At 34.0% G+C, this 72,089-nt stretch overlaps 5 protein-coding genes and 2 pseudogenes across 9 annotated transcripts; 3 read left to right on the top strand and 4 right to left on the bottom strand.

Moving 5' to 3' along the window:
• Window positions 1–9,284: 9,284 nt before the first annotated feature.
• LOC130939019 (laccase-4-like) lies at window positions 9,285–17,035 on the bottom strand. 3 transcript variants are annotated; one of them, XM_057867198.1, is made up of 7 exons: window positions 16,809–17,035; window positions 15,125–15,276; window positions 14,133–14,377; window positions 13,102–13,230; window positions 11,859–12,158; window positions 10,556–11,176; window positions 9,285–9,630 (listed from the first exon to the last, which is right to left on the bottom strand). In XM_057867198.1, the coding sequence occupies exons 1-7, from the start codon at window positions 16,935–16,937 to the stop codon at window positions 9,500–9,502; spliced, it is 1,707 nt and encodes a 568-aa protein (XP_057723181.1). In that variant the 5' UTR covers window positions 16,938–17,035; the 3' UTR covers window positions 9,285–9,499. The 3 variants fall into 3 exon arrangements, with proteins under 3 accessions (XP_057723181.1, XP_057723183.1, XP_057723182.1); XM_057867200.1 differs by having other exon boundaries at window positions 10,556–11,116; XM_057867199.1 differs by having other exon boundaries at window positions 11,859–12,155.
• A 4,241-nt stretch (window positions 17,036–21,276) lies between these two features.
• Window positions 21,277–23,609, bottom strand: LOC130961847 (uncharacterized). The gene is made up of 3 exons (XM_057887885.1): window positions 23,437–23,609; window positions 22,800–23,091; window positions 21,277–21,447 (listed from the first exon to the last, which is right to left on the bottom strand). The coding sequence occupies exons 2-3, from the start codon at window positions 23,059–23,061 to the stop codon at window positions 21,440–21,442; spliced, it is 270 nt and encodes an 89-aa protein (XP_057743868.1). The 5' UTR covers window positions 23,062–23,091; window positions 23,437–23,609; the 3' UTR covers window positions 21,277–21,439.
• Window positions 23,610–39,637: 16,028 nt separating this feature from the next.
• Window positions 39,638–45,162, top strand: LOC130939421 (mediator of RNA polymerase II transcription subunit 4-like; annotated as a pseudogene).
• An 806-nt stretch (window positions 45,163–45,968) lies between these two features.
• On the bottom strand, window positions 45,969–49,464 carry LOC130939429 (mannosyltransferase APTG1-like; annotated as a pseudogene).
• A 5,559-nt stretch (window positions 49,465–55,023) lies between these two features.
• Window positions 55,024–59,079, top strand: LOC130966347 (protein NRT1/ PTR FAMILY 8.1-like). Of its 2 annotated transcripts, none has more exons than XM_057891139.1 (5): window positions 55,024–55,139; window positions 55,501–55,649; window positions 55,897–56,114; window positions 56,628–57,187; window positions 57,611–59,079. In XM_057891139.1, the coding sequence occupies exons 2-5, from the start codon at window positions 55,544–55,546 to the stop codon at window positions 58,443–58,445; spliced, it is 1,719 nt and encodes a 572-aa protein (XP_057747122.1). In that variant the 5' UTR covers window positions 55,024–55,139; window positions 55,501–55,543; the 3' UTR covers window positions 58,446–59,079. The 2 variants fall into 2 exon arrangements, with proteins under 2 accessions (XP_057747122.1, XP_057747127.1); XM_057891144.1 differs by lacking the exon at window positions 55,024–55,139 and adding an exon at window positions 55,140–55,333.
• A 2,170-nt stretch (window positions 59,080–61,249) lies between these two features.
• Window positions 61,250–62,775, top strand: LOC130962864 (uncharacterized). 2 transcript variants are annotated; one of them, XM_057889023.1, is made up of 2 exons: window positions 61,250–61,419; window positions 61,755–62,775. In XM_057889023.1, the coding sequence occupies exons 1-2, from the start codon at window positions 61,386–61,388 to the stop codon at window positions 62,201–62,203; spliced, it is 483 nt and encodes a 160-aa protein (XP_057745006.1). In that variant the 5' UTR covers window positions 61,250–61,385; the 3' UTR covers window positions 62,204–62,775. The 2 variants fall into 2 exon arrangements, with proteins under 2 accessions (XP_057745006.1, XP_057745010.1); XM_057889027.1 differs by lacking the exon at window positions 61,250–61,419 and adding an exon at window positions 61,424–61,655.
• A 1,898-nt stretch (window positions 62,776–64,673) lies between these two features.
• Window positions 64,674–67,159, bottom strand: LOC130961259 (protein OCTOPUS-like). Its single transcript, XM_057887031.1, has 2 exons — window positions 67,043–67,159; window positions 64,674–66,943 (listed from the first exon to the last, which is right to left on the bottom strand). The coding sequence occupies exon 2, from the start codon at window positions 66,907–66,909 to the stop codon at window positions 65,206–65,208; it is 1,704 nt and encodes a 567-aa protein (XP_057743014.1). The 5' UTR covers window positions 66,910–66,943; window positions 67,043–67,159; the 3' UTR covers window positions 64,674–65,205.
• Window positions 67,160–72,089: the final 4,930 nt, after the last annotated feature.

Here is a 72,089-nt window from a genome sequence, read left to right as displayed (position 1 = left end):
GGTAGAGGTAGTGCGAGAGGTCGTACGAATGCTCGTGCACCGGAGGATAACCCTAATGACCCGGTGAACTTTATGGCTGCGTTGGAGAACACGGCTGCTGCTATGCAAGCCACTGCTGAGGCCCTTGGTCAACAGATGAACAGCCATGGCAACGACAGAAATGGAGCTCAGGGACCAATGGAGATTAGAACTTTCGTTGTGTTGGTGAACAAGTGTGGGGTTGCTGAAGAGTGTGTGAAGAGGGCAGCCGCTAAGAAAGGAAGTCACAAAGGATCATTCCCACAGAACCGAGGGAAGAGCATTGCACCTAGAGGTCCGCCTTTCAAGAGGAGAGGTTCCTTTAGGAGGCCCAACAACAACAACTCCCAAGGAAAAAGGTTTGGGGAGCAGCCTCAGAATGATCAAGTTTGTACTAGGTGTGGAAGTCACCATCCGAGAGCACCATGCAAGGCCGGATGGGGTTTGTGCTACCATTGTGGGAAGGCAGGACATAAGCTCCCATGGTGTCCGGAGCGGCAGAAGCAAGGTGCTGGGAAAGCACAACAAACTGGTCGGGTGTTCACCACCTCAGCTGTGGGTGCAGAGGGATCCGAGACACTCATTCGAGGTAACTGTGAAATGGCTGGTCAAACTTTAAATGCTTTATTTGATTCGGGAGCATCGCATTCATTTATTGCATTTGAGAAAGCCCATGAGTTAGGATTGAAGATCGTAACCTTAGGTTATGACCTAAAAGTGTACAATGCTACCCATGAGGCCATGGTAACTAGGCTAGGATGCCCGGAAGTTTCCTTTAGGTTCAAGCAGCGTGATTTTGTCCATAATTTAGTCTGCTTGCCAATGATCGGTCTTGATCTTATCTTGGGATTGGATTGGTTATCTAAGAACCATGTCCTGCTTGATTGTTCTACAAAGTCGGTGTACTTTATGCCGGAAGATACTGAAGGACCGGTCGTGGTGAATAATTATTACTTGAATTCGATGATGGTGAATTGTTCCGGAACCGAATGTCAGGGTATCTTGCTGTTAACCGCGGGCGTTTCGGGTGATGATCAAAGGTTGGAGCAGATTCCGATTGTGTGTGAGTTTCCGGAAGTGTTTCCCGATGATGTCGATGAGTTTCCACCTAACCGAGAGGTTGAGTTTGCTATTGAGTTGGTGCCCGGGGCGGGACCAATCTCAAGTGCTCCTTATAGGATGTCACCGTTAGAGATGAACGAGTTAAAGTCTCAGTAAGAGGATTTGTTGGGAAAGAATTTTATACGGCCAAGTGTCTCTCCGTGGGGTGCTCCAGTGTTACTGGTGGAGAAGAAAGATGGGAGTATGCGGCTCTGTGTGGATTACAGGCAGCTGAACAAGGTTACAATAAAGAATAAGTACCCACTACCGAGAATTGATGATCTCATGGATCAGTTACAAGGAGCTGGAGTTTTCTCCAAGATTGATTTGCGATCCGGTTATCACCAGATAAGGGTGAGGGGTGAGGATATCCCTAAGACCGCTTTCAGAACTCGTTATGGTCATTACAAGTACACTGTAATGTCCTTTGGATTGACGAACGCTCCTGCAATGTTCATGGATTACATGAATAGAGTCTTCCGTCCGTTTCTGGATAAATTCGTTGTTGTCTTCATTGATGACATACTAATTTATTCCAAAACTGAAGAAGAGCATGCGGAACACTTGAGGACCGTGTTGCAGATTCTAAAGGAGAAGAAACTCTATGCAAAACTGTCTAAGTGTGAGTTTTGAAAGAGTGAGGTGAAGTTTTTGGGTCACGTGGTGAGTAAGAAGGGAATAGCCGTAGACCCAACTAAGGTGGAGGCTGTGATGGATTGGAAACAACCAACCACCGTAACAGAGATAAGGAGTTTTCTGGGTTTAGCTGGCTATTACCGAAGGTTTATCAAGGAATTTTCACAGATAGCGTTACCAATGACAAAGTTAACCCGCAAAGACACTCCGTTTGTTTGGACTCCTGAGTGCGAGGAGAGCTTTCAGACATTGAAGGAAAAGCTGACCATTGCACCTGTGTTAGTGTTACCCGAGCCGAACGAGCCTTTTGAGGTGTATTGTGATGCCTCATTGAAGGGTCTAGGGTGCGTGCTGATGCAGCATTATAATGTGGTGGCGTATGCCTCACGACAGTTGAGACCTCATGAAGTTAGTTACCCTACGCACGATTTGGAACTCGCTACGGTTGTGTTTGCCTTGAAGGTGTGGATGCATTATCTCTATGGGGTTAAGTTCCAAGTCTTCTCTGATCATAAGAGCTTGAAGTACCTCTTTGATCAGAAAGAGCTTAATATGAGGCAGAGAAGGTGGATGGAATTGTTGAAGGATTACGACTTTGAGTTGCATTACCATCCGGGAAAGGCGAATGTAGTGGCGGATGCATTAAGTCGGAAGTCGTTATATGCGGCTTGGATGATGCTCCAAGAGGAGAAGTTACTCAAGGGATTCGAGAGTCTTAAAATTGGTACTCAAGAAGTATCCGGAACCTTATGTTTGAACCGATTAGAAATCTCAAGTGATTTTAAGTCCGAACTCCTAAAGGCTCATCAGAATGATGAAGCCTTATGGAAGGTGTTACCGGCTATTGAGCAAGGAAAACAGTGGGGAGTGTCGGAAGAAAAAGATGGGTTATGGAGATTCAATGGTAGGATCATTGTGCCGGATGTTGGCACTTTGAGGCAAGATATCTTAAAGGAGGCACACAAAAGCGGATTCTCCATTCACCCGGGAAGTACTAAGATGTACCATGATTTAAAGGCGATGTTTTGGTGGCCGGATATGAAGAATGATGTGGCAGAATATGTTTCAGAGTGCTTAACTTGTCAAAAGGTAAAGATTGAACATCAAAAGCCCGCCGGTATGTTGCAACCTCTAGAGATTCCACAATGGAAGTGGGAGAGTATTGCAATGGACTTTGTGTCGGGATTGCCAAGGACTAGAGCTGGATTTGATGCTATTTGGGTGATTGTGGACCGACTGACGAAGTCAGCTCACTTTTTGCCCATTCGTATGACTTACACCCTTGAGGAGCTAGCACGGTTATACATAAAGGAGATTGTGAGACTTCATGGTGTACCTGCTACTATAATCTCTGATAGAGATCCTCGTTTTACTTCAAGGTTTTGGGGTGCATTTTAGAAAGCTTTTGGAACCCGATTAAGCTTGAGCACGGCTTACCATCCTCAAACAGATGGTCAATCTGAGAGGACAATCCAAACACTAAAGGATATGTTGAGAGCTTGTGTTTTGGACCAACCGGCGAGTTGGGATCGGTATATGCCATTAGTGGAGTTTGCATACAATAATAGTTATCATGTGAGCATCGGAATGGCTCCGTATGAGGCCTTGTATGGGAGAAAATGTCAATCTCCGCTATGTTGGTATGAAGCTGGAGAGAAAAGCTTGTTGGGGCCAGAAATGATAGCTGAGACTACTGAACAAGTCAAGAAAATCCGTGATAGGATGCTTACGGCGCAGAGTCGTCAAAAGAGTTACGCCGATCAAAGGCGAAAGCCCTTAGAATTTGAGGAAGGAGACCATGTTTTCCTTAAGGTTACTCCGACTACAGGAGTAGGTAGGGTGATTAAGGCAAAAAAGTTGAATCCTCGATACATTGGTCCATTTCAGATCCTAGAGAGGATTGGACCGGTGGCGTATCGAATGGCTCTACCACCTCATCTTTCGAACCTGCACGACGTGTTTCACGTGTCACAGCTTCGGAAGTACACCCCTGATGCTAGCCATGTGTTGGAACCTGAGTCGGTTCAGTTAAGGGAAGATTTGACGCTTCCAGTGGCTCCAGTCAGAATTGATGATACTAGTATTAAACGGTTGCGTGGAAAAGATGTTTCCTTAGTCAAAGTGGCATGGAGTCGAGGCGGTGTTGAGGAACACACTTGGGAACTTGAGTCGGAGATGCGAACGGATTATCCGCATTTATTCTCAGGTAATTGCATTTGAATTTTGTGGGCAAAATTCCCAATTAGGTGGGTAGAATGTAAACCCGGTTAATTAACGGCTAATTAACCCATAAATGAGAATTTATTCTAGAAAGCCTAAAATGTGATTTTTATGGCTAAATGTGATAGAGGAGACTGAGACGAGAATTTTGGTACCAATTTTATAGAATTCGGACCAAGATTGGACCGAACGGGCCAAACCGGGCCAATTGGACCCAAAGTGGGCCCTTGGCCCAACATAACTTAACCAAAACCCTAGTTTTCAGCACTCTCTCTCCTCATTTGTTACACATACAAGCTGAAATTAGAAAGAAAAGGGAGGAAGAACACTCTCTCAAGTTCTCTCCCTTGGTTGATCTTCAAATCACCATAACTTTTGATCTAGAGCTCCGATTGCCGCCCCGTTTGCGGCCACGCGTTCACCGCGGAGAGCTCTACGAAACCCATACAATCAATCTTGAGGTAAGCTACGTGTTGCTGTTCGAAATCTCAGCCCCTATTTTCGAGTTTCATGGGTGAAATATTGAGATTTTGGGTTCTTTGATGTTATAGGACCCAACTCTCTTGAAGGAGAAGGTTAATCTTGTCTCCTTGGACCTTGAGTGTGGTAAGATTCTCAACCCTAGAGTATTTTGTTGTTTTATGATGTTTGGGTTTTGAGATGTTGTGTATGGGTATGATGGTTGTGGCTTAGGTTGTGTACATGTGAATATTGGAGATTGATTGGTGACTTTGAAAAGCTTGGAAAAGGTTTGGTGGTGAAGAATCTGCTCTTGGAGGTGTTGAGGCCTTGTGAGCTTGAGGATAAGTGGTTTAGAAGTGCTCCGGTGGAGCTTGGGAAAATCGGCTAAGGTATGGTTTCGGTTTCCCGTATCTAATATGTAATGTGGTAGGAAATACTTAGGCTAGAGGCCCTAAGATAGGCATTGAATTGTTGATGTTGTTGAATGATTGAGATATATGATGTGGTCATATATGTGATGACGATTATTGATGCCTTGGTGGTGTGATGTATGAGAAATATGCATGTTGTGATATATGCTTGATGAATGGTTATGGTTGAATTGTGGGTTGAACCATGTTGATGGTGAATATGATGTTGATTGTGTGCAATAATAATTTATTGGAATTGGTGTTGTTGAGAATTGGCATGAGGAATAGTATATGATATGTCAATATGTTGAGTTGAGCCACTTGGGTGAAGTGGGCTAAAATGATGGGATAGTGATTTTGTATTTTGTGGTAATGTGTCAATGTGTGAGTTGAGGAGGCTTGATGTTGAATTTGATACATTTTGATTGATTTCAAAGAAAAGGGATGAAATTGGCATGTTTTGATTGATTTTGAAAAGAGTTGAAAATGGTTTGTTTTGAAAATGGCATATTGTGGTTTTGTATGAAAATATGGTTTTTGGGCATACTTTGACGGGACATAACTTGGACTACGGATCTCCGTTTTGTACCAAATCTGTTTAGAAATGAAATTGGATCCGGGATGTCCATACCGTTCGAAGAACGGGTGAAAAACGATTTAAAATGAGGAAGTTATGTCCGTTGGAAGATTGGGGTGTAAATCTGTGAAATTCTGCAGCTTTTAACTTAGAAAATTTTTAGCAGAATGATCCCTTGCGTGTGGGCGCACCTGGCGCGTGCGCGCCGACCTTCCGAGAAGTGCCATCCACGCGTACGCGTGATGTGCGCGGGCGCGCCGATTGTGCTGCACCCCATGCCCAGCCATTTTCCAGAGAGTTATGCCAGAACTGTGCCAGTGTTGTGCCTGGGGCACGAGAACACCCGCGCGTACGCGTGGTTGACGCGTGCGCGTCGATTGGCAAAGTTGTAATCCGCGCGTCAGCGTGCATGACGCTTGCGCGTCGATGAGTTTTTGAGGCCATCCACGCGTGCGCGTGGAGTGCGCGTACGCGTGGCCCTGTTTTCATCCCAAAGTTGATTTTTGAGTTTTAAAAAGCCAAATCTCATACTTCTAAGCCTCCGATCTCACCATTTATGTCTTAAATCATTATGACATGCCTAGCTATTAGAAAGGGGCTAGTGAATGAGGTAACTTGCGAGTGAAGCAAGGGAAAAATGAATGATCAATGAGGATCAAGATGATTATGTGAGATGCGGAGGATGGTGGTGGAAGTGCTTGTTATGCCATGGGCCGAAAGGCTGTAATTGTTAATGAAATGGCTGGTTATGGATTTAACCGTGAGCCGGAATAGCTGTGTATGCTATGAATATTGGCTGGTTATGGATTTAACCATGAGCCGAATGGCTGATATGGATGTTGATCCATGGATGAGAATTCATGCATGTTTATGCTGGATTATTGATAATTGTGATTTGCACTTCCACTATCTGAGATACGAATTTCCCTGGGTAGTAGCAGTGGCTAGCCACCACGTGCTCCAGGTTGAGACTTGATACTCTGTTTACCCTATGTCGTCAGGGTGGCCGGGCACTGTGAAATTCCCGGACGAGCTCACTCCCAAATATTCACCTGTGATGGTGATGGACAAATATTCACCTGTGATGGTGATGGATAAATATTCACCAGTGATGGTGATGGATATGGATCATGATTATGATCAAGCTCATATTGAGCATACTCGAGTTGGGGAGACACGACAGAGGGACAGTCCAATGGTTAGCTACCAGGACTTGTCGGGTTGGCTCTATAACCGACAGATGATATCATCGGCCACTAGGGACAGGCATTCATCATATGCATACTATGTGAATTGTTTGAGATTGCCTATTTGACTGCATATTACTTGCTAATTGTCTAAATGTCTTAACTGCTCCTATTTGTATATTCTTTGTCTGATATAACTGTGTTTGCTATAATATACTCCTGCTGGTGGTTGGGAGGTTTGAAGGAATTGGAAAGGGAAGTATTAGTTAGACTGAAGATTCTTTAGTCAGATGCCCTTATATGGTTTAGCTTGTTTATAAGCTTTGATATTATCTGGAGGAAGTTCTAGGATTGCCTTTGGCTTTCCTCTATTATTATGTATTATATATGTGGAAGCTGTTACCATGCTGGGGACCTCTGGTTCTCACCCATGCGGATTTTGTGGTTTTCAGATGCAGGACGCGAGGTTTCCCGCTGAGGCATGCTGGAGACTTCTAGATTTGCGAAGATTCCTTGTGCTTGGGGACTATGTTTTGGTTTATATGTTTTGCTTAGATACTCTTATCTCCATTAAATAATACAAACTGTGATGACTCCTCTTATGGGAGATTTTGGAGAATAGGTTTTATGTATTTGTGTCCCTTTGGGTTTCCTTTGGGGTTTTCCTTATTTTATCATATGTATATATTGTTATGCTCAGACCGGTTATCTTCGCAGCCGGATTTTGAGTCTTGATATTCCTGTTTTTGACACTCTTTTGTATATATATAATCTCGCGTTGGTTTATCCTTGTTCGTTGCGTTATCGATCGGAGTGTTGCGCTTTTGAGTTGCGGTTTTTGTTTACCCCTTTTTCTACAAAGGCTCCTAGTTATAATCAATCATTCATACTACTATACGTACTAAATTTTTATTTTAGAGATCGTAATACCTTGCCATCTCTGAATTATGACTTAAGCATAAGACTCTGTATGGTAGGGTGTTACAATTATTATTATTATTATTATTATTGGAAAAACTACTCTTTAGACCAATAATTTTTAGTATTTTTTATTATATTTTATTAATACAAATATTAAATTATTTTTAATAAATAAATTTTATTAATTTATGTGTACGAATTCTAAAAAAAATAAATATAAATTATATTAATTTATGTGTATAAATTTTAATAAATATAAATATAAATTATATATTTTTGTATATAAAATTTTTGTAAATATGAGTGTATATTATTATTAACTAAATATTAATAAAAAAAATAGTATTTATTATTATTATTATTATTATTATTATTATTATTATTGTTATTATTATTATGGTGGCCCTTGGTGGTACTGTGGGGATGGGGCAGGTGTTGAAAGAGAAAGTGACTCCATCTTCATATGAGAACAAATAAATAAAAACACATTCGACGCTTGAATAGAAAAAAGAAAAAGGGGGAAAGAAAACAAACTTTGAATATTTAAAAATAAAATAAAATTATGATGAATATAATTGGTGTTGGCACACCAGCTATTACCAAATAATTTTTCCTAAAATGGAAAGATTCTTTTTTGTAAATGATGCTTTGGGAAAAAGTCAGCCAATGTGATTTGGGGTTTCAAGTTTGAATCCTCATTTGAGTTACAAGTCTTTGTTTGAGTTTTGTGTGAACCTACAACTCATCACTCATCATGTGCGAGCGTGCAAATCCAGCCAGACAAGGATCTTATTATGTATGTGAACTACTTTGGAACAAATTAAAGAAAAAAAAAAGAAAGAAAATTGTTGAAAAATAAAATATGATTCCCCAAAGTCTAATTGCTTCCTTGCAAATAAACCCTAAATAATTCAGTTCCTTCTAGTCGTCCTTAATTACTATCATATCAAATAATAGCCAGATAAGAATTGGGTTAATTAATTAAAGATGTATTTGATTTGTATTTTTATTTTCAGCATTTTTTATTTTTAATTTTTTATAAAAAAAATAAAAAATAAAGCAAAAAATAAAAACATAAATCAAACTCGCCAATTTTTTTTTTTAAGTATAGAAAGGATTATTGGTGTTGATGTTGATATTAGATAATAAAATTGTCAGCATATAAAATTCAACTCAACAATTCTATATCAACTTAATTTAAAAATTTTCTATAATAGCCAATATATTTTCAACCATTAAACGCCACTATAATCCGTCATATTTTCACTTTATTATGTTTTCAATTAATATGTAATATCTGTCTTATTCAAAAAACTTCCTATTTCCTTTCAATTATACTTGCAAGTAGATACCTAATTGCCTAATTATTATAAGAATTTAACTTTGATGTAAGTATACTGTAAAATATTTTATATAATTGTGTAATTATATTTATTTTTTTACAATCATCCATGTAGTCAATAAAAATAATAGTTATTTTTTATGATGTGTCGTTACATGATTAAATACATGTATAAAATAAAATTACGTTATTCTGATAGCACATTAAAATTAATTTTTTATTATAAATTAAATGAACTTCTAAGACAACAAGCAAGGCAAGGAGTTCAAAATTAAACGGAAATATTTGATAAAAAAAATTAACAAGAATTTATTTTATTTAGTATCAATTAATTATTACTTGTTATTTTTTCTTCTCTTTATAACATTATCGAAATTAAAATCCTTTCAATTTTAAATGAGTAATTGCGCATATAACAAAAAATATTATTCAGAAAGAGCTAGAAAGATGAGAATACAAAAAACAATACAACATATATATAATGAAAAAGAAAAGAGTAATTTTTAACACTCCATTAAAACCTTGTTATATTAGCCTAATAGCCTTGGTGGTTCCTTTGTTTTTGGCATCTCTATCTATATAATTTTCTTGATAGAGTGTTAATGGCACTATTGTAGAATTCTCATCAACACTTGGGAAGATCACTTGGAGGTGGTAACAAAGATTCATTTGGTCCTTTTCCATTATCCACAACAAATGCCATTTTCAGTCCCCATGTTGTATGTATTTCCAAATGGCAATGCATAAACCAGACACCTAAAATGAAAAAAGAAAGAAAAAATCATGTATTGTTTAGAAAAAGGTAGTTGTTATCCAAATAAATAATTATATTCTTATTTTTTTAATAGAATAAAATCTTTTATACAACTATTTAATCGTATAATATCATTTAAATATCAATATTTTCTATTGTTTTTCAATTTAATTTTGATATAAAATCTTTCATGTATTCATCTAATCATATAATATCATTTAAATATCACTATTCAACTCTAATATATTAGCAAATTTGTAATTATATTATTTGTATGACTTATGAGACTCATTTAAATTAACATAAAAAAAAGTAGGTTGAAATTATTTTTGTTGTTTTTGTAATAAAATATGTAAAATTTTGATTGTTGTTTTTCTTTTTTTTTTAAACCTAGAAAATTTACGAAATTTGATTTTAGTCCTACTATTTGTTTATTACGTTAAATGTTAACGTGACAAATTAAATACTAAAGAGCCATGTATTTTGTCACACTAGTGTTTAATGAAACAACCTAATGGCTAAAACTAAAGTTTAAAATATTACATTTTATATCCATCAAGTGATCAAACCTAGAGTGATCATAAAATAATGTAAACCAATTTTGCATTCATTAAAAATGGAATAATTTAACAAAATTATCGAAAATAGATAATTTATTAGATAGTTTTTTCAAACATACACTTTGTATAATTTTATCCGAAAGCTCAAAACTTGATGGTATCAAATTAATTTATATTTTTCATAGTTAAAATTATTAGCACTTTAATTTTTTAAGGTAAAATATAGTATTTACATGTAGTTTTTTTTGTGCAAAACCGATAATTAAAAATAGTTAAATAAAAATTTAATAAAATATATTAAATTATTTACATCAAAATAATTGCACGTGAATTTTTACTTTATTATTGTAATAGTTCATATTTTTACCTGGATTATCAGCTCTGAACCTTATGGCAACCCAGCCTCCAGAGGGAACACCAACCGTGTTTCTCTCCACAGGATCCACAAGATTAAACTTCTTAGTATCTTTATTAGGGTTGAAATTCCCTTTCCCCTTTCCAACCACAAAGAAATTGAATCCATGGAGATGAATTGGATGATTCTCAGGTGTTATCATCCCAGTATCTTGCAACACTAACTGAACCGTAGAGTTGTAACCAACCCTATAAACTCTTGTCCCTTTTGTGGTTCTCAAATTCGTTACTTGTGACCCTGTGAAGTTAAATAGTGCTGGAGGATTTGCTGGAAAATCATCTGTGAAAACTCCTTTGATGTTGAAGAACTTTGCTTGAAGAAGAGAAATCTTTGGCATCACGAAAGTCACGTTGTTGATGTCTGCCACCAATCTGGTTCCGTTTACGCAGGTGGCGCAAGGTGCGATGCCGAGGCCGACGGTGAAGAGCAGGTTATGGTCAATCTTTAAAGGGACTCTCGCCGGATATTCTTTAGAGTTTAAGCTTCTTAAAGATTTTGTAAAAGCGGTGGAAACTGCCGTAGCATTTGTCGGAGGTAAGGAAGTCAGTGTTGTGACGGTTGAGGCAAGGGTACCTGTACAAATTGTCAGATATATAATTATTTGTAGGTGAAAACTTATGTGCAATCGACTTCACGTGAAGTTGACTGCTAAGAACCGTTAGATGGTTTAACTGATTTAAATAAATTTTTATCTAACGACTCTCAGCTATCAACTTCACGTGAAGTCGACCGCACCTGAGTTTCTACCTTATTCGTATGAATAATAATAATGTTAAAAATTCAAAAAGGACAGGGATTTATTTTGTTAGGGTAATTCTGATTATAGATTTAGTTGGATGGATTGATGAATTTCAAGTGAGAATTATAATTGTTAATTTATGATTTTGAGGAACAAGAAGGACTATTGAGCACCAACAACTAGCTATTTTGGATTAATATTTAACGTCAAATGTATTTAATCTTCGTAATCGTAAGAGAAAGTTAAGATATAATAATTCATGTTATATATTCTTTATAAATTTGTATATAAATTCTACATAATATGAATGTAAATTATAATGGTTCAAACTTCAAAGTGTATACATGTAGAGAGAAATTAATAAAATGTTATAAATTTAGTGTAATAATTGTCAACTATTGACTAAAACTTAGATATTATATTATACATAATTTATGTGTATGTGCATGCATGTGAGTAAATACTTTATAGAAAATATCAAAAGTTTAGTATATTGATTAATGAAAATTAAAATACCTTGGTAATGCAACGTGGCAATGGCGGTTCTGTTGTCAATGGGGATGGGGGCGTCCATAAAAGGAGAGACTGCAAGTAAGAAATTGCCGGTCTTGTGGTTGGTTTTTAGAAGAACATTTGTGGTCTGACCGGGTGCTATGACAATAGTGTTTATGTTAAATGGTTTTATATATGTGGCATCAACTTCAACCACTGTGAGTTTGTGCCCTGCTACTTTGAAGAAGAGCTCTTCATTCAGCGCACCATTTATGATTCTTAGCAAATAGCTCTCTCCTGCTTTCACTTTCACTGTTAATCCTGCTGCACAACAAATAAATACGCGTCAAATATTCTGTTTACATATGATACATATTTTGGATACAAGATTTATTGATATTTGTTTGATATATATTTTTTTATGTTTAATAGTATTTTAATAGAAAATAATTTTTTTTAAACACGTTTAGATAAATCTAAATTTTTTTAGTGTTAGCATGTTTAATTTTATTTTTAATATATATAGTTAAAATTAATTTAAAAATAATATATATTATTAATTATTAAAACAAAAATATTTTAAATATTTTATATAATTAAATAAAAATATTAAAAATAACTAAAAATTTAATTTATATTTTGATATCAAAATATCTTATATTTTATATATATTGTGTTTCTATGTTTTATAGAAATTTAAAATTTGTGTCTCCTGTATTATGTCGTATTTCGTATCTACAATTGTTTAATTATATCTATTATTTTAAAATGACTACTCATATAATCAATATAAAAAATAAATATTTTTATTGAGATGGTATTATGCAACTGAATATATATACTATTATTATAGTGCATTAAAATTAAATTTAATTATTATACTGCCATAGTTATTTTAAAGTCTAGTTTAAATAAATAGTTTAATTAAGCTTTTTTTAAAAAAAAGTTTAAACAGTAAATATTTATATTAAAAGTAACTTATAAATAAATTATTTGTATTTAATTTTTTAATTCTAAAATTACTTATTTTAAAGAGAAATATGATAAAAAAAACTTTTTATTATGAGAGAAATTATTTTTTTAATTTTTTCATAAACACTTAAATAATTTTTTAAAAAATTATAATTTAATTTAAAAAATTATACCAAATATTAATACTACTATTATTTTTTATAAATTAAAAATTTAAAAAATAATTTTTAAAACTTTTCCAACACACCTAATTCACATCAACTTGGCATAGGCCATGATACTTGGTTTTCATTACCTTTTGAAGAACAACCTTGGATAGGTCCTACGTGGCCATTGATTGTATGTGCATCAGAAACATTTGGTGCTAATCCTGATTTCAAAGCTTCATTTATGATAGCCTCTGTATCTGATCTCCACCATTCACCTAAACAAAATAAAGTATTTCGGTAAACTATAAAAACTCATTCTCTATTCTATTTGACTAGCCTATGTTTATAAAGGAAAATTTTGATTTTGATTTTATTTTCTCTTATTCTTGACCATACAACCAGAGAAAATGTAATACTTAGATATAATAATTAAAAGTTTAATTATTACTTTATAAATTCTTATAATTTTACTCCAGTTTTAATAAGTTGCTAGAATTTAAACATTTATAATACAAAAACTTACACTATATAATAATTTTTAATCAGATTATTATAATTTAACATTATTTTAATTTAATCCCTAAAATTTAAAACACTTTGTAATCAAAACTCTATAACTAAAGTACCATATATTAAGAAAAAATTGACATGGTATAGGAATTTGATTAGAAATGTTTAAATTATAAGAATATGATTGAAAACTTTTGTATAATAACATAAAGACTTGAATACAAGATTTTAAATTATAAAGATAAAAAAATCTAAACATTAATTAAACTTTATAAAATATTCAAAAGGATAAAATATATTTTGTCTTTGAAATTTGTCAAAAATTTAAAAATATCTTTAAATTTTATTTTATTTCAATTTTATCTTTAAAATTTTTAATTTACATCAAATATACTCTTGACAACTAAATTTTTAAAAAGTTTAAGACTAATTAAGCAATAATATATAACAACTATGTTTGATTCATTTGTACTAAAAGTTATTCTTGTAAAATTATTACTGAATTAGTTTTAAATTTTTTTAAAAAAATAACGGTTAAAAATATATTTGATGTAAACAAAAATTTTTTAAGACAAAATTAAAAAAAAAATAAAACTTAAGGATAATTTAAAAACTTTTAACAAACTTTTAAGATAACAAATATACTTCACTCTATTATTAAACTTACTCAATATGATAACTTGTTCCCTATTAGGTTTGGGAAATGGGTAAGGAACTCCAAGCTTGGGCAAGATAACAAGGGCACCATGAACAGTGGCCCTAAGCCATAGGATATGTGCATGCCACCATAGTGTGCCTCTCTGGCCTGTCAGTGTGAAGTTATAAACATAGGTTTGGCCCGGTTCAATTGGGCATTGAGTGATGTATGCTGGCCCATCAGCCCAACCTGTTCTCAGTTGTTTCACCCCATGCCTGTCCAATTTTCATTTATCAAATTTTTTACTTTTAATTTTGTCCCTTTTTTTTTTTTAATTTTAGTTTCTAATGTTAGTTTGTTTCCTTAAATACTAACATAGTATGTTAAATATATTGCCATAACTTTTTATATCAATAATTCACTTCAACATTTAACAAAAGAGTATAATTAATGAACTAAATAACTAACTATTTATCAAATCAATGTCAGTTAACAATTATTTTTTTAAAATTTTATTTCAGTGTCAGTTAACAGTTATTTTTTAAAAATTTTATTTTTAACTCATATTAATATTTAATGAATATTCAACTGTATAATAAAAAAAATCCAAAATTCTACTAAAAAGAATATTCAAAAGTGAAATAGAACATTCAAAATTAGTGGTGATTTTGTTGAAAGCTATGAGAAAGATGAATAATATGAATCTGGAATTGAAATGAGATCTTAATAAATATGGGTAAGAAAATGTTAGTAAAACAGTCATTTAAAAAAAATTAATAATAAAAAATAGCACCCTGTACTTTTTCTTAACAGAATAAATTTTATTAAAAGAAAAAAGAAATTTTTAAGATTAAAACCACAAAAAATACGAAATCAATAATCATATATTTTATCGAAGTCAAAATCTTATTAATCCTTGTTAAATAATAAAACTAGAATAAAAAGTAGTAGAAAAAAGAAGGATATTATTTAGAATGATAAAAGAAAAAAATAAACACACTATAACACTAATTAGTACTTACCAATGGATGCTAAGATTGTATTTGACATGGTTGACCACCTTAACAAGAACAGTGTCATCTTCCCTGGCATATATGGTGGGACCTGGGAACTTTCCGTTTACAGTCACAATAGGCTTTGTTGAGCACAACTTTGTAGCATTCTTCATAACCACCTATTACACATTTCATTAACCAATTAATTAATAAAAAATGATAGGGAGCCAGCTGTTTTCAGTAATTTTGACTATTATTTATTTAGTATAATTACTAAATTATTTTTGACAAATAAATATTACTAATTTATGTGTATAAATTCTTAAAAATATGAATGTAAATTATATTAATTTATATACGTATTAAACTCTAGTAAATATAGATTTAAATAATATTTTTTTTTATGTAAATACCTGCAAATATGGGTGTAAATAATTGCTGGTTAAATACTGTTTTAAAATGATAATATTTACTAATCACCTAGTATTGGTGTCAATTAATTTCCATCATATAGGAATATGAGGAGTTATTTCTTCAAAAATAATAACAAGAAAGTATAACTAACTAACTAACTGCACCATGCATGTACCAAATTTTTTAAGTTCCTTTCCTTGCTCAACAATTTCACCATCACTTGGCTGTTTGGTCAAGGCACACATATTTTTGGTAAGGCCCAAGGTATATATATATATATATATAAAACATTATAACAGTGAATCATTTTTCACCCCCTTGGAATCAAATGTTATATATTCCTATCTAACTAGGTACTTTCCTATTTTCAACTTTATATGTTTTATTGAAGCTATAAAACAACTGAATTAAGAAAAGAAGTTATGATTAAGCAAAAGGAAGCCTAGCGACGCTAAAGAAGTTATATCACTACTTTTTTTTGTTGATGTATTTAGAAACAGGGGATATCATTGATGGGTCAAGGGGTATGCATTTAAAGCCTTAATGTATTCTCTTAATTATTCTTTTAATATTTAAATAGATAAAAATTTAAATATATATTATTTTTGAAAACATAAAAAATAACAAAATTTAAAACTTTTTTATTTAGAAATTAAGCGAATAAATTAAGATTCTTTATCATATTTCATATTTAAAATATAATATAAAATAATAGATATATAATTCAATGATTGACATAGGAAAAAAAAAAACAAAATGCTTAAGACATTGACATGGATGATTACTAGTGTGATAATGGGAAGTTGGGTAATAAAAGGATTTATTAATTTGTTATTTTCTATAAACAAGAAAAGTATTTGTTACAATGACAGCAGTCAAATCTTTTTACCCATACTGTGTGTGTATATATATATTTGCATGTATACAAAAAAAAATTATTATTAGATTAATTACTAAAGTGGTAATAATAATAATTGGAAGATCGAGTAAAGTGACAAATAAATTTATGGTAATTTATACTTTGGACAAATTAATCCTTAAAAAAAGTGCTAATAAAATTTTTTAAGATAGAAGATGTAGACACAATATATATCTTCAAATTAATCCCTATGATTAGGATAGGAGATTTTAATTCGAAGTAATATGTCCGCGTTTATTATCCTAAAAGACTTTATTGATATTTTTTTTAGAGATTAATCTATTCAAAATATAAATCCTCAATAATTTGTTTCTCACATTATTCTAAATCAAAACTAAAATCCATTCAAATAAGTTGAAATGCAATGCAGCTACCTACATTGAACTTGTAGTGGCGAACCATGGCTTCCACTGATGATAGTGGAAGCATGCATATCGCTAGAAGTAGCATGGTTCGAATTCCAAATGCCGCCACCGTTGCCGCCGCCACCGCTGCCGCCGCCGCCATAGCCACCCCCTATTGAGAGTAATAATAATTTACAAGTACTTTATTTAGATTCCAAATTCTTTGGTAGCTATGTATATTTTGATATGTTCTTCCCTATAATATAATGCAATGCAAGACTAAACATGAAGGACAACCTTATATAAAGGTGTACACATATTCATACACATTGCTACAATGTCCTTTTAATTAGTTGGTTGAAGGAATACTTAAGAGGTAAGTTGTATATACATTGTAAAGTATAAATTAATCCAAAACAACAAAACCCAAAAGATGAGGACCATAAAAGTTCTGTTATATTTTTTACTTGTGTATCACATAAAGTAGTTATATCCATCAAACTAGGACACTTTTTGAAGCTAAGCTAGTTGTATATGTGTCTATGTGTTCTGGGGTTATGATATGTGTCTATTTTCTTTTTCTTTGGTCCACCTTCATATATGGTAAAGTACAACGATCTTCAAGCCACCAATATACGATATTATCCATTATTATATTGGTGAAATAATTAATGTATATGTATATTCAAAGACAAAAATGTTTGATAATAAAAAAATTAGAATTTGTCTTATTTAATTTTTATTAATTGCTGTAATTTTGATTATTTTTTTTTGTTTCTCTAACATAGTAAATTATACATGTATTATTGCTATAAAAAACATTGCCATTAGAACGTTATTAATTAATTGTTTAGAAATTAACCAATTTAAGTTGGTTAAATTATTAATTCATTTAATTTGTTCACTTAAGCATATATCGGATGTTTAAATTCCATTTTATTTATGCAGTTATTTATTGGCGAACAAAAAACTCTTGAATAAAATTCAGATTTAAGGTAGATTAATCTTTAATCTAAAAATTAATAAATAATTTGCTCTATTAGCTTAGTGAAAAGAGATAGCAGAGGTGGAGTTAGATGAAATATTAGAGGGAGGCCAAAAATATTTACACAATAAAATAACACTAAAATAAAATTTTAAGGGAGACTAAACTAAAATTTACATATAATTTACATGTAAAAAATTAAAATTAGCGGGGACGTTGCCGCCCCCTCCTTCTCTCCATGTAGCTCCGCCCCTGGGAGATAGAGATACTATTTATTGTGGGATTTAGATCCTCTAAATTTTGAATTTTATTTTAGAGAGTAAAGTGTGATCTCTCATCATTGATTTTATAGATGGGATCAAGAATAAATATAAAAGAGAAACTATCTAAAGATAGAAGATCACACTTTACTCTCTAAAATAAAATTCAAACTTTAGAGAAATCCTTTATTTTGTACTCTTAGAGTGCTACCTATGTTTATACTCATTGTAATTTGCAACCAAACCATATATTTGATAATAATTACATTGAATATCTTAATGGCTTAATTTTAAAATTGAATACAATGAGAGAATATTGAGAATTAATTTTTAGTTACCTGACATTACTCAATTTTAGTATTTAAGTTTATAATTTAGAATTTAGGATTTAAAATCTATAATTTAAAATAAATAAAATATTAAAAAAAATTGACACCTAGATTACTCTAATAATCTCCATAGAGAAAGCAAAAGACAAATTAAAAAAGACTTCTTTAATCAAGTGGGATATCGAATTAATTCACGGCATACAGATCGTGCGTCAATAGTTAAAACAATAACTCTTATCATTAAAACAAATTAAAAAGCAATATAAATATTTGTACATTATGAGAAAGAAACGTAGTTAACAAGTTGATTATTGTTATGGCTTTGCCGTTGAAGAAGTGCATGTGCATTAATGCACTAATATAGTATGCGACACATACATGCGACAATAGTATCAGGATGTTAATAACCCAACATAAGTTTTTATTTGGTGAACTATGGTTTTCAAGAACTGTTGAGATAATGAGATATAATAAATAGAGTTGGCACTTATCTGTGGCAACGGCACACATATATATATAATAATTACATCAAACAAGTTTCTTCCTGAAAGCTAAAGATTTTAAGAGTGGTTAGCAGTTCATATCAATAAAACTAAAGTTTCTTCACGTTGACCACTATATACATGTCGCTATTATTAAAAATATATATTATTTGTTATTTTTTCACGTTTACAAATATTTAACCTCTGTCGTTTTTGAGTCCAACATACTCATTTATCTCAGTTTTACCCTCTCCCAAAATGCTACTCCTATATGTAATGGTTGACAAAAACTATTGTTACGTCACAAGGCTATGAATTTTCACCACGTGAATAATGTCCTCTGTTCTTCTTGGTTATCTTATCATATCTGTAGGACCAAATATTTTTGTGCACACTAACACACACAAGGTTTTACCAAGTTACTTTTTGGTACATATAAAAGTATATAAGATTTATCAAAAATGCTACTCATACTCTAAAATCAACCATCAATATATTTGTGTATAAATATATATGTAATTTAATTTATTTTTAACGTATATTTATATTTTAACATATATTTTATAATAGTAACTAATTTTAGTATACACGTAGCATATATAGTCGAAGATTCATATATTCTCTCTTATGGATAAAACTGATAGACTTACTATTTTTATTATGATATAGAAATGGTGGGACATTCTTTACTTTGATTTGCACTATAAATAATATAAAATTATAAAGCCTCCTTCAGTATTTAGAATTTTATTTTTTGGAACATTTAAGTATGTATTTTGTATTGTTACTCATCTTACTACCTTAAATTTCGGCATAGTAACAACTAAACTCTCAATCATTTAAGTATCTTATGTGATCATATAGAATAATTCAATCAGTCACCAAAAAAAAATATAGAATAATTCAATTACAGTTAATCAAATAACATTATTATTATTTGTAGTAAGATGGTACCTCGGAGTAAGATCTATAAACCTTTAGAATTTGGTTGAGTTGAAAATTTTAAGTTGTGTCGTCGCGGCTTGATTTCTTAAATTAATTAGAAATTTCGATTATAATAGATAACATATAATCTGTAAAAGAATTAAAAAATTTCACCGTAGGATGCAATTTGACCAAATAAATGTGTTACTCTCTAAAAGAAGATACTAAAATAAGCATATGAGGCTGCATAAGTGATGCTCGCCCCAATCAATATTAATATAATCAAAACATAACTCCGCCAGATTCAAAAGAGTGATATTATATGCATTACCTTTATATACACATTTCTTGTACACTTTTCACTTATACTAATAAAAGCTATTGATAAAAATTGAGAAAGATAAAAATTTATGTTTTTAAATCATTGAGAAAATACACACAAAAAGCTGTAAAAATATCACTTTTCGTCTCAAAAATCTTGAAGTCGACATAAAATATGGGTGACACTAAATTTCCATGAAAATAGTCATCATAACATGTTAGTTGGAGAGCTGAAGAGAGCTTAGAGGAAAATTCTGCAAAATAAATAGCATGCATACGGGTGAATATTCACATGCAATTGTCTTATATGAAGGTGATAGCCGATAACCATTAGATGATTTGAGAAGTTTGACTAAATTGTCATCTAACGATTCTTAACTATTAATTTCACATGAAGACAACTGCATGTAAATTTTTACCATGCAATGATTATGAAACAAACTTAGAACAGAGAAAGGGACACAATGATTCTCAAAAGAAGGGGGGGATTCAGCAAAGATTGAACTGAGAATGACCAAGGAGAGAAGGTATAAGTCAAATAGAGGAAGAGATAGCAGGAAGCTTTATTGATGGTAAGTGTTTAAGCTTAATGTCTTGCTTAGGGAAGAGGAAACATATTGCACAAGTGGCGCATCAGGGAAGAAGAGACAGCATAAATGCATAAGAAAATTATAGAAATAAGGATTGCTGAATGAATGCAGAGTGGTTACTGACGAAAGAAAGTGTAGTAACAGAACTAACACAACATTAGACTGATAATACCCACATACCCCCTTTAAAATCCATTATTGATGCTGCTTGTGTGGGAAAAAAGAGGATTCGACACTCTCGCATATCATCTCGGCGGGAATTTCTGGGATACGCAAAGATTCTGATTGGGATCCCAGCATGACCCCGGCTGAGACGGTTGAGACACAAACTGATATCTCGTACAATCTCATCCTAGGTTGTTTTTGGGATGGGATGGGAACCCAAGATTCCACTGAGATTTTGCAAGATTAACTACTCTGTATGTTATATGGCAAAACTAGTTCAAGAATGTTACCACTTACCAAATCTACAATATATAATGTCACACACAAAATATGTCAAAATTAAAAAATAGCTTGTTTTAAAACATAAGAAATGTTGTATATATTTAAGCATCCCGGAAGTGCAATTGTGAAATATGATATAAACTCCAAAAAGAAAAATAAGAGTCTCACGTAATACCAGAGTTAATATTAGGAAACTTTATTCAGATAACAGTTTGAAGCAATACAAAACCAGCTGTCTGCAATGTCTCCATAAAAAACGGAACAGAAAATTCAATGAGGGAAATAAGAGGAATTCACAGTTTTCCACCAAAAGAACTTGTGACAATTTCATTTCCCTGCATTTAAAAGAGAAGAAATAATATATGAATGAATGCAGAAAATGTGAACATAAGAAAAATGCATAGAGATTCCAACTCAAAGTAGGAGCCTTCTTCATCAAGGAAAGTATATTTGCACCCTTGGTGGTCCAAGATTCTTTATAAATTTTATCCATTAAAAATTTAATCGATGGGTGAGATTAAAGCATTTTTATTATATAAAAATAACTTTATAAAACATACTTAATGAAATATTCAAAGAATACATTTAACTTCGTAATATCTATTTTATCCTTCTCTTTCACTACCCCTTGACTTCCCTCTTCCCCTTCGTCATGTCTATCTTGGCAAACTCATCTTCTTACCTTGTCCCTCGCTTCTGCCCCCTCCTCCTCCCACCTTTTTCTTCTTTTATAATCTTCCCTCAAAGAGAAAGAATCAAAAGAAAAAAGTAAAAAAAAAAAAAAAAAAACTAAAGGAACCTCGCATTCTAAGACAATACCATATCCCAACAAGCGACACAATCAAGAAATAAAAAATATACTTTTTGTTACGATGACTCCTCCCTCGACCCCAGTTAATATTTTGTTCTGAGTTACACCTCTTGATGCTTTAATTGATAACATACAAGACCCGTTTTGGATCTAAGTTGGTCTGCATCATTGTATATAACTAGCAGCCATGGAGATATAGTCATAACATGGATATTTTGCTCAATGTAGTGGCCTCTTCAAGGATCTTCCTAAGAAGTCCAAGGTTATTAATGTTCCAAGGTGCATAAAGAGGGATGGGATAAAATGGAAGAAATGGAAAAAGAAAGGACAAAAAAAAGTCATTTTTTGCTATAATTTTATATACTTTTATGAAAAGCACCAAGATCCTGATTTTAGATTTTGACATCTATGTCAGAACCCCTCAAAGTAAACCCCTCTCTCCAAACTTTTAGGTGAAGAAAACAGCTAGGTGAAAAGGATAAGCCGGCAGCTAAAATGGCAATACAGGAGAGGCAGCTTCACGTTCCAGAAATATAACCAATAGCATAGCATGTCTATACAAACAATGCATGCTTTACAGAAAGTTTGATAGTCCATGTACCATAGTAAACTGCAAATGAGCTAAGAGCAGCATCTTAAGGCTCAACCATTCACTCATTAAACAGAAATCATAAATGAAGTACCGTTCGATACGCAACACTTTATGTGCATCTACCTAACAATTTGAACCATTGGGATAAACAGTCGCATAACATTACCCCTTCAATTCTAATTCTACCTTAAAAATGGTTTAACCAAAATTCTATAGCAACACAAATGCAGAATGTTTATTAAAACATGGCAGTGTGGAAGTGATGAGAATTCATGATGGGATACCTGAGAATTGTTGGAGGGCGTCGTCGTAGGGGTCTCGGCGTCCTTCGACCTGGCTGATCTGGGCATCCCAAGCAAGCTGAGAGTTATGGCGCTCGAAGGTCCAAAAGCCATAGGGCCTCATTGGGAGACTCCACATCTCCTTGGTCTTGGCGCACCTGTCTTTCACGGCATATACATGCTCCCTGAACTTCTTATCCCTTTCCTCTGGATCTTCCATCATCTTCAGTACCAAGTGCCTCGCAAATTCCATTATGAATCCCATCTCTGTTCTCTTCTATTCTCTTTATATACACTATCACCACCACCAACAATAACAACAACAAAACAATCAACAACAAATCTCCTCATAAACCCTAACCTACTATGTAAATATGGAATAATCAATTCAATTGAATGTCAAACAAAATATAATCCACAAAGTAACTAGAAATTTCACATAATCTATCTACATATTCTAGAATTGATTAAATGAAATAAGAGACATCGTCACAATCATTTAAAACAAGTATGTCTGCAAAAAAAAAAAAAAAAAAAAAAAAAATCCTTAAGAGAAATGTTTGATCGCAATCAATAATATTATGTAGCTTCAGATTTGGGACTCGAAGAACTGAAGCAATAAACAGGAGCAGCGAAGAACCTCAACGTAATCAGAACAAGAAACTAGATCCGTCGATGGGGATTGAACTGGCTCTAAAATTGCTCGACTGAATGTTAGTGTTAGTTTTTTGTTTTTGGCTTGAGCAAGATAGGATTCTCTTTTTCTCTCTCTCTCTTTTCTTTTTTCCCAATTCCAGGGTTCTTGAAAAAATTATCATTTTTATTATTAAAAAATATTTAAATACAAAAATGTATTAAATAATTATATAAATTTTTTTATAATGTAATTTATTATTCAAATTATTTTAAGAAATAGATATTATAATTTTTATTTTGATAGTATGTTTATTCATAAATTTATACAAACACATAATATAAACAGTGAGGTATAAAATAACATAATCAAAATAGAAATAATAACATTATTCTCCTTATATATTTTACATTATTTCAATTTAATCGCTTAAATTTTATTTAAATTTTAAATGTTTGATGTTTGATTATATGATACTAAAGTAATGACAATAGATGATTTTTGCTGTATTTGTGGTCTTTATCCTGAATTTGTGTTTCATGTTTTTTGTGATTGTAAAGTTATGCACAAGACATAAAAAAGCATAGACAATTCATTGAGTATGGATGCATCTTTCAGTAAATCTCTTTATCCATGGCTCCTGAAAAAATCTATTGGCTCAATTCCACCATTAAAGTGTCTTTTGGCCCCTGATCTTAGTTTGCACAATGAATATCTTCTGGTTTTGGCGAAACAAGTTTATCTCTGAGACTAACCACTCTATACAAAAAGATTTTATTTGTTGGACAACTCTCCATCTAACTAAAAACTATCATTTTGCATAATTAGAATCTTTTCGAACTAAGAATAGAGTTTGTTTCTTTTTCAAGAAATAAATCATATGGGTGTCCCTGTCTCGTCATTTCTCAAATTAAATACTGATGATTCAATTACAAAAGAAGGAACTGCAACTTGCAATGATATCATAAAGGATCATGATGATAAGTTTTTGGCATATTTCAGTGCTAATTTAAATACTTGCTCTGTTACTTAAATTTAATTAGAAAAATTCTTCTTAAATTGAATTTGGCTATCAACCTTAGTATTTTTAACCTAAGTATTAAGGTGGATTCAAATTTTGTTGCGATTTACCACTTGAAAAATTCACTATGAATTCAGAAAAACAGATGCTTGTGTTGATTGATTGGCGGCACAGGGTTATAATATGCAGTTAGGATGCCATTTTTTCTTTAATTTACCTTCTGTTATTTCTTTTTATTTCATGACAGATGTCATTGGTATTTTTTTTTAGAGTTGTTTCTACGTAGTTTTCTTGGACTTTAGCCTCGTTTCTTATAAGAAAAAAGTAATTTTATCATTAAATATAAAACTTACTAAACAAAAAACAAAAAATCTAAAGAATTTAAAGTTCAGAAAATTGGTTTGAATTGGCCGGTTGAATCGCAAATGGATAAAAAATACGGTTCAAATTAAAGCTAAAATCAGAAATTTAAAAAACCGATGTTGAACCGTCGAACCGACCAAAAACAGGTCGATCGAACCGAACAAAAATCTGACCGGTTTTCTGAATTTTAGCAAAAATGGCGTCGTATTGTAATACCCGGTCTAACCGAAATTAATTAAATAATGAGTTAAGTAGGAGCGAATATGGTTGGAAGATTTGGCAATTGGAATTTGATGATTTCAATATGATATTTGGATTCAGTGAATTTTTCCGAGTCGGAAGACATAGTTTTCTGCGTAAAAGCGCGCAGTGGAATTTTGACCGGCAGTACCGGCTGAGACCTGTCTGGTGCTGCAGCTGAGAAAGTTGATTATGAGTAAATAGGATTAAGAAATGAGGAATTATGATTGGGGGAGGTAGAAATATTTGAAGTGTGATTTAAAGCGCTAATGTTAAAGGTTTTGGTTCAAAATTGGGCCAACGGACAAAAATAAGTGAACTGGGCCTAAGTGGGTCCAAGACCCAACATATATAAACATTAGTTATGAGCATTTCAGCTCATTTTTACCCTAAAAGAGGGTTGGGGCGCTGAAATTGAGAGGAGGGAAGAGAAGAGAGGAAAACCTAACTCTCTTTGATCTTCAAATCACCATAACTTGAGCTACGGAGCTCCGATTGACGAGCCGTTTGCGGCCACGCGTCGCTCTTCTCATCCTCTACATTTCTATCTAAGTTTTGTGGTGAGTATTCCATTCATCTCTGCCCAATTTTCGAAATTCCCCACTGTTACACGTTTTTGGGAAGTTAGTGTTGAAATCTTGTGATTTTGGGTGTTTATGGATACTCCAACATGGATTCTAAGTGGGTTATATCCCTACTTCATATGGGCTGAGGTAAGAAGTGCTCAAACCCTTGTGATTTGTCATTTTTATGAGCCCTAGGTTGATGTATGTATGTGATATTGGTTATGTTAGTGCATTTGATGGTTTTGGTGCACAATTGGGAGATTGGTGTTGCTTGTGGAGCTTTGGTGAGGCTTGGAGCTAAGGGTTGGTGGAGACTTCCATAGAAGAGGCTCAATTGATTTGGCTACAAGAGGTACGGTTTAAGTTTCATTTAAGTACCGTGTGTGTGATGAGAATTCCTAGGCTAGATGCCCCTAGGATTAAGTTTGGATTGTGTAAATGGTTGATGCTAATATGCATAGTTGGTATGTAATGTGAATTGATGATTGGGTTGAGAATTGTGTGGCCTTGTATGCTCGGTGTATTGAAAATTTGAAGTATTGGATAATGAGTATTAATTTGTGGTTTATGCATTTAAATTGTGAAATTGGGCCGGAGGCCGTATATTTTGGGCCGGAGGCCGGAAAGAGGTAAGAAAGGTAAGTTGATGTGTGCATTGTATGATGACACAAGTGATTGGATGAATTTCATATAATGAATATATGAATGATTGGGTTGGTTATTGAATAATGAGGTTTGAGGAGTTGAAGTGTGGAAATTGGTAAATTTTGGGTGAAATAGTATAGATGAGGTATTTTTGATTTTGGTTGAGATATATTATGTGATCATATATGTGAGTATGATTATTGGTGCCTTGATGGTATGTTAATGCATGAGAGATATGTATGTTGTGATATATGCTTGAGAAATGGTTGAGATTGATTTGGGGATGAAACCACGTGATAGTGGGTATGATATTGATCATGTATAATGATGGTTGAATCGAAATAGTATTGTTGGAAATTGGGATGAGGAAGGATGTATGACATGTTGATATGTTTGTAATTTAGCCATTTGTTTGAAATGGGTAAAGATGGTTATATGGCGGTTTGTGAATTGTGGTAAGGTGTTAATGTATGAGTTGAGGAGGCTTGATGTTGATTTTGGTATATTTTGATTGGTTTCAAAAAGGGTTGAAATTGGCATGTTTTGGTTGATTTTGAAAAGAGTTGAAAATGGTTTGTTTTGAAAATGGCACTTTGTGGTTTTATATGAAAAACATGGTTTTTGGGCATACTTTGACGGGACATAACTTGGACTACGGATCTTTGTTTTGTGCCAAATCTGTTTAGAAATGAAATTGGATCCGGGATGTCCATGCCGTTCGAAGAACGGGTGAAAAACGATTTAAAATGAGGAAGTTATGTCCGTCGGAAGATTGGGGGTTGAAGCTGTGAATTCTGCAGTTTTGTAACTTAGTAAAATTTTAGCAGAATAACCCCTTGCGCGTGGGCGCACTTGGCGCGTACGCGCCGATCTTTCAGAAAACGCCATCCACGCGTGCGCGTGATGTGCGCGGGCGCGCCGATAGTGCTGCACCCAATGCCCAGCCATTTTCCAGAGAGTTGTGCCAGAACTGTGCCAGCTTTGTGCCTGGGGCACGAGAGTATCCACGCGTACGCGTGGTTGATGCGTGCGCGTCGATTTGGCAAATTTTAATCCACGCGTTAGCGTGCATGACGCTTGCGCGTCGATGAGTTTTTAAGGACATCCACGCGTGCGCGTGGAGTACGCGTACGCGTGGCATTGTCTTCATGCCAAAGTTGATATTTGAGTTTTAAAAGCCAAATCTCATACTTCTAAGCCTCCGATCTCACCACTTATATCTTAAATATTTATGATATGCCTAGCTATTAGAAAAGGGCTAGTGAATGAGGTAACTTGCGAGTGAAGCAAGGGGAAAATGAATAATCAATAAGGATCATTGAGGATTATGTGAGATGTGGAGGATGGTGGTGGAAGTGCTTGTTATGCCATTGGCCGAAGGGCCGTAATTGCTTATGTATTGGCTGGTTCTGGATTGAACCGTGAGCCGGAATAGCTGTGTAAGCTATGATTATTGGCTGGTTCTGGATTGAACCGTGAGCCGGAATAGCTGTGTATGCTATGAATATTGGCTGGTTATGGATTTAACCGTGAGCCGGATGGCTGATATGGATGTTGATCCATGGATGAGAATTCATGCATGTTTATGCTGAATTATTGGTAATTGTGATTTGCACTTCCACTATCTGAGTTACGAGTTTCCCTGGGTAGTAGCAGTGGCTAGTCCACTTGCTCCGGGTGTGAGACGAAAAATGATGTTTATGATAAATGAGTTAATTATGGAGTTTTGAATGAATGTAACTCAGATACCTGGGTAGTAGCAAGGGTTGTGGTTCGTCCCGCTTGCTCCGGGTCAATGCTTGTGTTTTCTCTCTGGTTGTAAGGGTGACAGGGCACCGATACCCTCTAATGGCGACAGGGCGCATATACCCTCTAATGGCGACAGGGCGCAGATACCCTCTAATGGCGACAGGGCGCAGATACCCTCTAATGGCGACAGGGCGCATATACCCTCTAATGGCGACAGGGCGCAGATACCCTCTAATGATAATAATGCGCAACAGAGAGACTGTGCCCGGGTTAGCTACCGGACACGTCGGGTTGGCTTGATAACCGACAGATGATATCATCAGCCATAGGGCAGGCATTCATCATTTGCATATGTTTGAATTGTTTGGGTTTGCCTATTTGTTTTGGATTTCTATATCATATATGCTATGTTACCTGATTACATGCTACTTGTTCTACTTGTACCTTATTTGTGTATTACTTGTCCGTATTGCTTGTGTTTGTACAACTGAGAGATCCCTCATGATGGTGTTGGTGGATGATGGGGGCTGTTCTTGATGAGATGAATTGATAATGCGATTGCATAATGATGATGATTTTCGAATGAGATCATTTGAGCTCCCTGGGTAGACGCAGTGATGTGATTTCACTAGCTCCAGGCGAGGGCATGATGTATTGATATAGAGTTGCTGAGGCAGAATAACTGATGATGGTTTTGCTTATGATTCTGAGTCTGATTCGTGAAGGAATCAGCGAATTGGGAAATATGTGTAACATGAACTAGATTTAGTATCCCTTTACGACAGATGCCTACTTATGGATTAGTGAGAATCTAGGCTGGATACTTGGTGAAAAGGAGTTTAGGATGCTTAGTGAGTTTTTATTGCAGTGCATTGGATTTATTTGGCACTTTTACCGTACTGGGAACCCATGGGCCCGGGGTTCTCATTCCGTATATATCTCTTGTTTTTCAGATACAGGTTCAGGTGCTCAGAAGTGAGCTGCGGTTCGTCTGAGAGACGGCGAAGATATTTATTTTCTCTACTTTGTGTTTTGCTTAGAATCTCTCCACCTTTATTTTGAAAGGATTATATTATGTATTGAACTCTTTTGGAACTTGCCTATAGAGGCTCTTATGTTTCCTTTGGGAGAGATTAGGATGTACTGTTGTCAACTACTTTCATACTGTACCCTAGCCGGCCTAAACTTCGCGGGTCGCGACTAGTGGCTATTACTTATGTTATATATATCTATCCGTTATCTATCTCTTAATCTCCTTTATGCCTTGTCCGTTTATCGCTTTCGGCTTCACAGTTTAACTTTTCGTTGTCAAAACGTGAGTGATACGTCTTCGCGATTTTATTTCTACTCTTTTCAGGCTTCTCGATTAATACTCCTTTCGAAATTAACTACATTTATATATTAAAAATCCACCTGAGAGTCGTACCACCGTAATATCATTGACTTATGACTCGAGCATAAGGATTTGAATATTAGGGTGTTACATTATGGTATCAGAGCAGTTCGTCCTCGTGAGCCTGAGGGATGGAACTGCTTATGCTTCAATGCATAGTCTGAGTCTGTGCCTGTGCTAGTTAGGGTATCTAACCGATACATCTAGCATGAAGTCCATGAGTGTACCTTTGGTACTTTGAAGCACTATACTTCCGATATTGAGACTGATCAACTTGATATCGATTGTTTGGTGTGTATAGGAACCAGATGGCGCCTCGTGGACCCAGTCGGGGACGTGAGAGAGATCGTACTAGCACGCAGGAACCGGAAGTCAACCTGAATAACCCGGTAAACTTTATGGCGGCATTGGAGAATATGGCTGCTGCTATGCAAGCCACTGCGGAGGCTCTTGGGCAACAGATAAACAATAATGGCAATGGTGGAAGAGGAACTCAAGGCCCGATGACACTGGCAACTTTCTTAAAAGTTAATCCACCTAAGTTCAAGGGAACCACTAATCCGACTGAAGCTGACACTTGGTTTCAGGCCATGGAGCGAGCACTGCAAGCGCAGTTGGTGCCTGAAGAGCAGTGTGTTGAATTTGCTACCTATCTGCTCACGGAGGAAGCATCGCATTGGTGGCAAGGGGCTCGACGTCTCCTGCAGCAGGGGAATGATCCTATCACCTGGGGTGCCTTCCAAGTGGAATTTTATAAGAAGTACTTCCCGAATTCTGCTAGAACGGCCAAGGAACTTGAATTACTGCAACTGAAGCAGGGTACAATGTCCATATCTGAGTATACGGATAAATTTGAGGAGTTATTCAGGTTTTCTCGTATGTGTCAAGGAACCCCGGTAGACTTCGAGGAATGGAAGTGTATTAAGTATGAGGGAGGACTTCGAAGTGAAATCCTGAGCTCCGTTGGACCGATGGAGATTAGGGTCTTCTCCGAACTTGTAAACAAGAGCCGTATTGCTGAAGAATGTGTGAGGAAGGCTGTTGAGGCAAAGAATGACCATCGGGAGTCCCACCGCAGGGCGCACAATCAAGAGTACCCAACAAGGGGTCAAGAGTTTAAGAGAAGAGGATACCCACAACGTTTTCCCCAAAGGCGAAATGACCTTGCGACGAATAAAAATTCCCAAGGAAAAGGAAGGGAAAAACAAATAGTGGCTGCTTCGGATGTTTTGAGCTGTCAGAGATGTGGAGGTCATCATCCAAATAGACCGTGTCGTTATGGTTCGGGTTTGTGTTACAATTGCGGAAAGCTAGGACATTTGGTCAGAGATTGCCCACACAGGAAGGATCGGGAGACTGCCAGGTCCGATTCTCGTACCTGAGGTAATAAGAAAACTGATAACTTAATTCTTTACCACTTTAGATAATGCTGAAGGCTGGTATTCACTCATAATACATGGTCGAATGAACAATTATGATCTGTTCTAGATAACCCTAAGTTATCTTAATAGAAGGTTTGGTGAGCATAAATGATTAGGTAGGCCTTCAACGGAAAGCAACCTCAGAATGGAATGACTGGTGGGCGATGTTAAAGCCATCATTCGAGAACTCCGTGTCGAGGTAGATTGGGACCTTGCCATGGTTGTAGAGGAGTTGGACATGTGTCCTAGAAGCGTCCTAAGAAGGTCAACCGGAATACTACCAAGAGCCAACAACAAGGTCGTGTGTTCACTACAACAACGGGGGATACCGTTAGATCCGACAGTTTGGGAATTGGTAACAACGTGCTAAAGGTACGATTAAGTTGGTATGTGGTTTTGGCTATCATAGATAGAAATCTAGTGAATGCCAGTCATGCTAAGTTGTGGTTGAGTACTTGAGGAAGTAAGTGATAAAGCTCGTACTAGACGAGAGGTCAGAATAAAGCAACGGACACTTGTGGAAGCAGTAACACAGGATAGCTACGAATAAGAGTTGTAAAAGTTTAATAGTATATTATGTTTGAATACTAGAAGGGTTAAGAGGGTTACTGCAAGTAATGATCCCCAAATAATTGTAAATGATTGCGGCTGCGAGCTTTGATGGTTCTAAAGCGGATGAGGAAATTATCATTAATGCGCGATTGGATTTAGGTGATGAGAGAGTGCAAGTTGTGGTGTTGAGAGATGAGTACTGTGATGTTTGGTCATAGTGACCTTGGTTTTAGTTTGAGATTATAATGATTGATTTTGAAAGACGAATGTGAAAACCATTAAATCGAAATGCCGATGCGGTATTGGGATTGGTTTGAGGGAACCCGTGACGGGTGGTAAACTCCAATTTTTGGAGAGGTGCTGTTGAAATTTTTCCCAAGAATTTGAAGGAGTATTTGGTTATGTTTATGAAAATGATTTTTGATCTGAGTAACTTCAACAAAAGAGATGTGTCTCGAAAGCTTTTATAGATTTGTAAAGGAAAGCGGATTCTTAAGAGTTTGTCAGCTTGTTAGCACAAACTCGTTGGATTCTAAAACGAAGAAAGCTTTGATTGATATAGTGATGTGGGATGATGGCTATGATTAACGAATATGGCAATATTATTGATGACATGGTTTGAGATTTAATAAGGTGTGAGTTGATAAGACGGTAAAAGTAAGGAACGAGGCTGTTGGTCGGCGTTGAACAAATGACCGAGACCCTTGGAGATAGAGAAATCAGAGCGCGGCAACGGAAGCGCGTAGAGTAAAGGGATCTTGGAACTGTTATGTGTTTGATATAAAGGCATACTATGCTCGCGTACGTAGGGATGGATGGAATTTTCGAGGGCGAAAATTTCTGTTAGGGGGGTAGAATGTAATACCCGGTCTAACCGAAATTAATTAAATAATGAGTTAAGTAGGAGCGAATATGGTTGGAAGATTTGGCAATTGGAATTTGATGATTTCAATATGATATTTGGATTCAGTGAATTTTTCCGAGTCGGAAGACATAGTTTTCTGCGTAAAAGCGCGCAGTGGAATTTTGACCGGCAGTACCGGCTGAGACCTGTCTGGTGCTGCAGCTGAGAAAGTTGATTATGAGTAAATAGGATTAAGAAATGAGGAATTATGATTGGGGGAGGTAGAAATATTTGAAGTGTGATTTAAAGCGCTAATGTTAAAGGTTTTGGTTCAAAATTGGGCCAACGGACAAAAATAAGTGAACTGGGCCTAAGTGGGTCCAAGACCCAACATATATAAACATTAGTTATGAGCATTTCAGCTCATTTTTACCCTAAAAGAGGGTTGGGGCGCTGAAATTGAGAGGAGGGAAGAGAAGAGAGGAAAACCTAACTCTCTTTGATCTTCAAATCACCATAACTTGAGCTACGGAGCTCCGATTGACGAGCCGTTTGCGGCCACGCGTCGCTCTTCTCATCCTCTACATTTCTATCTAAGTTTTGTGGTGAGTATTCCATTCATCTCTGCCCAGTTTTCGAAATTCTCCACTGTTACACGTTTTTGGGAAGTTAGTGTTGAAATCTTGTGATTTTGGGTGTTTAGGGATACTCCAACATGGATTCTAAGTGGGTTATATCCCTACTTCATATGGGCTGAGGTAAGAAGTGCTCAAACCCTTGTGATTTGTCATTTTTATGAGCCCTAGGTTGATGTATGTATGTGATATTGGTTATGTTAGTGCATTTGATGGTTTTGGTGCACAATTGGGAGATTGGTGTTGCTTGTGGAGCTTTGGTGAGGCTTGGAGCTAAGGGTTGGTGGAGACTTCCATAGAAGAGGCTCAATTGATTTGGCTACAAGAGGTACGGTTTAAGTTTCATTTAAGTACCGTGTGTGTGATGAGAATTCCTAGGCTAGATGCCCCTAGGATTAAGTTTGGATTGTGTAAATGGTTGATGCTAATATGCATAGTTGGTATGTAATGTGAATTGATGATTGGGTTGAGAATTGTGTGGCCTTGTATGCTCGGTGTATTGAAAATTTGAAGTATTGGATAATGAGTATTAATTTGTGGTTTATGCATTTAAATTGTGAAATTGGGCCGGAGGCCGTATATTTTGGGCCGGAGGCCGGAAAGAGGTAAGGAAGGTAAGTTGATGTGTGCATTGTATGATGACACAAGTGATTGGATGAATTTCATATAATGAATATATGAATGATTGGGTTGGTTATTGAATAATGAGGTTTGAGGAGTTGAAGTGTGGAAATTGGTAAATTTGGGTGAAATAGTATAGATGAGGTATTTTTGATTTTGGTTGAGATATATTATGTGATCATATATGTGAGTATGATTATTGGTGCCTTGATGGTATGTTAATGCATGAGAGATATGTATGTTGTGATATATGCTTGAGAAATGGTTGAGATTGATTTGGGGATGAAACCACGTGATAGTGGGTATGATATTGATCATGTATAATGATGGTTGAATCGAAATAGTATTGTTGGAAATTGGGATGAGGAAGGATGTATGACATGTTGATATGTTGTAATTTAGCCATTTGTTTGAAATGGTAAAGATGGTTATATGGCGGTTTGTGAATTGTGGTAAGGTGTTAATGTATGAGTTGAGGAGGCTTGATGTTGATTTTGGTATATTTTGATTGGTTTCAAAAAGGGTTGAAATTGGCATGTTTTGGTTGATTTTGAAAAGAGTTGAAAATGGTTTGTTTTGAAAATGGCACTTTGTGGTTTTATGAAAAACATGGTTTTTGGGCATACTTTGACGGGACATAACTTGGACTACGGATCTTTGTTTTGTGCCAAATCTGTTTAGAAATGAAATTGGATCCGGGATGTCCATGCCGTTCGAAGAACGGGTGAAAAACGATTTAAAATGAGGAAGTTATGTCCGTCGGAAGATTGGGGGTTGAAGCTGTGAATTCTGCAGTTTTGTAACTTAGTAAAATTTTAGCAGAATAACCCCTTGCGCGTGGGCGCACTTGGCGCGTACGCGCCGATCTTTCAGAAAACGCCATCCACGCGTGCGCGTGATGTGCGCGGGCGCGCCGATAGTGCTGCACCCAATGCCCAGCCATTTTCCAGAGAGTTGTGCCAGAACTGTGCCAGCTTTGTGCCTGGGGCACGAGAGTATCCACGCGTACGCGTGGTTGATGCGTGCGCGTCGATTTGGCAAATTTTAATCCACGCGTTAGCGTGCATGACGCTTGCGCGTCGATGAGTTTTTAAGGACATCCACGCGTGCGCGTGGAGTACGCGTACGCGTGGCATTGTCTTCATGCCAAAGTTGATATTTGAGTTTTAAAAGCCAAATCTCATACTTCTAAGCCTCCGATCTCACCACTTATATCTTAAATATTTATGATATGCCTAGCTATTAGAAAAGGGCTAGTGAATGAGGTAACTTGCGAGTGAAGCAAGGGGAAAATGAAAATCAATGAGGATCATGAGGATTATGTGAGATGTGGAGGATGGTGGTGGAAGTGCTTGTTATGCCATTGGCCGAAGGGCCGCAATTGCTTATGTATTGGCTGGTTCTGGATTGAACCGTGAGCCGGAATAGCTGTGTAAGCTATGATTTTGGCTGGTTCTGGATTGACCGTGAGCCGGAATAGCTGTGTATGCTATGAATATTGGCTGGTTATGGATTTAACCGTGAGCCGGATGGCTGATATGGATGTTGATCCATGGATGAGAATTCATGCATGTTTATGCTGAATTATTGGTAATTGTGATTTGCACTTCCACTATCTGAGTTACGAGTTTCCTGGGTAGTACAGTGGCTAGTCCACTTGCTCCGGGTGTGAGACGAAAATGATGTTTAGATAAATGAGTTAATGGAGTTTTGAATGAATGTAACTCAGATACCTGGGTAGTAGCAAGGGTTGGTTCGTCCCGCTTGCTCCGGGTCAATGCTTGTGTTTTCTCTGGTTGTAAGGGTGACAGGCACGATACCCTCTAATGGCGACAGGGCGCAGATACCCTCTAATGGCGACAGGGCGCATACCCTCTAATGGCGACAGGGCGCATATACCCTCTAATGGCGACAGGGCGCATATACCCTCTAATGGCGACAGGGCGCATATACCTAATGGCGACAGGGGCAGATACCCTCTAATGATAATAATGCACAACAGAGAGACTGTGCCCGGGTTAGCTACGGACACGTCGGGTTGGCTTGATAACCGACAGATGATATCATCAGCCATAGGGCAGGCATTCATCATTTGCATATGTTTGAATTGTTTGGGTTGCCTATTGTTTGGATTTCTATATCATATATGCTATGTTACCTGATACATGCTACTTGTTCTACTTGTACCTTATTTGTTATTACTTGTCCGTATTGCTTGTGTTTGTACAACTGAGATCCCTCGATGGTGTTGTGGATGATGGGGCTGTTCTTGATGAGATGAATTGATAATGCGATTGCATAATGATGATGATTTTCGAATGAGATCATTTGAGCTCCTGGGTAGACGCAGTGATGTGATTTCACTAGCTCCAGGCGAGGGCATGATGTATTGATATAGAGTTGCGAGGCAGAACTATGATGGTTTTGCTTATGATTCTGAGTCTGATTCGTGAAGGAATCAGCGAATTGGGAAACATGTGTAACATGAACTAGATTAGTATCCCTTTACGACAGATGCCTACTAGGATGTGAATCTAGGCTGGATACTTGGTGAAAAGGAGTTTAGGATGCTTAGTGAGTTTTATTGCAGTGCATTGGATTTATTTGGCACTTTTACCGTACTGGGAACCCATGGGCCCGGGGTTCTCATTCCGTATATATCTCTTGTTTTTCAGATACAGGTTCAGGTGCTCAGAAGTGAGCTGCGGTTCGTCTGAGAGACGGCGAAGATATTTATTTTCTCTACTTTGTGTTTTGCTTAGAATCTCTCCACCTTTATTTTGAAAGGATTATATTATGTATTGAACTCTTTTGGAACTTGCCTATAGAGGCTCTTATGTTTCCTTGGGAGAGATTAGGATGTACTGTTGTCAACTACTTTCATACTGTACCCTAGCCGGCCTAAACTTCGCGGGTCGCGACTAGTGGCTATTACTTATGTTATATATATCTATCCGTTATCTATCTCTTAATCTCCTTTGTGCCTTGTCCGTTTATCGCTTTCGGCTTCACAGTTTAACTTTTCGTTGTCGAAACGTGAGTGATACGTCTTCGCGATTTTATTTCTACTCTTTTCAGGCTTCTCGATTAATACTCCTTTCGAAATTAACTACATTTATATATTAAAAATCCACCTGAGAGTCGTACCACCGTAATATCATTGACTTATGACTCGAGCATAAGGATTTGAATATTAGGGTGTTACACGTATGATTGAGGAACCCTGACCATTACCCAACCCTTCCACAACGGCAAAGCAAAACGCGCCGCACCCACTCACTCCCATCATCCTCGACCTCGAGCTTCTCCTTCCTCTCATCGTTGCCGAGCTCGTCCCTTACTTCCGTCTAGCCACCGGCCTTCTACCGCCGCCGTCGCAGCTTCCTTTCCCTCCATCGTGCAACCACCGTTTGAGCTTCGAAACCACTGTCGCCGGTTTCGCCTCCTGCCTCCGTCGCACAGCCACTGTCCCGCAGGCGCCATAGAGACGAGAAAGAGATTTTTATCTAGTTCTGAGATTACAGGCAGGGGTAGGGGACCACGGACAAGTGTGAAAATACCAAAATTTTAGTGGCATCTAGGAGGAGTGTGAAGCCTTCCATGATTGAGCTTCACCGTGCTACCCTTCACTTTCATGGCTATGCCCTTGAAGGTGAATTCCACCTTCACCAACTGTAATTATTTTTTTCTTTTTGAGTCATCTCCATCAATAAATAGTTTCTCATGTTACTGATGTAAGGTTGAAAACAAACAAAAAGAACTAAGAAGCACCTGATATTTATTTCACTTTTTTTTTTGTTTAGAAAGCTAAAACAAGATTGAGAGGTGATACTAGAAACTCATACACCTAGCATTTCATTTTGAGGTATTGAGATAGAAATTGAAAGATTGAGACTCAATATCATGTTTGTTGGTTTAGAAATGGGTGTTTATTGGTTTAGAAATGGGTAGTAAAATTTTTGTCTCTATTATTAAAATTTCAGTATTTCAATACTTCTAAAAAGTGGGAACACATAGGACTAAAATTTTTAGAAATAGAGACTGAAACTTTAATAATATTTTATATATAAAATACCTTCATTTCAATTAATTAATTCTAATTTTACTGTTTGTACAAATTAAATTAGAATTTCATTCTTATTTCAATTTTTGTCTCCCACTTTGTACCAAACAGAATACTGAAATTTATTTTAATTTCGATCTTTGTTTCTCAATCTCAATCTCAATCTTTCCATTTTTGTCTCTCCACCAAACTCTACCTTAAGATTGTTTTCCTTCTTTTATCATGCTAACTTTTTTGTTACTAATCAACATTTGATTCACTATCATAGCAAGCTTATGTTGCATGCTTATTTCTTTATGTTGAAGTACTTGACTTATGTATTTTTAGGACTGAGTGAACTTATATCAAGATAAATTGGAACGTTTGCTTGATTTAATGTGAGGTATGTGTTTTTTTTAATAATGTGTTGAATGTGTGGGTTTAAAGAAATTTTTTAGTGCAAGAATTTCAGTTTATATTAGGATTGTTCAATTCTTTAGTTATTTTGTGTATATACTTTGGATTGAGCTTTTTTTTATTTGTTCAATAAATCAGATTATATAATTTTTAAGAAAATGCAAAAAATGAATTTAACTATCAATAATATTTTGTTAATATATATAAATAAATTATAATTATATTTTAATATATTTATTTATATTTTATTTATTATTTTATTATAAAACAGATTTTTCAATTAAACTATAGTTAAATTAATTAAATTAATAGATCAGTAAACTAATAATTAAAGCGGTTCGATAGCCGATTCCCTCAGAACCATAGTTGTAAAAATCGGACCGGATCGGCCGGTTCGACCGAAAAACCGGTAAACCGGATTTCTAACCGGTCCGGTTAAGTGATATGACCGGATAAGGAAGAGAACCGTTGAAAATCGGGTTGAACCGGCCAGTTTTGATGAAAATCGAAAAACCGACGGATTCTGGATAACCGACCGGTTCGGAAGCCCTTTTTTTTTTTTAAATTCATTTTCCAAAACGACGTCGTTTTGGTTTATATATAAAAAAAAAAGAAAGAAATCGTATACGCGGTACCCCCAAACCCCACTCCCAGCTTTCACTTTCCACTTTTCCCCCAACCCTAATCCCCTAACGGCTAACCCTCTCCGCCACCACCTCACTTCACTCTGTCAGTGTCACTCACCCAGCCACCGCCGCCAGCCGCCCGCCGTCGTCTTCTTCGTCTCACCGCCGGACACCTATTCTGAAGTCTGAAGGAACAGAACAGACCCGCGGCTCCGCTTCGTCCCTGTTTCTCATCGCCGTCGCCGTTTCCGCGCCGTCGCCCTCGCCGTTGCCTCGCCGTTGCTGCGCCATCGCCCTCGCCGTTGCCTCGCTCTTCTGCTCTGTCAAACAGGTTAGCTCCAGTTCTCCTCTGTTCTGCACTTCTCGCTGTTATGACTTATGAATAATGCTGTTCTGCACTTCTTCTCTGTTCTCCAGCAACCTTAAACTGCACTTCTCCTATTTTATCCAGCAACTTTAAACTGCACTTCTCCTATGTTATTCTATTCTGTGTTGAAAACTTAAAATTTCTGGGATGAATATGCTTGTTGAAATATGAACAAAGGCACAGAAAACTGCAACAGGAGCAACAATGAGGAGAATTGTCAGTGCCAATGATCTCACATCTGGTCCAAATATGAACCTACCCTGAAAGAAAAATTTCTGCAAAAGAAAAGCACTGAAAACATGAATTAGTAAGCATCTCCTAAGTGATAAATTGGCCAGATACAGTAAGTAATTCAAATAATATGCAGCAATATAACTAAATTTTCCTGTTCAATAAATGTTTTGTAACAAACAAATTACAACATGAAAAGTACAATACATCTGGACTTGATTCCCCAGTTGGATATTATGTCTCAGGTGGCCAAAGGATGCTTGTTTATGAGTTTGTGCCAAATAAAACACTTGAGTTTCATTTGAGTAGTATAGCTTCTGTGTTTAATAAAATTGTTTTCTTATGCAGAATTATGGTTTAAAAATTTTGTGGAGTTGAGTTTAAATAGATTGGATTGGTAATTGAGGTTTAGGACTACACTGTCTTGAGAATTGGAGACAAATAGCAAAAGATAGTGTGATGAATTCTGTGTGATCTGGTATAACTAGTAATATGTGTTGTATATGATTTAGCAGTTATAATTTTACATATATAATTAGTTTTCTAGTGTCTTGATGGCAATGCCGAAGAAACACTACGGAGATTAATGAAATGGTTATGTGGATTGTTTGAGGAAAATGTCTCTTTAGGTGATTAAGTATAATAGGTGTTTAGGAGATAGTCTTTTTGAGATTATGAGTCGTTTGTAATTTGTCTAAACAATGAACAATCCTCCCCTTTGGGTCGAGATTCCTAACAATAATCGAAAAAAAAAGTGTGATAAACTTTTTGTTTACGACTATTTTTAGTATTTTATATTTTTTATTTATGTGAAACCGGTTTTATCGGTTCAACCAGCGGTTTATCGGTTGAACCAATAAACCAGTGAACCAGTGACCTGACTGGTTTGATCACCGGTTCGGTTCTTACAACTATGCTCAGAACCATGAAAGAATTCAAATTGGTAAATTAGTTTGAAAATCCCAAAATACCCTAACAACTACACGAAATCCGTGATCTTCTCCCACAGCTCTATCAAACACCGTAACAGCAGCCACTTCCTTCACACTGCGGCTGTGCTTCTCTCTCGCCGCCGGTCAGATCTCTGCACCGATCTGCTCTCTTCTAGTTTTTTATTTTTTTGCCTCTGTCGTTATCTTGATTATTTGATTATTGAATATTGATGACTTGATCTGTTAAGGATATGGATTTTAAATTGTTTTGTTCATCTATCTATCTATTTTATTAGATTAGTCCCTGTTGCCACCGCTGACAGCCTCCGCATACTCCTTCCCTCATCGGTGGCTGAGTTACTTGCTGCTGACCTGCTGCTCACTCCTTCCCTCCGCCGCAATCACCGCTTCTTCCTCGGATCCAGGTGAGTTTTTTTTTTTTAAATCTTCCTTTGATGAATTTTTTATGTTATGATTTTATTTGTGTACTCTGTTCCTGTGAGTTTTTAAGGATTCCAAAGTTGTGCAATATGTTCTGTGTATATTGGGGTTATTATGTTTTTTTTATTTGTTCTTATGATTTTTTATCATTCCAAATCTGTTCTTATGATTTATATTTGTGTAATCTGTTCTTATAATTTTTTAAGGATTCCAAATTTGTGCAATATGTTCGGGGTATGTTAGGGTTATTATGATTTTTTTTTTAATCTTTCTTTGGTTTTTTCCTTTTTGTTTCTCTTGATTGTATTTACATTGGGGCTATATTTTCTTTTGCTGTTGAATGTGCAATCTGTTCTGTGTAATCTTTGCAATCTTTTCTATTTCTTGTGAGTAGTGACACTGTCTGAGTAGATTATTGCGTTTGATGAATCTGGTGGTGGGCTTGGTTAGGGTGGTTTGTGTTTAGGAAGTGGTGGGTAATATGGTGGTTAGGTTGCTTTTGTATGGTTAAAGAGATGTGTGATGATTGTCATGATTCCTTGCATTGTGGTTACGTGTGTGTGTGTGCTCTGACTTATCTGTGTTTGGAAGGTTGTGGTTACTTGTGTTGAATCCAGGTTTAAACTGTTTATGTAAGTGATTTTGTGGATGTAGTTTCAGATGGCTATGAAGCCATGAGGGGAGGTAGAAGAACCTGAAGTTCTGGCGTGCTCTCTATTGAGAGAACACTAAGAACCTTTTCCTTTGTTTCTTTAATGTATTAATAATGCTATTTTAATATTCTGTCAAGCAGATGACATTGCTGGATATAAAGCAGCTTTGGTCTTTACTCAGAATTCATTCAGATCTGATACATCATTTTCTAATTTGCGGCAGGTAGAAGAGTGAAAGAGAAAAGGATTGGAGTCATTTGTACAAAATGCTTCAGCACCAAATTGTGCAATCCCCTGCTAGGCTGGGCCTCACAAACCCGAATTCACCATCCATTCCAAATCCTACTCCGTCAAAGCTCCCTCCCTCACAGAGCCATCATCACCAGCCCCACCTAGACCGCCACACAGCTGGCCCTTCTGCAGCTCTGCTCTCTCTTCTCCCACCTCTCCCTCGAGCACAAGCACTTCTTCAACAAATGGCTTCCTTAACTTCTAAGCTCTTTGAAGTTTCACCCAACAGGTCGCTTTGGGTCACTGCATTCCGAGGATCCATCCCCACCTTCCTTTCTACCCAAGGCCAAGCTCATTCATCTACCCCACATGATTCTTCTCCTTCCACAACCAAAGAAGTTATTTTACAATTCACTATTCTTCAAACTCAGATCTTTGAAGCTGTCGCTGAACTCCAAGAGATTCTTGATCTGCAAGATGCTAAGCAGAAGATTGATCGGGAAATTCGCTCAAAAGATTCAGCACTTCTTGCATTTGCCACAAACTCAAAGATGCTGAGCGTGTCTCGACATTCTTGTTGATGATTACTCTGATTATCGCCGCAGCACCAAGAGGTTGAAATCAGGAGATGACAGTGAAGATGATTCTTTGACATCCTCAACTGTCTCATCCCAGCTGAAGCTATCAGATATATTATCTTATGCTCACCGGATAAGTTATACAACCTTTGCGCCACCAGAATTTGGAGCTGGCAAGCCCTTTGCGTGGTGCACTGCCACCTGCGCCACAAGAGGAGCAAATGAGAGCTTCACAGTTATATAACTTTGCTGACCTTGATGTTGGATTGCCTAAAATTGTTGAAACGAAAGAGAAAACAATTGAGGCCATTATTGAGCCTCCACCTCCACAGCAAGTGGATGCCAATTTGTCTGCAATTCAAGGGTTGCTTCCACCAAATTTTACAGTTCCGCCTGGCTGGAAGCCTGGAATGCCTGTGCAATTGCCTATTGAACTTCCACTTCCCCCACCTGGGTGGAAACCTGGGGATCCTGTGCCATTGCCACCCATGGACTCACTTCCTGCACCAAGGTTTGAGCAGCAACAAGTACCCCATCACATCCCTCAGCCTAAGCAACCTGAAGTCATTCAAGTGCAGCATGTTAATTTGGATCTTGATGGTAGTGATAGTAGCGATTACAGCAGTGATGAAGCCAGCTCTGATGATGAAGACTGAGAAAATGATGAAGCTCGTTAGCTCAAACTGACTATTGTACAGGTAAAAACTTTTGTTATGTTTTTGTAGGGTTAACACCTTATATTTGTCCTTGAAGTATAGTCTTTACCAAAATAAGCCCTAAAACTTGCACCCCAGTATATTTTAGTCTTGTGTTGTTCTTTAAAATGTGTCTTTATAATATTGACATAATATAGAATAACATTTTTAGCCAACTAGGCTTCAAAGTTTTGCCATACTTTCCTCCAACTCCCTTCCCGGCTTCCATTTCTAGCCTTCCTCTGCAATCAGGAGTAAGACCATCCCCAACTAGTTCGCATGTTTGTCACGGTTGCAAAACAAGCATTAATTTAACCAGCACCTATTTTGAAGAGGTGGCAATTGCTACAGCAACCCCATCTTCTGTTTAAACATTTCTAGCATTTGAAAGTGTTATTCCCATTTCATTCCTTTTTGGTCTTTGAAGTCACTTTCTTTTTTTCTTCCTCTCTCCCTGGTCATTTACTGGTAATGTAGAAGCATGGACAACTAATCCTTTAGAGAAGGATATAAACCTAGATTGGAAAGTTAAATATTGGTTGGTTGACATTATAACATTCACTTCAAAATTGATTAGTGAAAGTTGTCACTAACTCACTATACCGAGTATACAGCATTACAGCCATAGTTTAAAGCCGTGGCGAAAGAAATGCTGTTTCCATCTTTTACACTATGCAATAAAGTGTTTGGTATATATATATTACAAAATAGGCACCACTAAATTACAAAATGCAAATTTTATTTTCTGTTGTTTCCCATTTTCTCTTTGTGTGGGGTTCTGTATTTTGGTTCAGATGACTCATGGTACATAATCTTGGGTTGAGGGTTTGTACTGTTTCTGCTGCAAGCTCTATAAAGTGGAAAGCATCTTAGTATATGTTTCTTTAGAAGTTTTTCAAAAGGCACTGTATTTTCTATAGTGGAGGGTTCTGTTCCTTACGTTACAATGATATTTAACATAGTCAATAATTGCTACTAGTATTCTATTTTGAGATTTAGTTTAAGGATTTGGTTTTAGTTTTTGAGCGAATAAAAGTGTGAGAAGAAATCAAGTTTGGTTTGTGTTTCCATTTTCTTAAAGGGGGGGAGCCTTAGAATAGCAATTGAGTTGTCTCTATGTTCAAGCCGTAGAATCAACCCATGATGCTTGCATCAGGTTAGGCTGTCTATATTATACCCTTTGGATGCGAACAAGTGGCTCTTTCTGGATCCTGCGCAATGCTTAAGGTGGGATGCATCAGCTCTTTTTTTCGCATTTGTGTTTTTTTTTTTTTTTTTTTTAGCAAACCGAACAGCCCGAGTTTTTGGCTTTTAGCTTTGAGATTGGCATAATGGCATGACACTTGATGTATTCATTTTCGCTTCTTTCTCTGAGAATTAAACACCTTCTAAATTATCAAAATATCTATTGGACTCCGATCAAGATACATCTTCTATATCACTAATCATCATCTTTTACCTAAACAACTGAAATACTCCATTACGACAGGTTTGTGCACAATCTTGATGAGGATTGAGGAACTTTCTGTTACATGACATGCCAATCATCTCTATTAGTGGAACAGCGGTTGGATAGAGGATAAATTGCCTTGCCTTTCATTACATTCCAACAGTGGCGAGCCTTGTAGAGGATGTTTTCTAACTCAATATTTCGACCCTCTCAGTCTTCATGTTAATTTACTGTAGAAATCAATCCATTATCTAACCTATTTGTGTAACTGCTTCTGTGTATTTTGTGCCCCAGACCGTTAGAACATTGCTTAATTTCTGAATGGAACATGTAGCGCACTAAAATTTTTGGGTGCTTATGTTCACAGCTTATAAGGAAACATCATTATAGATAAGTTACTAGTTGGTTAGATCTTAAAACTTAAAAGTCTATACCTGATTGTTTTTTTTTTCTTTTAATGTATATAGTTATTTTCTTGTTGGACGACTATCCAAAAATGTCAAAAATGATTCATCAAAAGATTAGTAAAATAGTGGAGAGTTTGGTAACATCAACTACTATATATTTTCCAAGAAACACCACCATTGAGAAAGGAGAAAAAAACATCAATGGCCTAAAATGTGAAAGAAATTAGTAACACTTGAGTGTGTGTTACTAGGGGAAGGAAAAGACTTTGGAGGATTAAATTAGTGGACTCTGTAATTGGAAAACAAAGAAGACGACTTGCAACTCCAGAAACTGTTGCAGCAGAGAAAATAGAGAAAAGAAAGCTTTTCAGAACGAAAAGAGAGAGAAAAAGACAGATGTATTGAGCTATTGGAGTATTACAACACTACACTTGCAATAACTGAGACACAACCATATAAAGCTCAGCGACTCTGACTTAGTCTCTCAACAAGATTAATCAAGACAGACTTTAGCAAAACAGAAAAGTAGTTGCAGTGTAGTTAGTTAACTACTTTCTTTTTTAAGTTCTTGATCCTTGAACTTTGACTCGCTATCTTTAATACTCTGTTTAGGAGTTTTACTATTTAGAGAGTGATGGTTTTGGAAATGTTTGCTCTTGGAATTCTTTATTTTCAACTTATTCTAATTGAGTAAAGTGATAAATAAACTCCTGAGAATTTATATTTCGGACAGATTAACCCCTAAAAAAAAAGAGTACCAATAAAGTCTTACAGGATAACAGATGTAGACACTGCCTTCAAATTAGCCTCTATAATTGGGGCAAAAGATTAATTGGTCACATAAATTTGCCTATAATTAAGCTGGAAATTATTTTCTACTTGAAGTTCAAAACTTAACCCGATTGTTACAAAAAAATTCCAGTGACAATATATTGTCATTAGATTTTAGATCTTTAATTTTAGGTATGATGCTATTGTGAGTATATATATAACTATGTTACGTATACACTAAAATTAGATACTAAAATCAACTACCAAAGTCAGTCACCAGTATAAAATACATGTTGGAATATAAATACACATTGAAAAAAAAATTAAATCACATGTATTTATACACAAATATATTAGTGGCTAATTTTAGTGACTGATTTTGGTGCACAAATAATATTTTTGATATATATGTGTGTGTTCATAATTTTTCAAAATGTAATGCATATATATATATACACATGTATATATAGTATTTAAGAGCAGGCCTAAACAAGAGTAAACAAAAAAAAAAATCATGGAGTTTTTGTTAGTTAGTCCTTGTCATCATGCAACTTGGTCTTGCGTTTGTTAAACATTGACTGAGGTTATTAAAAGTAAATTTCTCTGTCTTTGTTTCAGGTATAACAGATTCGTACGTCCGTGTTGCTAATGACAATGAACCAGCTAAAAAACTGTATAGCAAGAGTGGTTTTGTCTATGAAGATGATGAACCTGCATGGCAGGCTAGGTTTCTAGACCAACCCCGAAGGCTTCTTCTGTGGAAAGGCCTAGCAAGCAGCTAGTTTGACAATGTTTCCTCTATAATGCTCCGAGTCCGAGTACCTAATGTTCTATATAGTAAGAGAGCATTCACTGTGTGTTCATCCAACTTGTTCTGAAAATGTACACCTTAGTTCATATTATTTATTTTTCTTTTCATTATGAACCCCAAAGTGTAAAGCATTTTGCCATTTGATATGGTTAGAAATCTTCCAAGGAAAATTCGTTGATGATAGATAGATCACTACTCTTGATAACAAACCAGTCATTATTACATCCTCATTACACTCCCTTAAAATACAAAACTGTAGATCATCTCTAACTGTGTTAGGGAGGAATTTACAAACTATCCAGTGCAAATTTTGGAGGCAAAAAATACACTGTTGTACAAAGTTTTCAAATCACCAATGTCAATTTTCAAGAGAAACCTGAAGGAATTGACACCAACTGTGGATACTGAGTCCAAAACTATGCATGGCGGATAATCATTCACTGCCTTGTATGGACGTAGACAACAATCGATGCTTGAAGTTCGCGATCCACCTTGAAGTGAGCATTAAAAAATCTTCTTTCCTGTTGTTAAAATCCCAATATAAGCAAATGATTAAAAATTACCCTCAATAATAATAAATAACAAAAAACTAAGCAGCAATTTCTTTACAATATTCTTATTATTACCTCTCTATAATCATATGAATTTAATAAGTTCTTCAATTTTTGTTCTTCCGAATCAAATAAAACAATGTGGCTCGGAAGGGACATATTTTTTGCATATTCGGATAAAAATGAAATAGGATCCATCAGAAAATGGTCAGACTCATCAAGAACTCCTCTCTCTTCGCTGCAGAACACAATAAAATTAATAAGAATTGTTATTTCAGTCCCAATGAAGATTACAAGCCACTCCAGGATTGTGAATTCCAAACCTTGGTGTGCAGTCCAGGAATCGCATTGGCAGGTCGCGATGCAGTACGGAGTAGTACGGGGTGGCATGGCAAGGAGTTAGAAATAGGATGTTTTTCACTTTCCCATGACGAGCTTCTCTGGCAAGGTAGTTCATAACATCCTCAGGTCCCCTCTGTTTTGAAAGTAAAGAATATATAAAGTATTTTTCATAGATGTTCACAAAAGATCATTAAGATAACCCCTCAATTGTAAATGAAGAATAGTGACAATACCTGATGAACCAAACTCATATACAGCGACATTGGAATATTGGTAGCAAGCAAAAATATGACAGCAAGTACCATCTTCAGAGAACAATTGGTACACTTCTTTGAAGATTCTTTTCCTTTATAACCAGGCAAACCAGGATCTTCTATCATAGCCAAACAATAACCACAGAAGATCAGAGCTATGGGAAGAACGGGCAACACAAACCTGTACTTCATAGTAATTATTATCATAAACCAATTAAAACCAGCAGGCCATGTATACACTTATATATGTATGAATAATTTTGATTGAAGTACCTGAACTCCTTGTGACCTAGTACACTATATAAACCCAGAACCCAAGCAAGAAGACAAGCGTATCTCCACTGTTTTGAATAAATGATACCAGCTATGCAAAATGGTAAGAAAGAGAAGATCATCACTGGAAATCCCTGAGTGAAGTACCAGTGCCACTTGTGAGTTCCATAATAGTCTCCGCCCGAAGAAAGAAAATTGAATTTTAGAAAATTAAGTGGTACTAGAATCCATGTGCCATACATGATACGATCTAATAAGCAGGTAAGTCCGAGCACCAGCATCCTGATACAAAATAATAAAAATAATTTGCCCTAAATCAGACATCTGTGATTGACATTTGAAAGCTGAAATGTTAGATTAATGTGACTGCAGCCAATGCAACAAAATAGGTTCCCTGGAATATACTGCTGGAATAAGAGTTCCGATAATCTAACCCAACTTGGTATTTAGATAGATATGGAAGATAACACATTGTGAAACGAGAAACTCCCCCATTCCCAACTAAACATACCCGATTGGTGCGACCTCCAAAAAAAGGAGTTTCAATTTGTAACGTTCCTTTGAAAATTCAAGGAGGCCAACATACAGCCATATGATTGCACTTGTTGGTCGGATCGCACAAGCTAATGCTGCCAAAACTAAACCCCACTTCCTTGAAACAGTGGAACTTCTACTAGAAGATCTCATGCAGGGCCAAAAGTATAGAGATACAAGTGTAAGAACAGTCTCCAAGCTATTTGATAGCGTACGAACAGAACAATAGATCATAAACCAATTGGCCAACTGGGAAAAGAGCTGTACCAGTTAAGTTTTTATATACCAAGGGGAGAAAGTGTTCCTATATTATAATGGCCGCATGCATTTTTAACATAAAACAGATTAAAAGAAAAGGATACAGCCCATTTTGTGCAACATTGTCACCAAAGAGAACTGCAGAAAGTTTGTACAAGTATAAATCACCAACTGCAGCAAACACAGACTGCAGCAGCCGTGGAGCCTTCCTCTAAGAAGCAAGGACCAGAGAATAGAATTAGTGGAATCATATCCATAAAACGAGACAAGGAAGATACTCAAGTTGCATGAATCTTATTCCAGTTAAAAACGGAACCTATTATAGAAACATATCAAGTTTTATGAAGTGAATCAAATACATGAACCCTTCATTAGCTGTTAGAACTATCACTGATTGAAAGGATACAAATCTCAATTATAGCCTGCATTTTTGCTTGTCAAAAGAATACAGAAACTACATAAAAGCATGAAGTATGCCTCAGTTCATCAAAGATAACATCACATGCTTCTAAGCTAGCCTTCAATATGCAATGGCAGATAAAACGACTCAAACTGAAGTTGTATAGTTACAGGGAGATTGAAATCAAAGTGGTTTAATGAGAACATAAAAAGGATTAGAAAGAAACAAGTTTACCATAACCAAAGGGGTATCAAGATGCAGAAAGGCAAGAACTTTATAGAGCGGAACAAAGAGCAGCGGGTGTAAGTAGCTTCTGATGCCCCTTTTCCATTCCCACGTTAAATGGCCGTATCTGGAATAAACCATCTCCGATCAGCACTTACGATTGGAAGTGAAGAAGAAAGATGGGAAATTCGGGTGAAGAATGTAAAATAAGGTATGCACCCAAATGCAATGCGATGCGCAACCTCGGGTCCCTGCCAGTGTTCATCTGGATTGAAGTATGTCTGCACCAAAAGAGAGTTCAGCATTCGAAACACCAAACAGAAAAAGAACACTCGTTTCTCTGAAGAGAAGAACGACGCGGAATAATCTGAGTCAGATTTGCGAGAATCCCGAGATTCGTGTTTCTGTTTATCTACGTCGTTTTTGTGTCTTCGTCTCATTGCTCTGTGATTGTGAATGCGAATGGTGATGTTGTCTACTCTCTTTCTATTTTCTTCTCTGTTGCGTTGGAGAGAGAGAGAGAGAGAATACAGAATGACGAAGAAGAACGAGATGGGCTTATGGATCTAATCCACCCGATACAAATTGGGCCAAACATTTCTTTCCATCATGGGCTTATCACTTGAGAGGCCCGTTTGTTAACCCAATACATTTAAAAAATATATAAAAACAAAGCTTTTATTAAAATTTGCTCGGTACGCAAGTTGGCACAGATGGATGAGGGTCTATGTCCCTTAACCATCTCTCCCGAGTTCGATATTCACTGGAGAATGGGAATGGAGTTTGCTTGCTTGGGAGAATCGCCCACTTTGTGTGCCTACCCGAGAAAAAAAATTGCTCGGTACTTAATCAACAAAAAAAAAAATAATTATATATCAATATATCATTAGTAATATAAAAATAAAATAATATGAAAATTATTCTAAATTTTATTTGGTAATATTTTAGATTATTTTATACATCACCAAACTCCAAACAAGTTTTTTCATTCCGTTAGATTGTTGTTCTTTCTAAGGTATGTTTCGAATACCTAAAGAATAGAATTTTTCAGAAGAATATTTTTTTAATTTGGAATATAATAAACATATAATTTTTAATTCTCAAAAAAATCTAAAATTTGTATTAATGTGCAAATTAAATCAGACAAAAAAATGTCAGATTTATAATTTTATTATTACTAAAGATTAAAATATTAAAATTATTCTTATTAAACAAATAAAAAAAACAAACAAAAAATACAAAGATAAAATAGTAAAAAATACAAAATTCATTTCATCCATATATTTAATTATTCCAAATCATAAATTTAAATTTAAATTTAAAATAGAATTAGAATTCATTTTTAATAGAAATAAAATTCTTTTTTTACTTTAATATTTTCCAAACACATTTTTAGAGGCGGATTGGTTTGGACGTTTTATTTTCATTTTTGATAAAAATAATGATAAAGTCTGAAAATATAATTGATGAAACATTTTAAAAATATCTTCAACAAAAATGTTTCCAAAAGAACAGAACAAAGTTAAAAATACTATTTCTATATTGGGTAGTGCTAGGGAGCCAATGGCTTAAGTGTACAATGTGTACAATGGGCTAAATTTTTTATCCATGAATAAAATGAACATCACCATACTAGCTAGAATAACCATCCGATACCAAGGATAACCATCCGGATACCAAGGATAATAAACATCTCAATAAAAAATTAAACTGATTTTGGGGTTCACCAAGGATCGAACTCTTGACCTTTCGAATCTAGAACTCTAATACTATATCTGAAACCATTCATCCCAAAAGCGTAACCTGACAGGACAATGTAACACTAATGGTCATATCTCTAATACTTCTTAAACCTCCATTGTACACATTGTACGCTTAGGTCATTGGCTCCCTAGACTTTTTCTTCTATATTTTCACTGTTTTGAGTTTTAACTTCTAAATATATTTCTAACTCAAAACACCATATTTTCAGTTTCGGAATAAATGTTCGAATCGTTCCTATTTTTTTTATATGATTTTTTTTCTCATGTCACGTTCACCTAGTATTTTTAATGTTCTCTAACTCGGTTCTTAATGTCAATTCCTGCTTGGGCATCCATTCTTTACTTTAACAGTTTAACTTATGCATTCTCTTTGAAAAGATGAAATTTTTTTCAAGTTATTTTTATTATTTCATTTGACCCTTTTATTTTTTTTTTCTAATTATATTTTAGTTTTAATTTTTGTATCTTTAGACTATATAAACAAGGTAAGTAAAAAAATAAAATAAATTTCTAATACAATTATATTTATTAAGTTCTTTTATTTAGTATTGAGTATGTACTTTTTTTAATTAAAAATAGTAAATAATAGGTTAACTAAGCACCTAATTATTCTATTGAATTTTTTACTGAATTTTTTTCGTTTATTTGTGTTGCATTTAAAATATTAATATTTTATCTACATAAAGAACTAGTAAATATAATCCATACGAAAAAATTATTAACTAATAAAATAATCAAATGCATATTACATAAATTATAATTTACAAATCATATATTTTATTCTTCTGACCTTATTGATCTACTATTTTAAACTATCACATAATTATCTTTTTTTACATACCTGCATTCATATATTGAGGAAACTCAAATGCATGCATAGTTTTTAAATTCAACAACCGCATGAAAAGAAAACTCCTAAAATAGTTGTTGGTTTGCCAGTGTATTTACGATTTCTGTCACATTTGCGTTCATAGTGTCGTCAGCTTCGTCTTCGTCTTCACCCGGACCAATGATCTCGTAATTACTTTCAAATTCCTCCTCACTATCACTATTATAATCTTTCAATTCAATATTTCGGTCCACTTCAGATTGCTCGAACTCAATATACAGTTCGATGCACGACATTCGATGGCGATTTTCAATATACATTGAAAATATTTCATGCATGCTCGCTCCATCCGTCACATATTTGGTTTGAAATTGAACGAACCTACCAAACACGGATAAAGGATACCTGTACAAAATATACAATACTCTCCTAGATATTTGAGGATCTATCTTTTTACATATTACACCTTTTAATTCCTCAAACGACAATGTGTACGGAATAACAACATCTAACGAATTTTCACATACAAATTGAACTCCTTCATACGTTTGTAATAAAATTTATCCATAACAATATATTTTTAAAATAACTCTATCATCTATAATAATATACGTATACTAAACACTCTCAATCTCACTATTATTTTTTTTTTTAGAAAAATAAAGAAGAAGAAGAAGAACCAGAAAAGAGGAGCAACATTACTTCTTGATTTTTTGAAATAGACTAAGAAAAAGAAGAACTAGTGGAGAGTTCTCTAAATGATCTTTATGTATAGATACAACAATAAATGATCTTTATGTATGGATACAACAATAAGTAAATCGGACGGTCCGACCGTCTCCTAACATTTTAAATTTTTTTTATAATACTAATCGGATCGTTCAATTAGTTTTAAAAAAAAATTCTCTGTCCAAAAAATTCTGAATTCAATTTCAATACCTAAGAAATTCTGCTCCACACAAATTGAACAGTCCGATTTATGTCCTTCTTTCTACAATGAAATCGGACGGTCTAATTTTTTTTCACTAAAATAAAAAATTAAACGTCGTCACAACGGTGTATATCCCTCCAATACTTCATAACTCAACCTAACTCACATGTCAACCTCGTATAAAAAAAATTAGCCAATAAACAAATTTCAATAGTTGCAATAATTCTTATGATAAATTTATTTAAATTGGTTAGAAAAAATTAAGTCAACACAGCATGTTACGACTTGTCAACATGCATTTGTCATTACTCATGTGGACATGATAATTGATGATAAATGAATGACGTAATTTTCAAACCACAAATATTGATTAATTTTGTTAATGGAAGGTGTATACAGTATACATTTTACATTTGAAATTGTTACTTGTTAGATGTTCTTTTTCAAACGTCTTGTGAAGAATTATACTGTGTTGATAACACGCGACGAAACTAATAAAATAATCTTAAAATTTTATTTTAATAATATAAAACAGATCTAAATAAATACTTGATTATGTTAGTAAAAAATTTTTTTTTTATTTGTACGATACAAAGGCACTATGTATATCTATACCAAAATCAATTTTTTTCTTAATAAGTATATTTGAAACAGTCATTAATAATACTGATAATTAAACGTTCTTTTTGTGTGTTATATATTGATACGATAATTTAACTTTTCATCTTTATAGAGATTAAATTTATGAACTTCAAGATATAAGATTGATGGTTAAAAATTAAAATATCATTGTTATGGAATATCTCTCTTTTAATTTATAGAGTGATGATAAAATAATGTGAAAGCTCTATCCAAAAGAGTGCTTTCCAATTTCCGTATAATATAAGCCAATAAGAGGTCCCCTTTTTGTTTTTTTTTTTTTCCTCCTTTTTGAAAGTAATTGCGTATTAGCTTTTCCTGAAGCAAACATTATTAATATTAAAAAAGAGTTTAGCTATTATTGCTTTGGCACTTTGTGTTCATATTGATTCCCCACACGCTTGTGTAGCCTCTCTAAAAGCACAATTTTTTTGTCTTTCAATCATTAAGTCTTACACCATAAAATATATCCCTAAGTTTTGTTTAACTAACTAATATAAAAGTTTATTAAAATATTGAATTTATTCCAATTATTAACATTTAATATTCCAATTATATAAACATTTAACTCTTGTAATATTTAGCTTTATCATTACGTATAACAATAATATATAACTAATTCAGTTCAAAACAATATATGATTAATAATACAAAAAACCTATACTTACATAACTAAATTAAAATTTACCATTTAATATTATTATAATATATACAATAAGCTATTTTCATGTATTATTTGTATTTTACATCTTATAATATAGTTTTGGCATTACAAACAATGAAGAGAATTTCTCAGTTCTCATGTCTTCAACTCTATCTAAAGAGTAATATAACATGTTTCTTGGAAGATTGCATAACTGAATATATTTTAAATGATCATTATTTTATTTTGCCAATTATTATGCTTTGTAGCATTTTATGGACAATGGATAATATATGTAATTCAATTCAATTATTATTTTTTTCTCCTTACTTGGATAAGAAATGAAAAAAAATGAGTTTAACTAAGAAATCAATTATTTTTCAATTAATATTAGTTATTTTTTAAAATTATCCTTTTATGATAAATTTTGAATTCTAAATATTAAATCCTCTAAAAAAAAAGAGAATTTAAAACAATTTTATTATAAAAAATTAATATTAACTAATTAAAAATTGATTTTTCATACTTATTCATACTAGCACTCTATGTAAACAGTACTAAGTATGAACATAGACTAAAAAATTGAAAAGTCATAGATAACTCATAATGTCCAGCTGACCTAATAACTAGTAGAAGAATCAAAACTTGTCTAAATTTTCTGTGTGCTTTATGTATTTGTCTTTCAGATAAGGTTAGATACTTGGATACCCAAATTAAAGTTTAAACTATTATTATATATTTATCTGTATCTCTCAAAGTCTCAATCATTACATGTGGTGGAGACAAGTCAACAAAGACTCATACTATGAGCCTCTGATTACCTTATAATATTCTAACTTCAAGTCACTTTAAAGATTCGTTAAAATTTATTAAGAAGCCTCTGATTACAAATTATACACTAATTTCATTTAAATTTTAGTTAATAATATACTCAATATTCTTGTATTGAGTAAAGTATAATGTTAAATATATTAGTAAATATAACAATAACTTTTTCTAGAAGAAATGATCAATTCAATTCTTGATGGTTACAATTTGACAAAATGTTCCAAAATTTAAGCAAAATTAAAGAAGTACTTTTTTTTTAATGGTTAAATTCGTACTTTTTTTAGTGATTAAAGTCATAATTTACTCTTCTTAAAATAAAATTTAAGAGAAGTCAAAGTAAAGTGTAAAATTAAGATAGAATAGTGATGAATTTTTTTATTTATTAATCTCAAGCATAATCATTAATAAGTAGTATAATTTTTCCAAATATTCAAAATACAAGGGCAACCTAGAAAGCAGTATTTAAGGTTCCAATATTTGGATCATTATTCTACTCTTCACATGCTTGCATAAGTTGGCAACTTCAGCATTCACAAGGTTAGAGAGATTCACTTCTTTCATTCACATGCTTTTAGGTTTATCCTCTCAGATTCTGACTCTACTCTGCAGCCAAAAAGTTGAAAAACACATTTGTTGCTACTTTATTACATCTTTACTTGTTCTGGATTCTTGTTCTTGAATCCTTGATCTTCATTGAAATATTGGATTGTTCATTGTTGCTTTCTTTTTGGGTAACTATATTGATTCAATCATAATTTCTATAGTTTTGTTCTTCTTCTAAAGGCATCATCTTTTTTTTAGCAAAGCTTTTGTAGTTATTATTATTACTTGCTTGTCTTCCAAAATTCAAAAACAATATTCATTCTAATTTATGATTCTGTCCATTTTTTTTTCTTAGTATCTGAATTCCTGAATACTTGGGGCAATTCTGAAATACAATAATGGAAGAAGATGATGTTTACACAAAAGATGGAACAGTGGATTACCTTGGAAATCCAGCAAACAAAAAGAAAACAGGAACTTGGAGAGCATGCCCTTTTATCTTGGGTAATTTTTTTGTGTCTGTTGCATTTCCAACTATATGTTTATTAGGGTATGATAATGATATTAAAATTACTCTGGTTCCAGAATATCCGTCATCTTAAAATTTTGGTACGTTGATAACTAAATGTATTTGGACACAAATCGTATCCAAATACATTAAGTTTTGAACGTACCAAGATTTCAGAATGACGGGTATTTTAGAACCACGGACGAATAAGGAAATTAGTGCTTATAATTCATTTACTTACAGGAAATGAATGTTGTGAGAGATTGGCTTACTATGGTATGAGCACAAATCTGGTGCTTTATTTCAAGGAGAGGCTACATCAGCATAGTGCTACTGCTTCCAAAAATGTGTCTAATTGGAGTGGAACATGCTACATAACACCACTGATTGGAGCATTTCTTGCTGATTCATATCTTGGTAGATATTGGACCATTGCATGTTTCTCAATAATCTATGTTCTTGTGAGTATAAACCTCTTCAATCTATAACTGTCAATTTGAACAACCATTGTGTTGATGCATTCATTAATCTATCCGAAAATCGGGTAGTTTTGTCTGCGATGTCATCTTTCATAGATAATTTTGGTACTTCACTCTTTAAGATACCATTTGAAGGCGAGACTTGGAGCAACAGTTGAGTTGTCTCCGTGTGACTTCAAAGTCACGGGTTCAATTTATCAGGTTAGGCTGCGTACATTACACCCTCTAGTGCGGCCTTCCCCGGATCCAGCGTTAATGCAGGATGCTTGTACACCTCTTTTAAGATACCATTTAGTCCGAATTGGCAAAATGATATATAAAGAGCGAAGTACCAAAGTTTTGAAGCTCCAATAGTGAGAACTGAATTGCTGGAACTTTTTCCTTGTTGCATATAACATTAGTACATTAAATTGATTCCAAAATCCCAATGCATTCAAAAGTAAAACCAATGTTTCTGTCTAAAAAGGATATAAACCTGTTCTTGTTATTGACCAGGGAATGACACTATTGACATTATCTGCATCAGTTTCTGGTATAAAACCAACTTGCCATGGCCATGGAGATGAAAATTGCCATGCCACCACTCTAGAAAGTGCAGTGTGCTTTACAGCTCTTTACCTTATAGCCCTTGGAACAGGTGGAATCAAGCCATGTGTTTCATCCTATGGAGCAGACCAGTTTGATGATGCTGATCCGGTGGAGAAGGAACACAAGAGTTCTTTCTTCAACTGGTTCTATTTCTCAATTAACATTGGTGCTCTTATCGCTTCTTCGCTGTTGGTATGGATTCAGGACAATGTAGGATGGGGATGGGGATTTGGAATACCAGCAGTGGCCATGGCTATTGCAGTGGCAAGTTTCTTTTCAGGTACTCGGCTGTATCGAAACCAGAAGCCCGGAGGAAGCGCCCTCACTCGGATTATTCAGGTCATAGTAGCATCCATGAGGAAGTATAATGTTAAAGTGCCTAATGATAAGTCTCAGTTGTATGAAATTGCAGACACTGAGTCTGTTATAGAAGGAAGCAGGAAGCTTGATCACACAGATGAGTTAAGGTAAAGCAGTGCAAAAACAAATTTGTGATTTTTCATAACTCAGAATTAAGAGAAATTTTGTGATCATATTTGAATCCTGATATATGACATGCTGTCCTAAAAATTTGTATTTTTATCCACATCCCCATTTTAGCTTAAGCTTTTGGGAAAATAGTTTTATGACATGGTACCAGAGTTTCTATAACCTAAAGGTCTAGAATTCGATTTTTGTTGATCCCAAAAGAAAGGATTTCAGTATAAGGCAAATAAAAAGAGAAAGAAAGCCTATGCAAAAATATACAGAAATCCAAAAAAAGCTCTTGCGTGAGTCGGCTTAAGCTTCTGGTAGAAATGGTTTCATGAGAAGTTGGACAAGAAAAATTGTCCTGAAAAGCATGTTTCATGCTATCAAATGGGATTTAAGAGTATTATTGTTTGTAACAGGTTTTTTGACAAAGCAGCAGTGGTTGGACAGTTAGATAATCTGAAGGAATCAGTGAATCCATGGAGACTTTGCACTGTAACTCAAGTTGAAGAGCTGAAATCCATTCTGAGATTGCTTCCAATATGGGCAACCGGCATTGTTTTCGCCACTGTCTACGGCCAAATGAGCACATTGTTTGTGTTGCAAGGACAAACCATGGATACTCGCGTAGGCAACTCCTCTTTCAAGATTCCACCAGCATCCCTTTCCATATTTGACACCCTCAGTGTCATATTTTGGGTTCCGGTTTATGACCGGATCATTGTGCCGGTTGCTAGGAAGTTCACCGGCCACAAGAATGGCCTAACACAACTCCAGAGGATGGGAATAGGCCTCTTCATATCCATATTTTCCATGGTGGCCGCCGCGATTTTGGAAGTCATTAGGCTGAGAATGGTAAGGAGGCATAATTACTATAACCTTGATGAGGTTCCAATGACAATATTCTGGCAGGTACCTCAGTACTTCCTCATAGGTTGTGCTGAAGTGTTCACATTCATTGGCCAGTTGGAGTTCTTCTATGAACAAGCGCCGGACGCGACAAGGAGCCTGTGTTCTGCTCTGTCACTACTCACTGTTGCCCTTGGACAGTACCTGAGCTCGCTACTCGTAACCATTGTTACAAGGATCAGTACTAGGAATGGCAGCCTTGGATGGATACCAGACAACCTCAACTATGGTCATGTTGACTATTTCTTTTGGCTATTGACAGTTCTAAGTGTCCTGAATTTGATAATATATCTGGTGGTAGCACAGTTTTATACCTATAAGCGAGCTGTCGGAACTCTCCGGTGAAAAAACCGATCACATGTAGGTTTTCAGCTTGGAAACATCCAAACTATGGTTCAAGCGAAAGCTGCTCCCTTGTTGCTTTCGCTCGAATCATAGTTTTGAAGTATTAGAGTAGTGTTATTTGAACATAACTGTCATCGTATTTTGTGCTGACATATCATTCGCCTGTTGGTAATAATGGTATGGTATGTTTGAAATATGAAGATGGTTATGTTCAAGAAACATTTCTCATAAAAGTTATGTTGCTGAATCCTAGATTATGAAGTTTGTGAATGAGTGTCATCCTTTGGTATTTGTAATCTTGGTTTTCTATTTACAATTTTAGATAGAGTTAATGTTACTGATTAGTAGCATACAGAAATCAATCTCAATGTGAAATCTTTGTAATTCTTCAAAATACCACAAAGTGTAAAGTTCTCATTGTAAAATTATTGCAACTTCATGTGAACATTCTTCTTGGTGAAAGGTCTCTTTTCATCAGCATATTTTAATGAATTTAATTGTGATAGCAATATCATCAGCTTTGAAACGATGTTTGACTCTCATGAAGTCATGATGATGATGATGATGGTGGTTTTTGAAGTTACAAAAATAATAATTCTACATGAATTAATTGATGAAATAAAATATTTTAGTATGTATGAAGGTTTCATTTCTGCAATTTCACTCTTCCAAACTCAAATAATTACTTCCTTAATCTTAATATATATTCTCCCAATTTTCACGCATTCTATTTGATTCCTTCACAACAACAACAATAATAATCATAATTATTATTATTATTGTTATTGTTATTATTATTTGAGAAATTTCTCGTGTTTTCTCATTTGTCAGTTTAATATATGTATGTTTAAGTGTTTAACACCTACAATTAATTAGATCCAGATCACCCGTCTATATGAACACCTCAATAACAATATAATTTAATTTTAATATAATATTTTTCAATAATGATATAACAATATATTAGGAAAATGAACAACACTACAACAACAATATATATATTTTTACTTTTTAGTAACTCGTTTAATAGAAAAAAAATGAAAACTCTCAATATTACTCACATTCTTATAGTAACTTTTCTTTAAGAAAAAAAGAGATTCTACTATGTTGAAGACTTTTTCTTTTTTTTAGGTGTTGAAAACACATGTGCAGGCTACAGTAATGACAGGTGGTGAATGAAAAAGCATGGGAAATTGAGTCTCTGCTTTATAGCAGATGATGGGTTTTACAGAGTAGCATCTGTCGATTACTTACCTAACATTATAAACAACAGGTGTGTAAGCAACCGACGGATGCTATTCTGTGACATCTATAATCTACTACAAAGCAGAAACTTAGCTTCCTCATGTATTCTCACTCACCACCTGTCATCCCTGCAGCCTGCACATATGTCTTCAACACTAAAAAAAAGAAAAACCTTCAACATAGTAGAATCTCCCTCACAAAAATAATACAAATATTTCGTGTAAACAAAAATTTTTTACTAACTTAATTGTTAAGTGTGTACGTTAGTGTTGATGTTGCTTTCAAAATGTAAGAGATAAAATTTGTATTGAATTTTCTTGATTTTCAAAGACTTGAGTGGTTATATGATACGTTTTTAACTAGTTTTGTTAACTTGTCAAATTTTGAGAAATTTCTTTATAATTTTGTAGTTTCTAGTAGTGATAGCCTTTCATTCATTAATTTATGCAAGTAATTTTGTATTCATATTAGCAATTTTAAAAAATTTTAATTCAACTTAAATTCTTCCACTTAATTATAAGTCCTTGATAACTTTAGTTTAATTGTAAACAATTATATAAATTTAAATGAATAACAGAATTTTAGCTAATATGTAGTCAATATCTGTATTTTTTCTTTTTTTTTTTTCTTAACAAAAATTGAAAATCAAGCCTAGGTACTTATGTAGTTAGTTGAATTCCCCCCCCCCCCCCCTTATATTTCTACAAAAATTTAGCCAACATAATCTGATTGTTTTAGGAGTTAAATATTGTTATTTCCAAATTGATAATATTACTTCATTTCATAACACTTTGTTGAATTGTTGCCATAGACACATTTTAGATACGAAAATTGTTTAACAAGCGTATCTTCTGTGTGTAATCGTGTTTTAATAAAAAATAAAAAAGGTTTTGTTCTGAACACGTTTAGACACACTTAAATAAAAAGATTCTTTTCTGAATACTTTAGATACACTTAAATACTATCATATATTAACGTGTTTAGCCTTATTCTTAACATATATTTTTTAAATGAGTTTAAAAATAGCATATATTATTATTTATTAAAACAAAAAATATTTTAAATACTTTATATAATTAAAAAATTAAAATATTTTAATATCAATAAAATATCAAAATTTTATTATAATTTATCTAAATATAATTTATATTTTATATATATGTCGTGTTTCCGTATCTTATAAGAATTTAAAATTCGTGTATCCGCGTGTTCTGTGTCGTACCGTATTCGTGTCGGTGTCTGTACATCATAGGTATATTCTCAATTCTCAAAGCTATCAATTTTCTCCTTTTTCTTTTTCAACATGAGCAAAAAAAAGTGTATTATTAATTACCCTTTTGTATATCTAAATATGTTTTTGTTAACAAATATTTTTAGGGCATTAGTTAAGGTTACCATTAGGAAATTTTTTTTATCCTTTTTAATAAATGTATTATAATATTAACTTTCCCATAAAAAAAAAAAAAACTTTTTTTTGTCTTAGAAGTTGTGAGTAATTTGAAAAGAGGATATAAGTGTTATTAAAAGAAATCAGTGTTATTATTTATTAATTTGAAAGTAATGAAATTCATCCTTTTTTTATTTATAAAATAACTTTTCCACATTTGAATTATGAACTCATGATTTTGAAGGGTGACACAAACAACTCCCACTCCCACCCACCCAAAATCAAAGACTAGAACTTGGACCTTTCAAATGTTCCCCAAGCGTTTTCAGGACCCCAAAACAGGTATCTTTCAATCAATTATTCTTAAACCATTTCTTCAAGATGTGTTTGGTTTCTACTTTTCTCTTCTATTTTTAATTTTAATTAGTATAAAAAATATCACTTTTTGCTATTTTCTATTTTAGATTATGTTAATAAAACAGTAACAAGTAATTTTTTTGAAGTGAAACATGATGTGCTTGGGGAGCTATGATTTTTCAATAGAACTCCAAATTTTGTTACCAACTGCTCGATGAAATGTCTGAACGAAAACTTCTGATGCTCTTTTTCCTTTACTTTTTTTTTCTCTTTCTTTGTTTCTTTTGAACTTATTCTACACTGTGTTTCATTGATTTCAGGTTTCAAGATGCTGAGTTCAATGCATGCCAAGAAATACCTGAAGAAAATTGGGTTTGAAAGTGAAGATTACTTCTTTTGGAAACAAGTTGGGAAAGCCCTACTTTGCACCTACACCATAATGGGTGGTTTTTGGCTTTACAATGGTGGAGCTTCAAAGTTGAAGCCTCAGCTGAAGGTAGACCAGGAGCTAGCCGATAACCAGCACCGGCCGGAGGAAGAGCAGGAGCTAGACCATAAACAGCACCAACAGTTCCCATTGGCCAGCAATTTAGAAGAAATGAAGGAGTTTGTTTCTGATATTGGAACAAAGATTGGTTTAAAAGGGATGGTTGAGAATGATAAGGAGCTAGAAGGCAAGAAGTTTGAGCAGGAAGCACAGAAGTTGTGGATGAAGATGAGGAAAGAGGTTGTTTCTGAGCTTCAAGAGAAGGGAATTGATGTGGAATGAATGCAATTCAATTCAATGCAATGCAAATGGCCAAATGCCATTTCAGTTGTGAACTTGATTGTGACTAGAGTAGAACACAACATGTTAGGAAACATAATGCATGGTTAGTAGTGAAGTAATACTTTTCTGTGTATAAATAAATGTTTGTGTTAACATTGAATGTTATCAAAATTGGACCGGATCGGCCATTTGGTCCGAACGGCGGTGTACTAGCTGCTTGTTTTATTCGGTTCTCCAATTAGATCAGATATGCACAAAACTCCGGCAAACCTGGAATGAACGGCCTATTTTGAGATCAAGCCGGACTGGTTCGAAGGCTAGAACGACACCGTATTTGAGGTTGGAAATAATTCAAAAATTTCAAGGTGTGTTACCCCTCCTCTACAACCATTTATGTTTGTATATTTATCTAATTAAATAGAATTCAACCAGTTTGACCAGTGATTCATTGGTGGTGGGTTCACTAATAACCCTATGTTTTGGCTGAGTTGATTACTAATCTGGGTTTAGTGAATATGCATTGAATGGTGATAAATGGAGGGAAAAAATGATTAGTATCAACTTTCAATTCACTATGGGCGTTTAGCTTATCTTTGTTTTTTTTCTCACTTTCATATTTACAAGATCAGGTAATATGAATGGAACAAAATTGTCAAGTGGGTCATTGTTGCTTTGTTCATAAGTCCGATAGGCGTGATTATTTGGCATTACCTTTAGCGTCAGCTTTTGAATTTTGATGTCACGTAGGGCAACAATAATATGATCAGTTGTTAAAAGATTATAGAGAAAGTTAGTCAAACTATGATTACAAGATGGTGAATTATATGGTAAAGATGTAAATTTACAGATTTTTCCTTTTATGGGATAAAAGAGAAATTAAAAAAAATAAGACCCACACTTTGAATAACAATAAAATAATAAAAAATAACTATAAAAGAAATTTATTTTCACTCTCTATATCACTCAATCTGTATAGTAGAGTGCCCCTTACAAGATAATATAGAACGAGTATAATTGCAAGTGGAATTGCTAAAAGGAGAAATTTCTCTTCATCACAAGTAAATAAAAAAAGAAGAGAACCTCAATGGGGAAAAAATTTAAGCATGGAATCCATTATTGTATCTCAGTGGTGCTGGTGCACCAATGCACTAGTACTATGAAAAGTAGTTGCCAAAGTTTCAAGACACTCAGAATCCAGTCTTGATATATCTTTTTGATGTTTTTGAAAATAAATTATATATTTGAATTTATATTCGTTTAAAACTTAGGAGAATAATTTCATAGATTCGAGTAAAATTTTTAAATTTGGAAGATCTCAAGGAAGGAAACATTCCAAGGAATCAAGGAAGAAAACACAACATGAAGCATTTCTGGCAAACAAGTTATGTGGGACGATGAACAAAATGATGGTTTTAAAAACTTGAAATTGAAGTCCATGTATGTGATTAAAACATTTTCATGAGTGAGACATGTCTTTTTCTGATTCATCATCATAATGTTATATGGTCAAAATGTTGTTGAAATAGTGGCAAAAAAGTGAAAGCCCTTTAGGCAAAGTAATCAACCGACCAATGTTTAAATCAAATCTTCCTAGCTACCAGTCAAGATCTGAAGCTGTGCCACCTTTTTTTATCAACAAAATGATGAAAAATTCAAAAAGAAGTTTCTGAGTAACTATCAGTGGTTGGTGAAGTACATATATCCAGAAAAACCTTCATGGCAAATAATTGGAGTATGGACTTTAAGCATAAGATAGTTCACCAGATAACAGCTACACCGGGACATATATATCAAAACAATTGCAGAGAGATATCAACAACATTATATTATAAAAGTTTAAATACTAAATACAATTTAATAAATCTACAGAAGAACAGCACACTCAGTATTGCTTCTAAAACTGTAAATAATTAGCATCTTGATTAATAGCAGATATTTACTTTTAACATAACCGAAAATACAGATTCTGACTAAGATATCAGACTCTGAAGCAAATCAAATTCAATTATTTACAAATCTATGTCCATGTTTCAAATATACCCAAAGCAGCACATTAATTTAATGAGAATAAAGTTAGAGAAAAGCTAGGCAAAACAACATAAAAGCTTTGATGTCCAATGTAGGTAATATAGATTCTCAGTATGCCATCCTCAATTTTGAGCCATTTAGATTAATAAATAAATAAAGTAATGAATAAAAGAAGTACACTAGAATGCAATGGAAGAAAAAGTTATCAAGTTAGCAACAGCATGCACAAATCATCTTAATGATAAGTTGGAAAAACCAGCATTCATACAAAAGATGAAAAACCAGTACCAATCATTGGAACTATAGTTTTAAGCAATGCAATTCAACAGTACCCCTTAAAAGGATGCAATTTAAATTCTTTCAAGCTCTTGCTTGACAAGATAGACAAGATTAAAATTCTTAATAAATCTTCCTCTTATGCAAATTGCCTGCATGCTCCACATTTTATGGACAATGTGATAAATCTAAATAAAAGAAATTACCATATCAGTAGCCAATGGAATAGATACCTTGATGCCAATGTTTCTTGACTTCAAATTTTTATAACCAAGAAGCAGGATATGGACATTTCAGAGCCCTGAAAAAATATTATCTAACAAGGAAGTTTGTATAACCAACTAGCTCTAGTTCATGAGATCTATGACAATAACATAGTTGAAAGATAAAGTAGAAAATATAAACAAACTTTTTGAGAACTTAGTAACTATCTTCTTGCCTAAATTAAAAAGTTATCTTGCAATAAACTCTAGCAAAATTCAACTATTGTAGACTTATTAATCCTAGCAGTGTTGCAATCAGAAGTTTACCATGCCAATTGCATATGGAAAAGTATACCTATTTCTGCTCCCAACATCACTCTAAAAATAGAAACCAGAATGTAACAATGTGATGTACTTTTCTCTCTTGAACAACAACAGTTCAGACAAGATATGCTTTTACAAACAGCTTTTCAAGACATTTTTGGCCATTGCATTCTAATCCTTTGAGCTACTCTTTCCTGAAATGCTTCGCTTATAGTTCTTCAACGGAGTAAAATAGAACCTTAACAAGCCAGTGTCAACATTACCCGGTGAATAACTAACGCTTCGGTTCCTTTGAAGTGTAAACTCTTTTCTTCCATTCAAAACACTGCCATTAGTCTCTGGAGTACCGACAAATCCATTGACTAAACCATCTGTTCTACAGGGATTTCTACAGCTAACACTATAACTTCGAATAAGCTTCTGGCTAACAGACTCGCTTGTGTTTCCATTAACCACCCTCCTCAGCTTCTGCCAAGACTCGGTGACCGGCTTATTAACAACCGTGTCTCCTGATCCACGCTCTTCTTCTACCGCCTTAGCTTCCCTTTTCCTCTGCACCAACCCCAACTTGTTCAACTTCTTGACCCACTTATGGAACTTATTCAACCCCTTTTGATTATTAACCCCATTTGCAACATCATGGACATTCTTAGAACCAGACATCATTGCAAAAGCAGACTGAACATGACCATTCAAGTTCTCATTCCGTGAATCGTTCTGATCAGTTATCAGCACCTTTGCCCCATAGAACAACTCATTGGTTGCAGGGGAAACCTTGGCATTGGACAACACTCTCAATTCATCAACATCTGCCATTGATTGCTTCCTCCTAGAGCTTGACCTGTCAAAACTCCTCCTCCTCCGCTGCTGATTCATCACATCGGAATAGTAATCTTTGGTCTGAGAAGAACCACCAGGACAATTCTCTCCACCACTTTCCAAACTCACCACCTCTTGTTCCTCCTCATTCTCCTCCAAAACCCTCTCATTAACATGAACCATTGGAGAGAACCTTGCACACGATGTTCTCCCAATCAAATAGCCATCCCAAGAAGCTCGAGCCGCCTCAAACGACAACCTAGAATCGTCCAACGACATTCTTCCTGCATCAACATCAACAGACAATCTCGGATCAGTGTCACACGACCTTCTCCGCAAAAATCCGTACTCTCCAACCTCCGATTGAGTCTCCCTATACCCTCTCATCAAATCACTATCCAAACCGCAGGGTCCATTACCGCCACCGCGTCCTCCGCCGTCATCGTCGGCGGCGGTGGCAGTGTTCTCCTTCGATTTACGTTTCCGCCTCCATTTTCTCAATCTCTTGCAGAAACTCCCCGCAATGTCGATCAAATCTCTCCCAGCGTTCTTCCTTCTTCGCAATTCGAGATCTATGAACTCCTTCATCGTCTTCGTCTCTTCATAATCTTCGTCTGAAACAAAATCATCGACGCAAACCCTTACCGCCTCATTGCCACCGTTCTCACGCTCCTCCACAGTTATCTCGAATCGCGAATCGACGTCGAGGTTCCGATTCAGGCGCTTCTTCTCGTCGCCATCGTCAATGTCGAAGAGGTCCGAAAGCGTGTTCCGGGATGTCGCCGCAGCAGGCAGTCGGACCTCGCAGGACCGACGCCGTGGAACGACGTCGGCGGAGGAGGATGACGGGAGAGGACCACTGCCGGAGCATGATTTGGTGCGACGGAGCTCCGGCGAGCGGCGGGAGCGATGTCCTTGGGTAGCGGGGGGAGGAGGATCGTCGGAGGAGGATTCAATGCCGGCGAGGCGTTCACGGAGGCAAGAAGCGCAGAAACCGGTAACAGGTTTGGTAGGGTGGCGGTGACAGCTGGCAAAACGGTGCGTTTTGGAAGTCATGGAAAGAGTGTGTTTATGTGAACATGTTGAAACACTAAAAAACAGTGAGTGAGTGAGTGAGTTAGTGGAAGTGAAGAAGAAGAAAAGAAGATAATGTAATGTGTTTTAGTGAATTGTGAAGGAAGAGTGTTACCTCTTTTGTGTTGTTACGAGTATCTTTGAAGATTTGTGTGTAGTGTTCTCTTCTGCGCAGAATGAAGGAATCTTTGTGGGTGAAGGGGTGATTATGGATGAAACCGGGTGAAATGGCCAAAGTGCCAAACAGATCCCATAGGAAACCCTTCATAAACCCGGCTTCATTTACTAATATAATGTGTTTTCATAAATTTTAAATAATAAATTTAAAAATTATTATTTTTATTAATATGACCAGATAAAAATTTTTTACGTGTATTAGTCTTTATGTTAAGTTAATAATTAAAAATTCTTAGATAATTTAACTAAATTATCTCTTTAATGATTTATCGATGGACAATCGATTATAATGTATATAATACAATGCAATATTCAAATTTTCGACATTTATTTAAGTAAATAAAAGAATTAATTACTCAACCAATTTAATTTGATTTTATTTGGACAAATTTTATATAGCTCACAGAAAATACGAATATAATATTTCTTAAAAAATATTATGATATTAGAGTTAATATAAGTTCAAAAATACTGTGTCCAAACTTTTTTATAACTAAGTTTAATCAAATTGTTTAAAAATAAAAACTCACACCATTTTTTCTTTCCTTTAACATCGTCCTGTTTCTTCTCCTTACATTCCTTCTTCTTTCTTCTCTTTCTTTAACGGCGTGGTGATTATCATTGTCGCCACTGTAATTATCATTTTTATTGTCACTGCGACCGTCTTTTTCTTTATGTTATTGTTGATATTGTTATTGTTGTTAATTTCTTCTTTTTTTTTTTGTCTTATTATCCTCTTTTATTATCAATTTATCATTGTCAACGTCTTTATATTTTTTATCTTCTTCTTTTATAAATGTACAGAAAATTAGAGCACATAAATTTTGATGCACAACACATAAATTTTTGTGTCTGGCACACAAATTTTAGCATACGGTACAAACTTTTTTTCAAATATCACATGCCCAAAATAACGACAATCAACCAATAAAATACACATGACACAGATTTATGTGAACAACACAAAAATCTTGTTGCATAGCATATAATTTTTTATGTGCATGATCGAAATTTTTTGAGAAATACGTATCTAAAATATTGACTTACCTAACTAACAAAATACATTCGCTCAAAAAATTGTGCTATATGTGCAAAGATTTATGTGCTATGTACAAAAATATGTGTGCTATGTGTAAAAATATTTGTGCTACACCAAATTTGTGTTATTTGTAAAATTGTGTGTTATGCTTTAAAAATTTGTGTGCTATATAAATAAGTTTTTATGCTCTCGATGTGTGTGCTGCAGAAAACCCGAAAAAAATGAGTAATAATGTATACACACAAATTTTGATTGTAAAAAGACTTGTACACATAGCATTACTTATATAAGTTATAATTTTAAAAAAATATATACCCAGCTCATTTAAAATTTAAAACAAAAAGATAATTAACTAAAATATTTTTTTATATATTTATATAAAATGTAATAAAAAAATAAATTTATTTAGTTAATAATGAGTTTTATCTCAAATAAATATTTCATTTTTATCCCATATATTAATTAAAAATATATTTAAAAATATTTAATCGAGTACGTATTTTCTTTTCCAACTTACATTAACTATTGTCCATAGATTATTAATGAAATAAATAAATTTTATATTGAAAGGCACTTATTTGGGTCTAACTAGCTATAATTTATATTAATAAAATTATTATTTTGTTAGAAAAATAAACACTAAAATCTGTTCATACCAAATGACTTTAATATTGTATGTAGTACGTGTAAATATATTTTATAATTTTTAATTTAAAAATACATAATTTCTAAAAAAATATCTTTTAAAAAAAATAAAAGAGAATTTTGACTATGGCTCACATCATGATTACTTTATGAAAAAATTGTTACTAGAAATAACTTGAACATTTTTAGTTTTATGACAATAATTTATTCTTTAAAATATTTAAGAATTAAAATAAATATTTAATTTTATGAATTTTAAATTGTAAAAATATAGACCCAATCAATTTGAGAAATAGAAGGTACATTTGCAATTATTATCCTTTTAATAGGGATGAATTCTCTCAAAATTTTTAGGTGATTTTATAAAATATGATCTTACATTATATATATGACTAATATGAGAAGTTTTGTATAATATAAATCATACTTTACAATAAAAAATTACGAAAATGTATTTCGTTTTTTAAAAAGTCCTAATAAGTGTTATTTATAGAGATTTTTATTTTATTATTTATATATCTGGAATTCATTTAATGAACTTGAGTTTTTACTTCTTAAGAGCTCCAAAAAACTAAATGCTAGAGTTACGTTGTATCATACACCTTTAATTCTGAAATTCTATAGGTAAAATTATTTATTTTTGCTATACAATCAATAATTGACGTATTGCATTAAAAAGATCTGAAACTTTATCGTTTACAAGCCATTATTATTTTTCACTTGTCACATAAAAATACAATAATTTAACGAAAATATTTAATAACAACAAAATTAATTAAAAATAACTAATTTTATTTAATATTTATTAATTTTAATAATAATTAATAATTAAGTTTTGATGTTTTTTTTTATCTTTTACACATTACCGATAATTCAAATTGAGATTTTTTTTTCTTTCTTCTTTGACGTGTATTACTAATTAATGAAGCATCAAATATTTGAATGAAAAGTGTTGTTTTTTTAAAAAGGTTTAATTTGAAGGAACTGATGGTATTAAAAAAAATAAAGGATAAGAAAGAAGATTGGTCTCAAGTTTTAGCCTTTTTTTTTTTAAATTAAAAATGAGACTCGAATCTAAAATTTTTAAATAATAATAAAAAATTTATGAAAAAATTATAGTAATTAAGCAATGCAAAAACCCTACAAATGAATTGTTGTCCTTCCAACCCTACAATCTCTTCACTTAAGCAACAAGCAAATAACACGTTTCAATATTGGATTATTAGTTCTCTTCTTACAATTTAGTGAATATGATTATTCTTAATAGTCTTTTCTCTTGCTTTGAAAATATTCAAGATAAGTCTTATATTTATAATTAATTATAGCCAATAATTGAAATGAAATGCCTTATAGCGAAAGACTCCTAATCAATTTCATATATTTATAATACTACAATAATAATGTGTCTTAATTAAATATAATAAAATTATATTAGTGTCTATATAATAAAAGCATATTAAATTATGTTCTACATTATTGATCTGGCTTTTGTGTTACACGTTTTCTTTGGCTAGCTGAACTTATTAATCTTTGCCTATTTCTAATAATTTAATTTTTAACCTGTCCAAAATTCCAAATATCTTTTTTCTTTTCATGCATTATTATTCTGATTTTGATATCTCTACCTGCATGCCTAAGCTGTGGTCACAATCTAAACTTTTTTTTTGTCCCACCTAGAAGCAATAGGATGATACACACAATTGACCTTTTCGATTCATTCCTTATTCATTCAATAATATAACCTAAGTTTTAGTTTTTATTTTTATTTTTTATTATTATTTTAAAATTATTTATGAAAACATTTTTTATTATTTTTATTTTTCTTACGAAATAAAAAAATACAAAATCAAATAAATCTCAACCTTTTAGAAATATTTAAAATAATAAATATTAGAAGATCAGTAAATATTTATTTTTTTAATTAATAGTTAATCAATAATATTTAAAAGTATATATAAACTAAAAATATATTATCAAATTGTTAAATTAAAAAATTATATTAAAAAATTAAGACATCCATCAGTGGTTATTTCCAGTATTTTATTTGTTTAGCATACTATACTTATTTTTATTCTAGGGATCTATATTAATATATTATTATAAAATCTTGAAGATCTCAAATAATAGATGTTATTATTATCATGGAATAAAGAAGGGTGCATGCGCGGGGAGTAATTGTAGCCACTAGCCAATGAGAAAATTCTTGTGCTTTTATTAGTGCTAATGGATTGATTAGTAGCTATCAATAAATAGGAGTATTTTAATTTTTAGTCTGAGCTTTTTTTATTTTTCAAGTTATTAGTGTGAAAGGTTTAATGTAGTTCAAAATTAAAATGGATATTGTTTTTAGAGTTTAGTAGTTAACAAGTATACTTTATGTATTCTAATGGTATTTGTTAACATTTAAAATATGCAATTTTTTGTTTAAAATAAAAACATTATTTTTTAATGCATTTATATTTTCTATATATTTTGCATTTAACTATATTTTCCTTCTTACTGTATCCTTAAATTCTTATGATAACTTGTATTACTATCTCTGATGATCCAAAGTAATATTTTTTGTTATAATAACTTATACTCAATTATATTTGAGTTAGTGTCATTTACTAATGTATAATTATTTTACAGCATTTTTCTCTTAAAGAAAATTTTTGTCTCCTTGATTTAGTAAAGTCTTAGTACTTTAAATATGCATAATAAAAAGAATTTAATTTTGATGCTTATTAGTATAAAGTAGTTTTATACGTACATCAAATTACATGATATTATATCAATAAAAATAACTATATACTTTTTATATTGTGTACATGTATATTCATCTAAAAGAACAGATGTGATTATATGACTATATAAAATATTTTACACTGTCAGTGTATTAAAATTAAACTTTAATAAAAATTGTAAAAATTTTTAATTACTACTTTTGAAAATTAAAGTTTTATTAGGATAATATTTGTTAAGGTATTTAATATAAAACATTTATTAAAGATTTAAAATTTTTAATACTTTTGTAGTGCATTTATTAAAAAATTTTAAGAAATCATATTTATCTTTGAGTAAGATTAACAAATATCTTATTAGTAAGAAGACTACTCTAAAATTAAATTATTTAAACGTAAAGTTTTATATTCTTAATATGAATGTTATTAAAAATCACAAAGTTATAATTTCGATATGTACATATTACGAGAAAATTGTTCCAAGAAACTAGTGTTATTGAGACAAAAATGATTATTTATTTGCTCCATTGCAAAGAGAGCTTCTTCCATGTCAACAAATTAACTGAACTATTCCACCA

Source organism: Arachis stenosperma, chromosome 1 (genome assembly GCF_014773155.1).
Source record: "Arachis stenosperma cultivar V10309 chromosome 1, arast.V10309.gnm1.PFL2, whole genome shotgun sequence".
Classification (NCBI taxonomy): domain Eukaryota; kingdom Viridiplantae; phylum Streptophyta; class Magnoliopsida; order Fabales; family Fabaceae; genus Arachis; species Arachis stenosperma.
Note: the sequence above shows the minus strand (reverse complement) of the source record. Positions and strands in the feature narration are given on the sequence as shown.

Bases quoted from the DNA above. Each gene is read 5' to 3' on its own strand.
- LOC130939019 (XM_057867198.1), bottom strand. From the start codon at position 16,937: ATGGCGGCGGCGGCAGCGGTGGCGGCGGCAACGGTGGCGGCATTTGGA. The intron at 11,177-11,858 runs GTATTTTAATTT...CAATTTGTACAG, and splicing joins TGCCACGTTGCATTACCAAG to GTACCCTTGCCTCAACCGTC. The intron at 9,631-10,555 runs GTAAAAATATGA...TTTTCATTTTAG, and splicing joins GTTCAGAGCTGATAATCCAG to GTGTCTGGTTTATGCATTGC.
- LOC130961847 (XM_057887885.1), bottom strand. From the start codon at position 23,061: ATGGGATTCATAATGGAATTTGCGAGGCACTTGGTACTGAAGATGATG.
- LOC130966347 (XM_057891139.1), top strand. From the start codon at position 55,544: ATGGAAGAAGATGATGTTTACACAAAAGATGGAACAGTGGATTACCTT. The intron at 55,650-55,896 runs GTAATTTTTTTG...ATTTACTTACAG, and splicing joins AGCATGCCCTTTTATCTTGG to GAAATGAATGTTGTGAGAGA. The intron at 57,188-57,610 runs GTAAAGCAGTGC...TGTTTGTAACAG, and splicing joins GATCACACAGATGAGTTAAG to GTTTTTTGACAAAGCAGCAG.
- LOC130962864 (XM_057889023.1), top strand. From the start codon at position 61,386: ATGTTCCCCAAGCGTTTTCAGGACCCCAAAACAG. The intron at 61,420-61,754 runs GTATCTTTCAAT...CATTGATTTCAG, and splicing joins TTTTCAGGACCCCAAAACAG to GTTTCAAGATGCTGAGTTCA.
- LOC130961259 (XM_057887031.1), bottom strand. From the start codon at position 66,909: ATGACTTCCAAAACGCACCGTTTTGCCAGCTGTCACCGCCACCCTACC.